At 35.5% G+C, this 72,089-nt stretch overlaps 2 pseudogenes; one reads left to right on the forward strand and one right to left on the reverse strand.

Moving 5' to 3' along the window:
- Positions 1–14,592: 14,592 nt before the first annotated feature.
- LOC134364543 (ADP-ribosylation factor-like protein 6-interacting protein 4) lies at positions 14,593–42,946 on the forward strand (annotated as a pseudogene).
- Positions 42,947–70,839: 27,893 nt separating this feature from the next.
- Positions 70,840–71,696, reverse strand: LOC134365005 (nucleophosmin-like; annotated as a pseudogene).
- Positions 71,697–72,089: the final 393 nt, after the last annotated feature.

The following is a 72,089-nucleotide window of genomic DNA, read 5'->3' on the forward strand; positions in this document are numbered from 1 at the left end:
TTTTTCTTTCAAAAACATAGTGCCTATGTTGGCTAGATGGCAAATGATTGTGAATACTAAGTTGTTCACAGTTAAAAGCATACTGAGATATTAACATCAGGAAATAATAAAGCTGTTTACAGAAAACATATCCAATATGAATAAGCACATCGAAATGTTGTCTTGCAAGGTGAAATATCTGTGTGAAAGAATTATTTGTCCTACTCTATCAATCTCCCTCAAAATCAAAGCATAGATTCTAGGTGACTTGATTGTTCTTTTTTTGTTTTGTTTTTTGTTGTTGAGAAAAAAGAAGATTGCAAACACCAAGAAGATTTCAAAAGTGTTACATCTTTAGAAACAAGAAAAAAAAATCTATTAACATTTGCTTAAGCTTGCTTTATGTTTACTAATTATTTTTACTGTTTGCAATGAAAATTATTTTATTCTTTTTGTTTTTCATCAGCTGTTTGCTTATTTCATCATAGTTGTTTCATGGAGAAAGTCAAGTTTCTGAACTTTTAGGAAAAAAATTAGTTCTGTTTTTGAGACAATGTATTTCTGAGATTTATAGAGAGGTAATTTCATTTGGCTGGGCCTGACTCTGTTGTACATATGAGTGGTTAAGAGGATAATATTCTCACAAATTTTACAGCTTTTGGATTGGAAGGGAAGCATAACAATAATCTCAAAAAATAGTTTGCTTTATCTGTTGATGTAATTATATTTGGTTTGTCACTGTCACTGATGATGATGACTTGGCATCCTAATGGTAAGCAAACACCAGCAACATGAATCAGCTTGGAGAAAATTATGTTAAGTGAAATAAACCGGGCACAGAAAGAGAAATTCCACATATCCTCACTCATAAGTGGGAGATAAAGAAAGAAATACCACAATAAATCATTGAACTTTCAGAAGGAGAGAACAAATGTATAGTTACTTGAAGTGGGAAAGGGGGAGGCGAAGGGGGTTAGGGAGTAATTACATAAGGGACACAAAAAATAATTATGATTTGTAATGATCAACATACTAATAATATTGATTTGATCATCACGCACTATGCACAAGTACTGATAGTCAACTCTGTATATCATAAATATATATAATCAATTTTGTTTCAATTAAAAAAAGGAATAGTGGGGATAGACTATTAATATGACCACTAAAACAAAGAACCCCCTCAAAATTGAAAACATTAAAAAAGCTTCTTCCCAATGAGTTGTTTTAAATGGATATATGTTTAAATGAATGTATATATATATATACTAGATTAAAGTTGTCAAAATAATTTCTGTAAGCAGCTGAAGGGTTGTATAGCAGGTTTGTTTGAAGAGAGTTAGGTAAGATTTCAAACCTCTTGTCCCTTTTAGGGAGCAGATATGCATAAATACTTGGGAAGGTAGAATTGGCCCAGTCTCGTAGATATGGCTCATTTGTGGTATAGTTGGATCCTACTCTGAGCAACCTGATGTTCCTAGAAGGCTACATAAGGAGAAGTTGCAATCTCATGTGCTTTTGTTATTAAATAATTCAACATACAGTTATGGTCAACACTCCAAATTTAAATTATAAGAATCAGATATTCATCAAGATGGAGATTGCAGTTTGAATCTACATCTGGAATAACATAAAAAGCTGTCATAACAGTTTGGTGCAATTATGACTCATTTCCTCTTCCCAGCTTGCTTGAAGTATGTTTTATGTGTCTGTGTATGTTATTTTCATTCACTGGTCATAAATGCTAGAAATCTAAGAATTATATTTGACTACTTCCTATACCAAGCCACCACTCCCAGTTTATCATCCAGTTCTCCCAATTTTAACTCAAAACATCTTTCACATAAATTCTTGACCCTTTTTCTTTTCACTCATACTGACTTATTCAGAGTCTTATTTCAATGCAATGGCCTTTTAATGAGCCTCCTATCTCCACTATATTAAACTTCATCCTATAGTGATCACGGCTCCTAGAACAGACTTTCCAAAATACAGAAATTATTTTCTTGATTATAAACTTTGATGGCTCCGCATTGTATATAGAATCAAATATAAACTCCTGAATGAGTCACTAAGATCCTGAATCAGGACCAAGCCTGGTTTTGATGATCATGAACCACTGTCCCCCTTCATGGATGCTACACTTCAGCTGCATTTCTCTGAACATACTTGGCACTTTCTTGTCTTTGAGGCTTAGATTTGCCTTTTATTTTTCTTGGATTGACTTTTGTCTCATTCATCTAGAGAATTCAGATTCAGCCTTTACAGCCTTCTAAAACATCAGCTCCACGTAAATTATCATCCTCGATTCCCCCGGACAGAAGAACAAATCAACTGGTCTCTTGGATTAAGTTTATATATCTCTATTATAAGATTTTTTTTTTTTTTAAAGTTTGCCACATCATAAGATTGAGCTTCTGGGTTTTATCCATTTTTATGTCCCCTCTACCTAGCTTAGAGCCCAGCACATAGTGAAACCCCAGTAAGCATTTGTTGAATAGATAGATAAATGGAAAGCAACCAGAATCATTCAACACTAGATAAAGTTATAAAGCAACTGGCAGACCCTGCACCCCTGACCATCCACATAGGGATTTCATGCTACCTTCTAACCACTCTTGTGATACCCAAACCTCTTCTTCTTGGTGGAAAACCCAAGAGTACAGAACTTTGTTTCTTTTTCATTCTCCAAAATTTAATGGCAGTGAAATGTAGTTAAAAGCATGCATTTGGGCATCACACTGACTGCAATCAAATTCTGGCCCCATTATTCACAAGTCATATAAATCTAAGTTATTTAATGTTCTTGTACCTTAATTTACTCATCAGTAAAATGTTTGATTACAGAAACAATATTACAGCATTGTTAAATTTAGTTAAATGATTAAATGAGTTAATGTTAATAAAGCAGCCAGAATTGTGCCTGGCGTGCCCTCAATAAATTTTAGCAGTTCTTAGCTATTATAATTATTGGTTCTGGGTCTCAGTTACCTGGGGCTTGGTTGACCAGTGACTAGTTGGTCTTACAAATGTACTCCTGTTGAAGTCTTAATGATTGAGAATAATATGGTGTTCACTGTTTCATGGTACTGTTTGCATTTAAATAGCTTTAATGAAACATGACAAAGAAATGGTCAGTGGGTGGGAATTTCGAACACTATGAAGGTTTTCAGGTGAGATTACTGAATAGGTCTTTTTCCATGAAATCACATCTCTAACTTTATTTATTGAAGATTCTCTATTTGCCCTATATGAAGGTAGGTACTGAGGGCTACAAAGAAAGATAATAAGGAAAAGATAATACCCTACCAAACAAATGCAAACTATTTTTAATCTAAGAAAAATAACAGATTTCTGTAGAAGGTCGGGCTTCAAATATTGTAGAAATTCAGAGAGGGCATAAAGTGGATTTTGGATAGTTATTAAAAACTTCTTGGAGAAGCTATGTTAAGAGAGAATCATTACTGATAGGTAAAGTTAAAATGGGAGACGACAATTGCCTGTCTATCAAACATACGAGTATTGCTGCCAATAGGATTTCTTAGGGTGCATTTCAGTTCCTACATTTTATTCAGAAATGTAAAGATGAAAATGCCATTTTTTACCTACCTACTGCCTTCACTTGTTAAATGGGGGTTACTGCAGTGGTACTACAGAGAGTGAAAAACCTCTTGCAAAGAATATTACACAGAAAATGTACTCATATTTTATTGGTGTAGATAGAATGGGTAGGAGGAAAGAGATGAAGATTCTATAATTTATCTCCAGAGGCCCCTTCCAACTCTGAAATGATTAGTCTCTGATAATAAAGGATAACAAAGCAGTACAATGCTTTGATTTTGGTGGATATATATTGCATTTTTGCCTAACAGTTTAAAAGAATCTTCATGTGTTCTTTGTTAGGATTTTTATCCTCTTCATTCCCTAAGGATAATCTATCAGTGCACAATGACTCTGGATATGAGCATTCATTTTTAAAGGATTACTGAGCAAATGGGGTGAATGGTTCTTTGTATGTCTGTAGACCCTGGAAGACCTTTAATTATCAGGAAATGCCCTGCAACTTCACCATTACTGCTGAAAAATTTGATTTTAAAGATATATTAATGGGTGAAAGCATCATCTAAGTCTTCTATTATTTTGACCTCATATATCATTTTGTTCATAGTGGGCAGTTTCTCTCTTCAATGTAGAGAATGTCTTTGATGGTGTAATAGCAAAAATCACATGGCCTAATATTTTTTCTTTCAAATAACATTCTGATTTTCCTTTAGGCATTCTTATTAGCTTGGAAATTAGCACAAACTGAAATCCTTATATAAGGCATCTGAAAAATCTCTTGTAGCATGAGCATTACCAGTTAGATCAAGTAGGGCAAGGCATTTGGACCACTATTAAAAAGAGGCCAGTCACTTTATACAATCTTTAAATTAAAAGAAATAAATGTAAGGGAAATACTTTTGAGTTCTCCATATTCAAACATGGGTTTTGAACTACTTTTATGATTATATATACAATAGAAATCTATTTGGGGCACAGGTTTGCAAGTCTGACAGCCCTGGATTTGAGTCTTATTTCCACTCATACTGAGTGGTAACCTCTCAATTTCTTCATCTGTAAAACAGGATTAGATAATCCTATGTGTATAAAATGCTCAGTAAATAGTATTAGTCAGTGGAGATGGGGTGCGGGATGACATAGAGTAGCTTCTGTCTACATCTTCATAATTTATTTTTGTGACTAAGAACAACCACTTATGAAATAATAAACCTTTCCAAAAACTCATTTGTTCATTTGATCCTCAGAGCCTGAACTCAATGAATAGACTGGAAATACAATTGACAAAACTCTAATGTAAAAGCCCAATTGAGGACCCTATCTAGGTGTTCCCATTTGGGGCCTCTTCACCATGCCAACAGAAGAGAGATACCTTCATTGTGGTGCCCCTTTTACTTCTGTGTACCATGTGGCTGAAAGCCTTGTGGAGATGTGTTTCTAGTTATAAGAATTTAATGACTTTGGAATGTGATAAAGCTCTCTATGTCCCTGTCAGTTAAATTGAAGTAATAAAAATATCTATAGCACTTATTGCAACATAAGGATAAGATGAAATTATTTGAGTAAAAGCAAACAGCAGTAATGCTTCCTCTGTGTCAGCTGCTGTTCTGAGCACTGTACATATCTTAACTCATTTATTCTCCCCAAAATCTTCTAAGGTGGGCACTACTGTACATCTCAACAGGACAGTCGCAACACCTTCCTTTTCTAATTCATCCTATGTGTTCCAACAAAGAAAATGCATGTTTAGCTATTTATAACTTAATGTTGAGCTGGGATATGGATTGAGGTAGTCTGGGTCCACACAACACTGACATCTCAGAGATTTTGACAGCACTTTGCAAACAGTCAATAACAGAGGACTGGAATAATTGTGAACACTTTGACTTTCTACCTGTGGGTAAAGGGAGTCTAAGTGGATTGGGGATTCCTACTTGAAACTCAATGAGGAAAGGGACCATAGGCTGGTTTTCTTTTATAATAGGCATTTGAAGAGGTCTATAAAATGCATTCAGCCTGAGAATAAAATGCAAGAAAATATGGAATTGAAAGATAAATTTTATATGTTGAAAATCTGAAAATACGTACCCATTTGTTCATTCATTCATCCATCCATCCACTATCAGGCAGATTGTTAACAGTTGATAATACAGAGATGAATAACATATGGTTCTTTGCCTTAAAGTGCTTGCTGTCAAGTTCTGGTTGTCATTCTGCCATCTGTTACTGGCATGAACCTGGGTGAGTCACCCAATTGCTCTGATCTATTCCCTCATATATAAGTGAGAATAAAATCTGCTGTATTACAAGGTTTCTGTGAATACTAGAGACAGGCTGTATTAATGGCATGAAACAAGCCATCACTGAATAAGTAGCTGTTATTGCAATGAAGGTGAAGCACAGAGAGAGGTGAAGTTGGAGAAGCAATTCACATACTAAAATAAGAGTAATGGGGAGCCACTGAAAGACGTTGAGCAAGGATGTGTGATATCAGATTTCCTTCATATTAGAAAGTTCATGTTGGTAGCAGGGTGGAGGTTGGGCTGCAAGGGGTCGAAACTGAAGAACAGCATATCTATTAGGAAAGTATTAAAATAGAGGAACAGGGCCTATAAGGTAAAGAGAGGTTGTGGACTTGGAACAGATATAAAAGAGAATTTTTGGAGATAGTATAGATTTTTCTGTATCTAAAAACAGCTATTTTATGCTACTTGAAAATGGAATCTTAGGGAAAACCAAGCACAAAAACAAGTACTTTTTAGCAGACAAATTCTATTTAGAACATTTCTCGATTTTGGGACAGCCAAAAGGTAGGTATTCTGGATGCTGATCTTCTGCCTTTGATTCCTCTCCGTCCTCCTTTCCTGAAGGTCCGTAGGGATCACTTTATTTTGGACTGTTGGGCGCCCTTCCACACTCCTTTCGAGCACATACCTCACCATGGTTCACTTACTTTTACATCTTTCTCCCCCAATAGATGGAAAGCTCAGTGAATGAAGAGTGTCTTTTTCTGAATCCCCAATATTTAGAGGATGCATAGCAGAAATCAGGTATTGAGAAGATATTTGTTGTATAAATGAATGAGTAAACAAGTGAGAGCGTAGGAGCTAAGTATGAGATCCCTGGAGTAGAACTGACAGGTTTTGCATCCTGACTTCACCCCTAATTACCAGCAGGATAACAACCTTCTAAGCCTGTTTCCTCATCTATGAAATGGAAATTACAATATCAGAGAGTTGCAGGGAAGTTAAATGACACAAATACATGCGAAGTGCTTAGCCTTCTTCCTGAAACACAATAAGAATTTAATTAATGAGAGCTTCCCTAATTACTATCAATATTATCATGAAGACAACTGGATTCTTATTTCGGATAGTTTTCCCTCCTCCCTCTACTGTCTGCTGCTCAAGATAACTCTTCTTTGGAAAATCACATTGATGGAACAAATGATGGTAATAAATAAATTTGCTGAACAGTAGGACAAATTGATTTTTATTTTCTTTCATTATTCCAGTATACTCTCTCACTCTGTTCCCATGTGATCAAAACCGTAGGAGATTATATATATATATATATATATATATATATATATATATATATATATATATATATATATATATATATATATATATATATATATATATAATCCCCGGTATATCCTATGTATTGCATATCTCTATATGTATGAGAGAACATCAGCTCTTTGGGCACCCAGGAACAGAAACAGCTTGACCATATTCAGGTAGTAAGGCAGGAGCTGTCTTTGAAGAATTATACCAGTATGAGCAGGAGTCACTGGGATAATTGGAAAACAGTTTTCACAGCTTTGTTTTCATGCCAACTGACCAAACATGAAAGATAAAACCCAATATATGTCAAGAGCTCTCCTTTATACACTTTCTCCAGGATCTTCCACATTTCCAAATATTGTTTGAGAAGCACACTTTGTGCTTTTTATTAAACACATGATTGGGCTGGATTTCTCTATATTAGGAGACATAATTTGTCCGTGAACTATAGCTTCAGGTTGGCCATCTGGAAAAATAAACTCCTCAACAGCCATGTAATTTATCTTTTGTCTGGTTTCAGGCAGTGGATTTGGGGGGATTAGCACTGAGCAAACAGTAGGCGGGAGATTTTCTGGCCCCTTAAAGCCTTCTCCCTTCTCTTAGGGCATCTTGCTAAGTTACAAGTTAACAAATGGTCCTTACTCCTATAATGCCTTTGTCAACACCATGTATATATGAACCTAATTTTCAATAAAACAAAACAGCTTTCCTTACTCCTCAGTGGGTCAATGCCATATGGACCAAAGCCTGTTGTCAGTAAAAGCATATTGTCCGGGATGCAGGATGACACAACAGCTGTGCTCTTGTACCAGAAGGTGAGGGGGTGGCAAGAGGAGACCTTTCTCTTTCAGCTTGTAATGCTTTCCTCCCACCTCTTCCCCAACCCTCCTGGTTGTTTGGGAAATGTCATAGGAGACAATTCCCATGTTTTCCTAAAACTAATTGTAATTTTTCCTAAAAGCCTAAATACCAGGTCATTTTTATTAGAGCCCAGCATGTAAGAAGCAGGGCTTGGCAAACCAATGACAAAAACTCTGTGGGCTCAGATAAACACCACAGCTCCTGATAACTTGCACTTGTTACAGTTACAAGTATAATTGAAGAATCATTTTCTCCTTTTCTTGATTAGAAAGCAACTAGAGGCACATTACAGTTGTGGTTAAAACATGGGCTAAGGGGCGAGAGAGACCTAGGTTCCTGGCCTGGGTCTGCCACTTATTAGCTAAGTGACCTCGGCTGAATTTCCTGACCCTCTAAGCTTTACTTTTTGCATTTGTATAATGGGCATAACATAGTTAACAGTATGGAATTCCTTTCAATGGCTTATAATGATTACATGAGATCATGTAGCCATGTGAAAGTGGTAACATAGGTCTGGCAAAAGTACACGATAAATTTTATAAGTAAAATTAAGTAGGCCAAATTAACGTTTGTTATGTTTACACAACATACTCTTATACACTGTGCTAGTTTTTGATATAGTAATTACACCTACATTTTAAAGTTTCATTCTGTGCCAGGAACTAGGCCTAGGATTTCATAGCTATTATTTCTATGGTACAGGAATTGTTAAAACTCTAAGAGGTCAACTAGTAATCTCCAAGTTTACTTTGTGGACCCAGGATTTAAACCTGGATGTTCAGACACTTTTTTATTTTAATTATTGTTTTTTAATCGACATGTAACAGAGTGATATTTTGATAAATGTATACAATGTGTAATGATCAAAGTAGGGTAGTTAGAATATCTGTCACTGCAAATAGTTATCATTTCTTTGTGTTGAACATGTTCTAACTCCTCTTTTGCAGCTGTTTGAAAATATGCAATAAATTATTGTTAATTATCGTCACATAGCACTACTACAGAAACACTAGAATTTATTCTTCCTATCTAGCTATAAGTTTGTATCTATTGACCAACCTCTCCCTATCTCCTCCTCACCATTATCCTTCTCTAGAAAACTTTTGCCTCTTCATTGGCTGCACTAATTTACATTCCCACCAACAGTGTATAAGAGTTTACTTTTCTCTGCATCCTTGCCAACATTTGTTATTCTCTGTCTTTTTGATAATAGCCATTCTAGTTGGGGTGAGATAATATCTCATTGTGGTTTTTATCTGCATTTCCCTAATGATTAGTGATGTTGAGCATTTATTCTGATATCTGTTGGCCAATTGCATGTCTCCTTTTGAGAAATGTCTATTTAGGTCAATTGCCCATTTTCAAATCATATTATTATTATTATTGTTATTATTTTTGCTGTTGAGTTGTTTAAGTTCCTTGTATAATCTGGATATTAATCCCTTGTCAGATAAATAGTTTGCAAATATTTTCTCCCATTCTGCAGGTTGCCTCTTCAATCTGCTGTGCAGAAGTTTTTGGTTTAAAGTAGTCCTATTTGTGTATTTTGTCGTTTTTTTCGTGACCGGCGCTCAGCCAGTGAGTGCACCGGTCAGTCCTATATAGGATCCGAACCCGCAGCGGGAGCGTCGCCGCGCTGCCAGCGCAGCACTCTACCAAGTGCGCCACGGGCTCGGCCCCGTCCTATTTGTGTATTTTGGCTTTTGTTGCCTGTGTTTTCGAAGTTTCATTTGTAAAATCTTTACTCAGACCAATGTCTTTTAGGATTTCCCCTAAGTTTTCTTCTAGTAGGTTTATAGTTGATGTCTTATATTTAAGTCTTTATTTTGAGTTGATTTTCATATATGGTGAGAGATAGATGTCTAGTTTCATTTTTCTGCATATAGATATCCAATTTTCATAGCACCATTTATTGAAGATGCTGTCCTTTCCCCAATGTATGTTCTTGGCTGCTTTGTTGGAAATCTTTTAGCTATAGATGCATGGATTTATTTCTGGGTTCTCTAATCTGTTGGATTGATCCATGTGTCTGTTTTTATACCAGTACCATGCTTTTTGGTTACTATAGCTTTGTAGTATATTTTGAAGTCAGGTAGTGTGATGCCTCCAGCTTTGTTATTTTTGCTCAGGATTGCTTTGGCTATTCAGGGTCTTTTGTAATTTTATATGAATTTTAGAATTGTTTTCTGTTTCTGTGAAAAATGTCATTAATATTTTGATTGAGATTGCATTGAATCTGTAAATTGCTTTGGGTAGTATGGTCATTTTGACAATATTAATTCTTCCAGTCCAGGAACATGGAAAATCTTTCCATTTTCTTGTGTGTCCTCTTTAATCCTTTTTTTTTTTTATCAGTGTTGTAGTTTTCTTTGTAGAAATCTTTTACTTCCTTTGTTAAATTTATTCATATATATGTGTATATATATATACATATATATATATAGGCAGCTGTTGTAAATAGGATTGCTTTCTTAATTTCTTTTCAGCTAGTTTGTAGATGGTTTATAGAAACAGTACTGATTGTCATATCTTGATTTTGTACCCTGCAACTCTACTGAATTCATTTATCAGTTCAAGAGTTTTTTGTTGGAGTCTTTAGGTTTTTCTGTACATAAGATCATGCCATCTGCAAAGAGGATAATCTTCCTCTTTTTAAATTTGGATGCTCTTTATCTCTTTCTCTTGCCTACAAGTTCCAGCTAGAACTTCCCGTACTATGTTTAATAAGAGTGGTGAAGGTGGGCATTCTTGGCTTCTTCCTGTTCTTAGAGGAAAAGCTTTCAACTTTTCCCTGTTCAGAATGATATTAGCAGTGGGTTTATAATATATGGCCTTTATTATGTTGAGGTATGTTCTTCCTATTTCTAATTTGTTGTTTTTATCATGATGTTGAAATTTATCAAATGCTTTTTCTGCATATGTTGAGATAATCATATGGTTTTTGTCCTTGATTTTGTTGATGTAATGTATCGTATTTATTGACTTGAATACACTGAATTATCCCTGCATCCCTGGGATAAATCACACTTGATCACAGTGTATAATATTTTTGATGTGCTGTTGGCCAATCTCCTTGGATTGTAAGTTGCCATCATATTCCTGTGTTTCTTCAATTGTTTTCCATTTATGCATATCTCTGCGTTCAAATTTTGTCTTTTTAAAAGGACACTGGTCATACTGGCTTGAAACCCACTCTAATACCTCACTTTAACCTGATTTCCTCCATAAATATGCTGTACTACAAATAAAGTTACATTCTGATCGATTGGGGTTTAGGATTTCAACATACAAATATTGAGGGAATAAAATTCAATCCATAACAAATTCATCAGTGGGAATATGCCTTGTCTGTTGCAAAGTTTAATGCGTGGGTGAATTAGAATGAAGGACACCATCAGTCTCAATCTTTGACCTCAAGGCCATTTTTTACTGCTTTCACTCTCTTACTCTACCACCTCCTATCCCACTAAACCCACTTAACTTTAGTTCTTTGTGTGCAAATTCTTTTTAGTTGACATTTTTTGTTTTCCTTCTAATTCCTTAGGAAAGGCCCTTGTTACACTTTCAGTAGAAAATGTTGCTTGCTTACCCTAAAGCCATTCTCTCTATAAGGCTCTTCCTTGTTTTGACAACTTGCCTCCAAAATGCCAGATGAATGTTTCTCTTTTTTTCCCAGCCATTTTTAAAAAATAACTAGAGGCAAGAATTCTCAACCTTACCACCATTGACATTTGGGGCTAGATAATTCTTTGTTGTAAAGGGCTATTCCTGTGCACTCTAGTATGTTTAGCAGCACCCTGGCCTCTCTCACTTAGGTGCCAGTAGCACTCCCCTAATTGTAACACAAGTATTTTGAGACATTGATAAATGTCCTGGAGTGTGGTGGTGGTGGCAGATTTGCTCTCATTTAATAACTACTGTGCTAGAATATGAGCATATGAGATGGTGTAGGAGACTGGAAGTGATGTTGGTTGGGAAGTTTCTAGGACAGGCTTACATTCTTATTGAAAATAACCTCATGAGAGACAAGGCTCCTTTTCATATTTGCTGGAAGAGGTTGTGTGCCTAGAACTACTACAGCCGTCTTGCCACCGTAAGGGGAGACACAGTCACCATACTGAGAATGGAAGACTGGGAAGACAGAAAACACCTGTGTCCTTGATGACATAGTCAAGCAAATGAACTAATCCTGGAACTTTCCTGTCTCTATTATGGGAGATGACAAAAGCTGTTATTGTTTAAGCCCTACTTATTTTGGGTTTTCTATTAGTTGCAGCTGAGATCATCCTAAATGATATACATCCCAACAAGGCAGTTGCAACAGCTTCCTTTTCTAACTCATTCTACATGTTTCAACTAAGAAGCTGTATTTTTAGGCATTTTATGCAAAGATCTAGCAAGATATGCTATTTGCATTGCTTTTCCAGAACTGGTCATGGATTTCTACTTACCTGTCTAAAATGTCTTACTCTTGCCTTTTAAGAAAGAACAAATATGGTCTTCATGGTGAACTTCAGGATATATATAGTCTGGCTGATTCACTCAGCAAGGTTAAGTTGCTATAGATAGAAATGAAACCTTGGGCCTTGTGATATATTAATTATAGAAGATACTCCAATTGTAGTCAAATCAAACTCCTAAAGTGTGGCTTTAGCTCATTATCTCAAATCTCTGTGGCATTTGACACTATTTATCATTCCCTCCCTCAAAATCTCTCTCCTTCCTGAATTTCATGACCCTGAATTTTTTTGGTTGTTTCTTACATTTCTCATCATTCTTTTATGCCTCCTTTTTAGTCTCCACTTTGTTCTTTGGAGTAAGAGATATAGGAGAAAAATGATGTTTGGAGACCATTATATATTATATGTTATTATATAATAATCTATATTATTATATTAAGTGCATATATTTTTGGTCTCAAACGTTGCTCAACATTAATTCTCTAATCTGTAAAATGGAGGACAATAATACCTTCATACACAGGTGTTTTTGTGAAACAAATGAGGTAATACGGCAGATTGTAGGCACTCAAGAAACATTTCCTTTTCCTAACATTTTTATAACTTTGGATATTCTCCAAGTCTCTGCTTTCAGCCTTCATTTTCAATAACTGTTGCCTATTAAAAATGATTAACATCTTAAAGCTTCAACTTCATCTCAGGATATGTCTTAAAGATATCCTGTCAATCTCTTTTTGATGTCTTTTCAATGCCCTAGCCTTAAAATAAACATACCTAAGTGAAACCCACAATTTTACTTATTCAGAAACACTTACTTTCCTAATTTCATTATTTTAAACAATGGAATCACTTTTACAGCCACATAAACTTGTGAGGCATGAGTACATGCAGCACCTTAAGCAGTATCACCTCTGGTGGACCTGGGGCCTTATTCTACCACTTATTATGGGCAGGACATGTAAGCTCTCTGAGCCAAATTGCACATATCTAAGTGTAGTAGTGAGGCATAGCAATAGTATATATTAAGTGAACGGCACACTTATTAGGGCCTTAATAAATGCCAGATTACACTTTTATTAATAATGAGGTAAACAGTTTTATATAGAATAGTTTCCTGCTTACCACTTAAAAGCTAATGTAATGACTGAGTAACATATAAAAAGAATCAAAGTGGGAGGGATGGGGTGGTGGTAAATGGAGAACTCACAAGAAGCATTAATATTAAGTATATTTGCCATAGCGTGCACTGGTTATTTATCATGTATTTATCATGTGCCAGGAACAAACTGAACTGTAAGTATAGCATACTGAAGTCTTTGTGTGGTAATGGAAATAGCACTAAATTGGGAGAGCATAGCTAGCTCTGACACTTAGTAGTTATGTAATCTTGGACAAGTCTTAGCTCTTTATCCACAAAACTAGGGTAATATGTGGCTGTTCATAATGAAAACATTGGAAAGACAAAGTGTTTTGCATGGATAGCACAGACTCACCTTCAGCTAAATGGTCTCCTGTTTGGGATTCAGAGATTTCCCTGAACCATGTTGTGAAACAGGGCCTAAACACTTGCTATTGCTTATTTCGTCAGTAAGGTGTTCACTGTAGCATATCTCAGGGGCATTCATGTTACCCCAGGCTGAGGAATCTTAAAATATCAATGGAATGCTAGAAAACACACTTTATAGAATGTTTTATAGTAGTTCTGTGGGATTGGGGGCAGCAAATATGCATTCAAGATAACACATGAATTTTATGGGAAAATCTTAAGTACCCCCAAAGCTGACTCTTCTTCCTGATAAAGTGGGCACAAATCAGCTGGAACCCAACTCCATGCACCCCCCCACCACCCGGCCTTTGTTCATCTCTGTCACTCACTGGCACTTATGCTAGTTTGGGTGATGGAATACCTGATATTTCCTGCCATAACGCTTGTCTGGAATTTTGGGGTCATTTGATAGTTCCAGTAGGATGAGTTCACTTAAGTGGAAGATATCTTCTCCTGAAAATTGTGTATCAACTCTTCTATATTTAATTCAGTAACTGGAATGATTGGGAAACTACTTGTACAGTCTAGAGTTGGGTGTTCTCTAGGCAGTGAGGCTACCATCTGGAGCTCAGAGATTGTCAGCCTAACTACTGACTCTCCGTGCACAATGTCTACTAACATGTACAGGGCTTCAAGAGATCACATCATCTACTTGAACAAGCAAGAGAATGACATGGTGTCATTGGGGTCTCAAGCCCATGGTGCATTTGGAGTGAATCTTCAGAGGATTCACCAGAAGGAAAACTTCAACCGAAGGTGTGAAGAAGAGTTTCTAGAGAAAGTAAGATTTGTTTGAACCCATGAACCGAATGATTTCTTAAATGGCTTTGGGGCTGGAGGGTTTGTGGGCAGCAGGGAGTGGTAGAATAAAAAGGCTACCTTTCTTGTATATGTTAAAGCCTGTCACTTAAGGGCATGCGCCTAATTATTTTTCTTTCATGCGTGGGTGCCTTGTTTCCTGAAGGTGTTAAGAAAAGTTGCCAAGAGATAAATTCAACTGTTTATGAGAATCATTACGTGGTTCAGTGCTTATTTCCCTGGCACTCTTCAAGATCTGTAACTTGGAGCTGAACAGCTGTTTTCCTGTGCTTGTAATAGAAGTATTTAAACATGTCTTAAACACATTGTTTAGAAAAAGGACACAAAACAGGATGCCTTTCTAGCATTAGAGAACCTATAAGAAGAAGAAAAGGAAACTTGATCATTTGACTACTGCTATCATTTGCTGTGTGACTGGGATAGTGTTACATTCCCTCAGTACTTATTATAAAAAGATTATAATTAAGTGGGCAGTCTCTGTAGGCTTCTGACCAACTCAGAAGCATTTCTCCTTCTCAGGTTTCAGCTACTGCCTTCCCTAAATGGGAGCTGGAAAAAAAAATTAGAAGACCTTTGAAGTCACACAATGTCTGGTCTGTTTTGGCTAACTGTGTTGTAAGATGACTGACATTACAGCAGGTAGCAAGATAATTCATGTCAGAAACTACAATTCCACATTTGATTTATAGCAGAGAATAGAATGTGCAGTGCCATACTTCTGTGCAACCACTTCCTCTTTGACTAGAGAAAGTGATGGCCAAGTCAACTGTTGACCTAAAAGCAATATCAAAATGGCTATTGTGCAGTACCAGTTTATCAAAGACATAAATAAAAACCTCAGCCTTTTAATTTGAAAGGGTAAGCTCAGATGTTCCTCTTTTCCTTCTTTTCCTTCACCTACCAACAACCCGTCTCATGACTCCTAAAATGACATCCACATGTTGTTCTCCAACATGTGTGCGTATGGGAAGCCAAAGCCTGGCAATCCTCAGGGTAAAGGTAGGGAGCTATGACTCATCTACTAAGCATGCATCTTTGTTTAGCTGAGAAGACATTACTCTCTCATTTTATTTGGAGATGAGTATTTCTATGCCCCTCTGGTTATTTAAAAAAAATCAGAAAAGATGAGAAAAAGAAGTCAGGACTGTCACATGTTTCAGTATAAGAAGAAATAGAATTGTTAGGACTTTCCTGTGGATTTGTGGAACAAAAGACCTCTGCAATAAACTTGCTTAAACTCCTGAGGTTTGCCTTTTCCTTTGAAATAGAGAGTTTCAGCTTTGAATCATTTAGCTGAGGTATAGCCTACTCTACTCTATGTGACTCTGAGTCTTGAAGATTCTTGGTGCATCCTGAGGGCATGAGATTACCTTGTGCCCAGAATTGTTTGCCAGGACCTGAAGGAAAATGTGCTTAGTGAACGAAACCATTTTGGAGGCCTCTGCATCCCGACCCATTTCAGACCAGTGTCCAAGACTGCAAAAAGCCAAATGCCAGGCTTACCATGCCTTGTGCTGAGACATAACTAAACCCTTTAATTGAAAACGGTGATCTTAAAAGAAAGAAACCAGGGGAAATCACCACTTCCTCAAATCTGATTGAAGATTGAGAGAAATCAAGGGGAATTTCAATAGCTTGGAGACCGGAAAACAATGAATAGGGCCTGGAAAAAAAGGAAAGGAGGTTAGCTGATTACCTCCTCCTATGGAGATAGTCTCTGCCACTTGGCTTCCTCTGATAAGATTATGGACTTCTGAAATTCATTCCCACCAGGAAGCTAGACATGTTTAAAGAACATCCTTCTAAGTAAGCAGGCACATTCTCTGTCTTTGAGAAGGTACATTATTTGCTCTGGGATGACTTGATCACCTTTTCAGTCCTGAGATGAGAGCTTTGCTGCAGGAGTTTCCAAACCACTCTAGTCTAAGATGAAGCTTAGGTTTATCTGGAAAGTTGCAATAATTCCATAGCTAAAATCTTTGTATTTTTATCTTTATATAATTCCTCAACAAGATAGAGACCTTAATAGTACTCTTACATTTCTTATTGTTGAGATTGCTCCAATTGTATCTCTCCATAGTTTCCCACCTCCCTCTACACCCCCCACCCCCAGTTGTGGAAGGATCCAAACTAACTTTTTATTGATTTTTATACCATAACCTAGCCAATAATTTCTGCCTCTTCTTCTCATATGCCCTCAATTCTCATCACATCCATATATACCAATTCATACTTTCATAATTGAAGACACTTAGAATTGAACAGGATTCTAGAGGTCAACTTCCCAGCCTAAGCAGGAAACCTCATTCCTGACTTACGGTAATTTGAGTCTTCCTTAAAACCATTGATGTCAGGGGAACTTCTTGGCTGACCTTAAACCTGTTTTGGTACGTTCTCTCTTTAGTTCACCATTCTCCACATATGCCTTCCTTTCATTTCACTGCTTATCCCAACCTCAAAAATCTTTCATGGCCCACTTTAAATCCTACCATTTCCTTAAACTAAAGATGTTCATGTAAACATATATTCACTAGAGTCATAGAATCTTAGTCAGTTAAAACCAGAAGGGAATGTAGAGATCGTCTAGTATAGTCTCCTCATTTTACAGATGGGGAAAATGAAGGTAAGGGAGGTCTGATAAGAAAGCAGACCATACCCTACATTTTGGCATCCTCTTTAAATCAGTCTTGAACAATAGTTATATATATATATTTTAATACTGCAGGTATGTCTATATTATTTCTCTCAATTGCAAGCTTCTTGAGGAAAAGAACTATCATTTCTATGTCTGTATTTTGCATGGTGGTATATAGATGCTAGGTTGTTCTAAGCACTGTCCAATAGAACTTTCTACAATAGGGTAAATGTTCTATAATCTGCACTGTACAATATGGTAATCACTAGCCACATGTAGCTTTTTAGCACTTGAAATGTGGTTAATGCTACTGAGGAACTGAATTTTAAAAAATTGCCTTGGGTTGGCTAGGGGGAATTGGGTGCAAAGGACAGTGAGGGAACTTTCTGGGCTGAGAAAAATGTTCTAGATCTTAATGGGATTGGTGGTTGTACTGGTGTGTACATTTATCAAAACTATTCATTTAAAAATCTATAATTTTGATGTAAATAAATTGTACCTTGAAAGTTGGAAGAAAAAAAAAAAAAGAAAACCCAGAAACAATTTTTTTTGTTTGTTTGTTTCCCAAGTAAGAAGTTTTCATTTCTAATAAGTTTCCACGTGACATTGATTTTGCTGGTACTGGAACGCGCACTTTGACACCCGCTGCCTTAAACAAAATGTTGGGCATTTAAAAAGAAATTGTTTCATTTTAATTACCTTAATCTTAAATTTAAATAGCCACATATTGCTAATGATTACCATATTGAACAGTGCAATTCTCATTCATTTGTTCATTCAAAAGTGATTAAAGATTAGGATACATTTATTGATTTCATAATGTCTTTTAATATTGTTTGACTTAGGATAATAGAACATAGAGATGAGAGGAGCAAAGTCTCATCACCTCAATTAATATCTCCGAAACTGAAAACATTGGTTTAAGGTCACATGGTTAATTAGGGATATAGGTGGCACCAGGGCTTAGGCCTGGCTATAGTTTTTTAAAGTTATTTTTTCCTTCTTTGTCGTAGTGCCTCAGGGAGAGTGGGAGGAGAAAGCAGGTAGTAAGTGGAAGGGAAAACCAAACAGAAAATTATATATATATATATATATATATATATATGTATATGTATATATGTATATGTATGATGCATACACTTTAAATATGTATGTATATGATATATATACATGTGTATGTATATGCATATATGTATATGTGTATGAGACACAGAGAGAGAGAGAAAGGATGAATGAGGATTGTAGATAAGGAAGAAGAAGAGACTGGAAACCATGAGTGTAGAAATTTGTCACTGCCAGAAAACAGAGATGGAGAAAGGAAAAAAAAACAATAAAAAGCTCATAGTTTTATCCATGAGCCCATGTGTAAATGAAGAATTCCCCTTTAGGCACAAAACAATGTTACTGTAATAAATCAGGGGCTATTGCACAGGTGTACCCAGTGTTACACAAGGAAGAGAGTTTAGTGGTTACTAAACCATGACAAAGTCCTCATACCAATAAATTACATTCCTCAAAACCTTTGTCAAATCAATCAAAGAACTCTCTCTGAATGAGCGGGGAATGTTAACATCTGGTTCACTGAATAGAGATAACAGTTTCATCCAACCCACTGCCTTAGTCAGGCAAGTCTTTATCCCTCCCTGTTGTCTGCTGAGCCCACTTTATCCTTCCTTTCACGCTGCAGCTGCTCAGTGAAGGAGAGACATTGCAACGGTGTTGAATTCAGTGGCATGTAAGAGACCCAGGAAGTGGAGAGCACTGGTGGCAGTGAATGGTTTGGATGACTTAAGAGGAGTCCTGGTGCCCTTTCCATAAAGTGTCCTAATGACCTCAGGGGCTTCAAAAACCTTCTAAAAGACATAATTCATGTAGAAACTGTAGCTTATCAAGTAAGAGAAGCAACTAGTTCCTAAAAGCTCAGTGGTGTTCAAAACAGGATGCTACATTTTGTTTGTTTGTTTGTTTTACAGCATTTTATGTTTCCTAAAAGGAAGGAAAAATTAAGACTAAAATCTGGAATATCATGATCTGTAACATGCATTTTGTTTCCTTGTATCTTTTTCCATTCGGTCAGGGAGTGAAATGACACTGGATTTTCTCCGAGTAAATGGAATATTTATTTTCTTACTAATTTAATGGCTGTTTAGTTAGGTCATAAGCATAGCAAGCTTTTCTTTTGCATCTTGAATGCTACTTTATCTGTTGACATGGCACCATTCTCAAAGTCACAGGTACAGGTTAGAATTTCCTCATTCGGAATTGTAAGGTGGGGTCAATCATCAGTCTCTTCCAAATCTCATTATCTTTCTCTTCTTCTTGTTCCATTTTTTCTCCTGAGCATCCCTGTTTCTTATTAATACTACCACCCATCCTGATTAACTGCATTCGATGTTCGTGGGGTATTTTGGCTATCCCTTTTCTCTTGTGTCCTACTCCTAGATGGTTGCTCTACCAAGCAGATTCTCTTTCCATAGTGTCTCACATCTGTTCCCCTTTTTAATATTTCACTGTTTCTATCCTAAACCACAGTATTGTTAGTTTTCTCTTTCCTGTTACTAGTACAAACTACATGCTACACTGCCCCTTAATAAATGATTCTGAAGACGAGGACTAACTGTGCTACTCTATAGCTCAAAAACTTTCAATGGTGTGAGGTGGTAAAAGGAAAACCAGGAGAAAAAGAAAGAGTAGGAGGAGGTGAATGACGAAAGGGAAAAAGAAAAAAGAGAAAGAGGAGGAGAAGGAAGTTGCAAGTGGAACAGAATAGAAAGCTAATAAATTTTACTGTACATAGGAGTGGAACATAAAGTACTGATGGCAATTCAAATCAATGGGGAAACTATATTTCATGCAGTAGTTGTAGATAATTGCTTTAAAATATTTAAGTAGGATTCTTACCTTCCAACATATACCCCAATAACTTTATAATTAATTTGAATATTAAACGTAAAAATATTTTTGGTACTTGAAAATATCAGAAATAATGATCTAATCAATATTAGAAAAGTCTTTCTAAGTAAAAATAAAGCAAAAGAAGAAAAAATAATGTAAGAAAGTAAACATACCATGAACATTAAAAATCCAATCTCAATACTCATGATCAAAATTCAAAAGCAAATGGCCAATTAGGAAAAAAAATATTTCTAAGATACATGGCATACAAAGTGAGTGTGTCTTTAAAATAGCATGATCTCTTATAAATTAGCAGAGATGAAACATTTCAATAGAAAAAAATGGCAAAGATCATGGAGAGAGAATTCAACATGAAAGAAAGTCATCAGATCAATAGTGCTTTTTTCCTCTGTGGGTCCTTTGATTGTTTTATGCTCATAAAATCCCTCCTTATTTCAAGATCCGTCATATTTCCTAGTTTATATTTTGTCTTGTATTTAATATTTTAATTTACTCAGAGTTTATTTGGGTATATGCTTTGAGATATTAGAGTTAATTCAGTGGTAATCTTTCCCCTTCTTTCTCCATCATAAACTCTGTGAGGGCGGGAACAATGTTCTACTTGTTTTTGTAGACTCTGCAACATGTAGCAAATGTATGGAACACAATCATGAAGATAGAAAAGGTGAAGAGGGTAAATCAGGGAGGTTTTGAGAGAGAAGGTATCTTTTAAGGTTAGCCTAAAACATCCAAAGTATTTTCGTGATACTGGTCTTTTCTTCTACTTTTGTGTGTCTCTTTTGGTTTGAACATGGCTTAGAGGCAAGGTAACCTGATATAAGAGGAGAAGGGTTCTGAAGACAAATGAGGATTCGAGTCCTGACGCTGTCAGTCACTCGTGTCACTCTGAGCCTCATATTCCTCATCTATAGAACAGATATACTGATTATTACTTGCAAGGTTGTTGGGAATATAAAAACCCATATCTGTCAAGTGATCAGCATATTGATTCCATTACCTTCTTTCTATTTAATTTTCCTGCCATTCTGGAAGGGACACTTTGCATCCCTTAGCCTCTTCTTTCTGTAGTGAAGTAAAAATATATGTGAAAGCATCTCATAACATGGTGTGCTTTTTAATAACGTAAAGTACTATTAACCTAATTTGGGGTATGTATTTAAGCATAAATTGCTTGTTGTGCTTTTGTTAATGACATATTGAATGAAAATGATGTTTGGGTAAGAAGATTCAGAGCAGGTTAATAGAGATAAGAAAATAGAGCAAAGCTAAATGTGAAAAACAGGTAACTAGAGAAATTTTAATGTATTGGAATCATGTGATAGAAATGGCCAATTTGTTGTCCGGCAAATATGAGTTTGTCTCAGCTTTGCCACCAACTCTGTGCAAACTTGGGCAAGTTATTGCCCTTGTGGAGACTCAGTTTCTCCACTGGTCAAGCTGAGATTAATAACATCCCTGCAGCAGGGGTGTTGTGAGGACCAATGAGATAATTAAATGAAAACACATGGCGTAGAGGTGACATTAAATAAATTGCTTCTTCTTTGCTTCTTTTCTTTCAGACTAAATAAACAGCCTGAATCATCATATTCCTCTGGATATTTAGATGTCTGAAAGACCTGAACATGATTTCTTAAATGCCCAGACAACTACCAGTGAGTGACTTAGGCCCAGGGGAGAATATATCCTAGATTTACAAATGCATTCAAACTTGATTCATGTGTTTACAAAGGGATTTTTGGATCTGCGTATGTCTTATGACACACAGTCTAAGTCACCATGCATATTCAATTTTAATCATTGTTTACCTTGCAGCACACAGCCATCATTTTGCTCTTGTGAGGACGGGGGAACATTGTGTACCAATTTCTTTGTTTTAAAGAACTATCAGTTGTTATCAGTGCCTGCCTTGTAAATTTTGTGAGCTGTAAAATGTAGTACTATATATTCCTGGGAAGTTTTTTCCCACCGATACTATTTAACTTGAATGTTTTTTTAATAGTCTGGGAGGGCAGATACTGGCAATATAACAAAGCATTTGAAATTTTAAAAATAAACAGGACATTTATAACATTTACATAGGGATGATATTAGTGATTAAACACAGTATTATAGAATATATCTAGAGTGAAAAAAAATGCTAATCATTATAACCCAGCAATTTTTTCTAGTTCTTTTTGTTTTTTAATAAGAGAAGGCTTATATTTTAGGATGAATGGACCATCACCTACATTTGCATCAGTTTATTCAGTGTGATAGGAAATAGTAAAGCACTCAGAGTGCTACTTTGCCATTCAGGTTATTAGTGAAGGAATTTGATTCCAGCCTCTTTTATATTCCCTTTAGATGTGGCCTTGAATAAAAAGAGGTGGCACGCCTTTTCTCCAATGATAAAACATTCTTCACATACCATTTTCTCTTCCTTTCCTAGGCTGTGGAGATATGAGTTTGCTATTTGCTTCACCTGTGTGCCCTGGGTCATAAGTTTTCTCTCTCTGTGAAGAATCTAGTAATTAGCCAACCTGTCTTAACCTCGGATTTATTTATGTTTAGGGGAAAAATGTAACGTCGTTTTGAGTCTACTATGTTCATTTATGTGCTTTATACAAGTTACCTTATTTAATTACTTAATTTAATTGATATAGGTTTGATTGTCCTTATCTTAGAGCTGAGGAAGTGAGTTGAAATGATAACCTGGGCCTGACTAGCTGTAAATATAAATTCTTTCCAATCCGGTAAGTTATTGGAGTTTTACACTGATTTGCTAGAGTTCATAAATGGCTATTTTTATGATTAAAAGATCATGTAAGCATAATAATTCTTCTTTTGTATCTCAAAATAGGGAATGCAAGTGGAAGAGCAGGCTTTTGAGGGGAGAGATAAGAGCATGGTTTTTAATAACATGCTCTTTTTCAGATGTCTGTCATATACTCAGGTGGGGTTGAATATCTGGAACCTAATCTCCAGAGAGAGTGACCAGGACTGGAACTAGTTTGGGAACAGTGGTGACATGTAACAATGATGCAAAGCACTTGCAATTTTGGCTCCTTTTTGCTCTCCGTTTTCCCTATTTTTAGAGTGGCTTGTGGGATTACAGAACTAAGGGAGGACTGATTTAACATTTTGGAGGTTGTGATCTAAATAAGACAGACACAGCCATGATGTCTGAGAGGCTATACGATGAGGAGATGTGGGTAGGAAGAGTCAGTCCATGTACTTAAAGGTATCTAAGCTAGAGATTCTCAAACTTTGGTGTGTATCAGAATCACTTGGAGAGCTAGGAAAGAACACAGGCCCAGGTAAGGTAGGGTAAGGTCTGAGTCTTTTTTACTAAGGTCTTTTTTACCAAGTTCTAGAGAAGATTCCTACAGACTCCAAAGTTTAAGTAGTATTAGTCTAAACCATAGTTTGAAATTTCTATCTTGCAGCCAAATAATGACTATAAAAAAATCATATGTCCTTATTATAACTTAGAAGGATCTGCTGCTGATTTGAAACTTGAATTAAAAAATAATTTAAAAATATTTTTTGCAATTATTTGAGGCTGACACAATGAAGCCTTCCAAAGATAATTCTGTTATGAGCACGTCCAAAACATCTGAGAAATTATTTTTCTCAAACTTGGTTTTTCCTGTGGGAAGCAGAGTGAGGGAAAGGAGCTGAGTGCTGACCCTCCTTGGAGGAAATGCTTACACATATTTCACATTGTGAGGGGCAGCTGCCAATTTCACCTGTGGGCAGGAAGTACACACCTGTTAGCTACATGGTTTTTAAAAATAGCTTGGACCTGGCTAGATTACAGGGAACACTCTTGTTATGCCATCAATAAAGGAAGCTGACTTACATGAGAGTAATCCTTACTAAAGAGGATTTTAGGAAGCTGGACACTTGAGAAAAGCAGGCAACTGTGAAAAGAATATCTCCTGCTTACCTTTGTAAAAGCCAACAATTATCCCTAAATTGGGCTGGGATTAGATAAGGCAATCAGTTGTAATAGAGTTGATATCTGCGAAGGGGGAAGTTTGAGTCATTCAGCGATAAACCTCTTATGGTAGTTCCTTTTCCTTGATCATCTTTATCCTTCCACTCCACCCCTACTTTTGTACATAGTGGTTGCTGGTGGGGTAAGGATGGAATGACTTTGGAAGTGCTCCTTAACCAAGCTTTTGTATGCATTGTCCAAGGCTCACAGCTTTCTCATCAGCAGGCTTTCCTGCCCTGTCATTAGGCCTAGTGGCAAAAGAGCCTCATTTTCATGAACTGACCCATGCTGCAAGCAGGTCACCTCAGATGGAGGCTTGCTGCTTTATTCAGAGGCCTCTGAGATTCCCAGATGTTGAAGTAACATGCAAATATGGGGAAACGTTTTCATTGCTCCTCTGTTCATTTCTTGACCATTGGAAGAAATGGGGCTCTATCTGATGACCGAATGCATGGTTTCATATAGGCGTGGTGGATTCTTACCTTTCACAATTGCAATTGCAAAAAGAGTCTCTTCGTGAGAGAAATAGTTCATTCTTTCTGAATGTTACTAAAGCTGAGGGAGAATAAGTATTTTTTTCTCCTTCCTTTATATTTCCCCTTCACTTATGCTTAAAGACAGGTAATTGGAGCAGGGCTTCGAAGTGTAATCTTGCCCAAAGGCTAAGCTTGCCACCTAATGACACATGGTTGTTCTTTACTGAGGCAGTCTTGCACTCATTATCTCTAAATTAGTTCCCTTTTACTCTTTAGCTTTATTATTCATCCACCTCCTCCTTTTTCATTTGGATTTCCCCAAGTGAACCATGACAAAGTGTGTCTTTGTGAGGTTGTGTGTCTGTGCAGCAGTGCATCTGTGTGAGTGAGTGTGCCCCCTACCCGTTCCCCTCGTTTACATTAAGTGTTTATTTAAGCCAAGGCAGTGGAAAATTGACAAAAATCTTCGGCGTTGATTGCCTCATAATGATTCCACATCAATCCAGGGAGGAAAATCTAGCTGAAAATGGAAGAAGCTGAAATTCAGTTGCAGGATTTCCCTTGTCAAAGCCAGATGCAAGCAGCTCAAACTCAGAGAAAAGAACTGAAACTTGTTTTTGAATGAAGACTGTGAGAGTGTTTGTGTAAAAGTATAATTAAAACTTTAACATCCTGTTCTATCAAAAGAAAAGTTTTATATACCACTCATGTGATATTATATACAGTCTGACATATAAAATGAGGTGAGGACAAGAATATACTGAAGTGGCTTTCTTTGTTCAGACCTGGATTGGAATCCTTACTTTACCCCATAATCTAGTTTTGCTCAGCCTTTCTGAGTCTGCTCCCTCACCTAAAATAGGGATAATGACAGCAGCCTCACAAGTTAGTGGGGAGGGTGAAAGGAGATAGCATTAAAAGTGCTTAGTACACTGCCTGTTACATAGTAGACAACAGATTTTATTTAAAATTGGCTGTAGTTCTTAATTCTCTTACAAATTGAGACACAGGTTGGAATGTTTTGGCTTCATAGCCTGAGAATATGAGCTCAGATTTTTTTCTTCTCTAGGACTGCTTCTTTCTTCAGCTTGAAAAGGGAGGGAGTATTTCTGAAGCACAGTAGGCTACATACTGGGCACTCTGCCTAGCAATGTAATCTTATCAAATGGCTGTACATACTCTACAAAGGCTTATTATTATTCCCATCTTGCAGATGTAACTTGCCAAAGTTCCAAAGGAAGTGGCGGAGCAGTATATAAACAAGGGTTTGTCAAGTCCCAAAAGGGTTTAATACAATTGAGAATTAGGGTCTATTTCATTTGCCTAAGTCTCTTTTGCGACAGTTACTTCCTCAGATACTTTTTAACAAAATCTGCTTCAGAGGGCTAGTGGACTTTTTTAAAAAATTAATTAATTTATTTTTTATTTTAATTTCTCAATATACATTGTAGTTGATTTTTGTGTCCCTTTACCCATTCCTAGTCTGTACAGGGGAGGGAACATTATTAGTTCCACTTGATTCTTAGGGTAAATATGTGATACGTACGAGGATACTTCCAAGAATTTGTGGAAAAGTTGGATTAAAAGATAATATGAATAACAACCACAATTACTTGAAGTTGATACGACAAGCAAACAGAAAGGACATTGTTGGGGGGGAGGGGGGAGGGAGAAGGGAGGGAGGTTTTGGTAAGGGGCAACAATAATCAACCACAATGTATATCGACAAAATAAAATTAAAAAAAAAAACATAATATGAATCCTTCCACAAACTTTTTGAAGTATAGCTTCATATATTTAATGTATCAAATTTATTCTTGATATTGTCGGATAGATTCAGTTACTTCCTCTTCACTAAAATGATTTTCTCCTGACACACATCTTATAGCTTACATTCTATCCCCTCTTTCTTATCCTACATTAATGTTCTAAAGGTAATCATGTCTCCTCACCCCACCACATGCCAGCTCAAGTCTCCTTTCTCTTCATTAGCTCATGGCGTTCTTCAGCCTTGTTAGCACTGATAATCCTGGGTTATTGGTTATACCCTATTACTAATTTCACATCATTATCTTTCTTACCCTTCAAAGTTATTTCTTTCTTCTCTAATTTTTATCCTTCTGTGAAACCAGAGTTAGCTGGGAGAGCATGCAAGGAGGTGTCTGGGTGTAGGGGAAGACACAAAGTTCTAGCTGAGTGGCCTTGTTACACCTAGCTGACATTTTCATGACTCAGTTTCCTCCTCAGTTAAAGTGTTAAAACAAACGATCCTGTTGTAGCTTTCTATGATCCTTTCTTTACCATGGTTAAAAAGGTTGCAGATGCGGGTTTTCTTCTACAGTCCCAATCAGAGGTGCAGTCTCTTACTCAGGGAGAGAGTTGAAGCAATACTAATATGTATATATAGCGCTTGTATTCATAAGGACAGTATGCAGACATTATCTGACTTGTTCCTTCAACACAGTGACTTGGGCCAGCTCACCTAGCTAGTCAGTAGTAGAGCCAGGGCCTGAATATGGTTCTCTCAGTTCTGAATCTTGCATTCTGTGCACCTCAGCAGGACAAGGTAAACTGGCTGGGCATAAGGAGAAGAAGATCAAAAGATTTTTTGTATGTGTGATCTGTGCTGGGGGAATGAGTGAGTAGTCCGGACTAAGAGTAGAAAATTTAAGGGTAAAACTATGGTATAAATTTTTTGAGAAGATAAAATTCTTCCTAATTAATTTTTGTTCAGGCCTTATGGTTTTTCCATCTGCAGGACATCAGAGATTGGAAGTATGCTGGGAGTGAAACAGAAAATATACCTTCAGCTTAAAAATCTTAACTTTCTGCATTAATTTAAAGAACTCAACATTAAAAAATTCAGTGCAAGCTAGCATAATGGCTTAGGGGATTTTCTACATTTTCTGGATGGTATTTTCCCTGAAATGAAAAATGTTTCATATTTTAAAATCCATCCTATGGTTTATTTAAAGACTAGCTTATATAGTTCCTTTAGTCATGAGGCAAGAGACTTGCAGCTCCTTTTCATGTCAAGATCAACATTTCCTTCTCAGGTTGACCCTGTCCTGCCTTTGTGAGATGGATCAAATTTAAATCTGTCTATTGTGTACTCATTAGTCTCTTGGTTGTAAAAAATTCTTTCTCCATTAAAAGAACAGCGATATATTCCAGATTCTTTGTGAATGAATCAAACGTATCTCTCTTTGTTCAGGAGGTGATTTGTTAGTTGGAGCATAAAAGGGGAACAGGAAAATGATGGGTAGTTTCATCATATGTCTGAGAAGCTCAGTGTAATGCATTTGGCCTAGCCTTTTCTCATTCAAGATTTAAACCAATATTTACTTTTGGAATGAAATTCAACCCATGTGTATCTGCCTCAGTAGCCTTGTTGGCTTTTATTGGTCGGAATCAGGAAGTTACTTTTGCCAGCATTACAAAAGGCCTAAAGATCAAGTGAATTTTAATCTTGGCAAATGTAGCTTCTTCCCTGAAAGGTGGAACATAAGTTCCAGGTAATAACAAAAGAAAGATAAACATTATCTTTAAGTGTCTTCCAAGATAAAAAGGGCAGAGAAGATTAAACAGTTCTAAGAATTATTGATTGTTTCATTTTGTCCCAAAGCCAGTGTATTTGGGACAATTTGTTCTTTAATGCAGATTCTCACATGAGTAGATGTTGATAGGATTTGTTCAAACAATTCCAGCTATAGATGCTAAGGGCTTAGTGTAAAAAGGAAAAAAAAAAAAATTACTGTAATAACATCTCTGATTTTCATTATTTGTGCTCTTCAAAATAAAAATTATGAATGCATGCTGTTTATCCTGAGGAGACTTACTGTTTTGATGTATATTATTTATGTAAAATAGAGACATTTTGGAGAACTGAAGGAGACATTTCTATATTGTCCCAAAAAACAAATGAACAAAAATAACTGTCTTCTAAGAAGTCTAGAAGGCTATCTACTAAGTTGATTAACTCAAGAAAAAATTGTTTCACAGAGCATATGCACTACTTTTTCTCATCCACTGTAAATGTTTGATGCTCTAAACTGTTCTAATTTTCTGTGTTTACTAATTCATCTTGAGATTTTCTGCAGAAAAGTATCCTCTTCAGACTGACTGTCCTTGGCCTAAATAATGGCTTCCAGGAATGCTGGGAAATATTGAAAACCAAGTTATACAGACCCAGGGCCAGACTGATAACACGGTGCAGAGAGACAGGCACAAAACTTGGTGACTTTCTGGAGGTGATTTGTGGTGCTTAGTTGAAGCAGGAGTTTTGTGTCAGATGGAGTCAGGAAGCAAGGTACTTAGTACCGTGAAAACTCAAGCATAGAGTAGGTCTTATTTCTGTTGGGAACCTAGCCAAGATCTGAAAGTCCACTGTCCTCGTAAGGTACTGATCTGGTAAGAAATCCCCAGGACAGCTTTTTTTTCTCTGAGGTCGTAGAAGCGTCCAAACAAAAGTCACATTGTAGTAAAACTGTCTTTGGCTACAGATATTCCTCTCAGTAGTGGTTCTCATAGTGTGGTTGCCCAGACAAGCAGCATCAGCGTTACTTGAAAGGTTGTTAGAAATACAAATTTTCAGGTCTCACCCTGGTACTACTCAATCATAAGCTCTGGGAGTGAGGCTCATCAAGCCACATTTTAACAAGCCATCCAGGTGATGTTAGTACATGCTAGAATTTGGCAATCACTGCTTTAAAGTAGTTTATACATTTTGACCTTTGGTGTAAAACTCTGGGCAATGTGACCTATACCATACTATAGTTGTCAAACTACAGTAATTTGACTTCATGAACAATTCTATGAATTTGAGCACCAGTTCTTAATGTGGGCAATTAGCTATTAGAAACATGTTTTAAAGAGATGTAGGGCTATTTTTCCATGGGACCTTCAGTCTCTGACTTCCTGATCAGCCTGGTCAGCTCTACCTCCAAACAGTAGTTACCATCTATGTTTATTACGCTGTTTTGTCCCTGCATTCCACACCACTCACCAGAAGAGTCAAGCTAGATTTATGTGGCCCACTGTGGAAAGGTTGCCTGGTGATCTCTTTCTAGGATGTTCTGAAGCAATAGGTCATGTGCTCGTGCTCCTGTTTCTGAGGTAAATTCTTGGACCCCTCAGGGAAATTTCACTAAAATTTCCTTTGTTTCCTACCAGCCTGAGGTAATGGTAAGAGGTTTAAACCTGTTTTTGTATATGTTCTGTGAGTCTATATATCTTTGCAAAAGCTATTCATCTAAAGAGACACACAACTATTCTTGCACCTACTCTGGTATCAGGAAGTCAGTTCTGACTTTGACTACTGATATATATATATATCCCCAGGCTATATATATTCCTCAGAGGTCGTTCCAAGTAAAGGAATTCTTTATGGCTAGTTGGGCCTCAGTTCAAAATCCCTACATTGTCAAGCACCTGAGGGAGCTGGGGCTATGGCACTTATGGGTGCTAGCAATTCCTTTGTCACTTCTAGCCTAGGCTTATAGTCTGTACTCTGAACCCTACTTTGGTCTCCCATTCAACTCATAAAAGCAGATGTAATCTGAGCAGAAGCCACCAGGTTTCTGCTTTCAAAAATGTAATCTGATCAGAAGCCACCAGGTGATTCTAGTATGAAGTAACCATCTGATAGAGGTAAACTTCCTACTGGGAAAGGAGCTAAATCCTACCAGTGACCAGGTAGGTAGAATGTAGTCATTGGGCAAATTTAGTTGGAGATGGTTACACTCAGAGAGAGAATCAGTTCCAAAAAGTTTTCCAAATATTTAATGAGCCATTTTCCACAAAACACATGGTCAAAGAATTGAATGCTAAATATGTGTCAGGTATGTATACATTACTTGAATAATTTAAGCTTTACATCAACCAACAAGGTAGGGATAATTATTATCTCCAGTTTGCAAAGTGAGTAAATTGAGGCTTACAGAGGTTAGATGATTCACTGTCAAAGAGCAAACGAAATGAGAACTGCATTCCAATCTCGCACCATTCTTTTATAAATCTTGTGCTATTAATCATTATATTAGTGGTTCTCAATCATTAAGACCCAATACTCCTAATCCCTTTATAACAAATATTTGAAAGGCTCCTTTTACTATCCTGAAATAAATATATATGAATAATGTTGCCCGTCTGTGCACAAAACTTTAAAATTTCAACAATGGAACACTGCTCAGCAATAAAAAGAAGCAAACTACTGCTACACAAAGCAACATAGATGGATCTAAAAAACACCATGTTGAGCAAATTCAGACATAAAAGATTACATTCTTTATGATTCCATTTGCATGATATTCTAGAGCAGACATAACTGATCAATGGGAGTAGAAATCAGAACACTGGTTTCCTTTGGGAGTGGAAAAGGGAGAAAATTAATAAAGAGGCATGAGGTGAATAGAGTGACAAAAATGTTCTATATCCTGATGGGAAGTTGAATGTATGAATGTACGCATTTGTCAAAGCTTACCAAAATGTGCACGTAATATCTGCATTTTACTGTTCGTAATTATAACTCAATAAAAATTAAAGTCGCTATAAAACAGTAACAGTAATATATAGGAGAAATAAAAGGATTTTAAAATATATATTTTGATATATAAATGCTTGGGCTCATCTATACTTGAAGACATAATGAAGTAGTCAGATACTTGGAACTATTACTAATAAATAAATTTGGATTTTCAGTTTGGAATTGACTATCATTGAATGCTTTTCTTTTTACATCACATTTTGGAGAAATTATATATACATGGGGATTCAGAATGGGACAGCAGCAAATGCAGACAGATATGATGTATTGTATTGGGTTCAACCATATCATGAATAGTACTATTGTTGATGGAATGATGGACTACTCTGGGGAAAAAAAATCCTATTTTCTTCAATTTACACAGTGTTTTTATTCTGGAATATTCAGTGAAAAAACCATGCAAAAAATATTTTGTTTTTATATATAAAATAGAGTTGAGTTTAAACTCCAGATGATTATACATTGGGTTTTTATCTGTAAGAATACTCAGATATTAAAAAAATCCATGTGAATTGTATGATTTTTCTTCATAGTGCTGAAATCTCCTCTCATGGCAGGACATTTTGCATCTCTGACCCTTGTTCATCAAATGCATATAATACCTGCTCAATCACTGTGACACTCCAAACCCATACATATTCTAAACGCTGCAGAGAGCAGTACTGGCTGAGTTGAGAGCTCTGCCTGGATAGTACTGAAATTTTAAAGATCCTTTTCAAGTGTTACCTCTTGTGCTAAGCCTTCTTTAACCTTTTCCAGGGTCATTAATATACCTTTTTCTGTTCTTTCAGAGTCCTAAGAATATTTCTATCTTAGAAATTGCCTTTTTTTTTTTTTTTTTTGGTAAATGTTAGTCAACTTGTCTATGTCTCTCCCTAAATTATAAGGTATTTGAGGCTGGAAATGTTTTTATTTTTAGCGCCTAGCACATTTAGGGCACATGTTTGTTGAAAGCATGCATGAATGGATAAATGAAATTGTGAAAGCAAACATCAGATCTTCTGAGTCCTTGTGATCCAAAGAACTGAATGTATTTTTGTTTTATTTTATTATTTATTACACACATGCTATCATGCTGTATAGTTGGGCTTTATTAAAATGAGAATAAGCTTAGATTGAGAAAACAATAATCTTTCAATAAGATCTCTTTTTAAACATGGTTCTGGCACTGAAAAAATAAACAAGTTGGTATATTTTACGTAAAAACCTCCTTCTCATTTCCTTTTACTGAAAAATTAAGATGTGATGATAAGTGCTATATCAGTTTTTAATCCCAAACCATCTCAGCATTATGCAACAAACAAATAACAAAAATGAAAAGAGGCAAGATTATATAAGGAAATCTGTATTTGTTTGAGAAGACAAAATGTGATTCTTAACATACTGCTGTCACCATTGCGACAGAGTCCCACACAGCCCACTATGCCCAGAAGGGCAGCTCCATTACTTCTGCATGTGGAGCCTTATCTAGGTTCTTATCTGTTATCTATAAAAGATCTCAATCAGGCTTGGGTTTATAGCTGCTAGGATATCCCACATGGATATGGCACCTTCCTAGTCATAAAGTGGGCTCTAAAATTGTGATTAAGTAGACTTGCCTGATTTCCAATCCCTCTCAGCTGTTGAGAAGACTGGATGACTTTTCAAACCTCTCAGCTCTATGGAAACAAAGAAGTACAGTGTAAGTATCTGCCAAATCTCAGGCAAGCTACCCTGGCTTTGCTCTGCAAACATGAGAGTTGGACTCCTTGTGTTTATTTTTTCTCATAAACCAATAAGGGCTAATTGAATTAAGATTCCCAGAAAGACCCCAGCTTTAAGATATGTTTTACCTTAAATATAAACAAAAACAAAACACTGGAAAAAAGGTCACAGTTACACTTCTATAAAGTCCCTTTGAAAGAATTTTTTCCTTCTATATGAAAGTGCAGAATTCATATCTGGTTTGGGGAAATCCAAACCAAAGGCCATTTCTTTTATAATCTGCTGCACCATTTTTTTACGGGATAAGAAATTATTCCCTAATATAATACTGATGAAATCTTGCCTAGGGCATTTTGGGAACAAGTTTAGTAGATCATTTGGAATATTTGGACTCAAGGCAGGATATTCTAATTTTGTCATTGTATTTGGGGAATTTTACTGAGAAAGGATGTTTAGAAGTCTCTTGGGAGAATAGCTTTAGGGCCAACTGGGAACAATTCAATACCTGTATGTTCTTTAAGATACATTAAAATATATTTCCCAAAGAGTTCAAGGTAGTCTTTGTTTAGGCATTTCATTTCTCTGTGCATGCATTCTTTACCCACAAACATTTGTAAAGATTTTTAGAAGGTAAATTGGATACTGTTTGGAAAGTATATTGATTATTTCTGAAATATATATGCACATATACATATACACATATAAAATCCCTCTTATCTCTCAACCAAGGAAAAGCATTCTTATATATCTGTCATATACTACATTATTAGTAATAAAACTTGTAGGAGAAATAGGAATGATCCTACAAAATTAGATAAGACCAAGAGTTGTAAATATACAATTATAAGATGGAAAGAAGAAAACAAAGGATATTAAAAATTAACAGATTATAAAAGGTGTTCCAAAACACTTCCCAATCACATGAGAAGCTAAGCTAATACAGACTTAGTTCTCCTTACACTCTGCTACACATAATCAAGCTCAAAAGAAATACTGGGCCATTTACAGGAACCAGAAGTGAAAAACGAACTTAAAGCCAGAGCTCCAAATGCGTGAGTTGGTGCTGTGACAGGCCAAGATGGTGCCCATGGTCAGTACATACCGTAAAGATTAGGGACTAGGGATTTAATACTAAGGAAAGTGGTCCTGGCCAACAAGAGGTGGGGAGTTGAAACTAAAACCCTTGTATAAAGGTGAAAGCCTAATTGGGCTCACACTCTTAAAAAGGTTTCTAGAAAAACTCCTGACTGGAACAGTAAAGGTTTGAGCTTGGGGATGGAGAAACAGAATTCATCCACAAGAAATCAATACCGAAGCATGATCCACAAATGGAGTCCAAATGCACACTATTTGCATTGTATGGGAGTTTCAAAATTAGAAATTAGCATATTTTCCTGGGCCTGTGAAACTCCTAAGGTTCCTAGCAGAATTAATTGCAAAATTGGGACATTCACACAACCCAAAGTAACAAGACTCTCATAGAAAAGGTAAACTGGACTGAAGATGAGTCCATAACATTAAAATACATCCACATAAGAAAACAATTTATTATAAAGGAGAATCAGTAGACACCAAAACAGGAAAATTAGCAACTCTTGCTAAGATCTTGAGGAAATGTAATAATTTTTAAAAGTTTGGAAATAAAATTCAAAAGGGAAAGATAGGATAGAAACTACAAATAAATAATAGGATATATAAAAAAGAACCAGCATTTTAAAAAAGAATCACATAGAAATTCTAGAATTAGTTTTTGAAATTTGTTTAAAAATACTCTCAAAATAATTATATGGCAGATTACATAAATGGAGTGTAAGAGCTAAGAGAACTGAAAATAGGTTTGAGAAAATTACAAGGATGCCAAAAAGAGATAAAAAGATTTCAAGATACAAATGATAGACTGAGAAGATTTAATGGCAGAAAGGACATTTTTGAAATAATGGCTGAAAATTTTTTAGAACTATAAAAAAGTCATCAGATTGAAGAAGTACATTGAACGCCAAGCAGGATAAATAAAAATATATACAAATATATATACATATAGTCAATCACCAAGAACAATAAGCAAATCTTAAACTAAACAGAGACGGATTATTTACCAAAAACAGTTTTACTTAGTGCAGACCACTCATAACAGGAACAGACGCCACCAGAAAATGAAATCATATCTTCAAATGTTTAAACTTCTCTATAAGGATTATGCAGAAATAGAGACTTTTTCAGGAAAAATCTGAGAGAGCCGAACACTAACAGGTTCTTACTGAAAGAACTAAGAGAAGATGTTTTTCAGGAAAAGGGAAATATAATCCAGAAAAAGGAGCAAGATACATCATGTGAGTCAATACAAAAATGCATCAATCATTACACAATGTACACATGTATTAATACTCTACTCTGTACTCCACAAATATGTGTAATTAATTATGTTTCAATGAAAAAACACACACACAAAAAATCCACTAATAGAAATAATGATAATGATGATTAATTCTGTGGGTTTAAAAAGACATTGAAACCAAATGTACTCGTATGTAATAGAAGACAATGTTGTAAGGAGTTTAGCATTAAAGTTCTAAGGTATCTTTTCAGGAGAGCAGAGATATAGGTAACAATAAGATAATGTTAAATCAAATATGTGGTTAAAAATTTAAGCATAAACATTGTGAGGAAAAGACTAAAGGCGTAGCTCTTAAATAAGTAGAAAGTAAAACAAAAGAATACAGAAAATGTTATCACAGCAACAGATGGTAGAAAAAGACAAAAATTGAGCAAAAAGAGTTTGATAAATTAAAACCAACAAATTGATAGTAGAAACAAATGCAAAATCATAGTAATTGCAATAAAAAGCAAATAGATTAAACTTAATCATGATAAGATATTTTCACATAGAGATGCTTCCTGAAATCTCAGGCAGTGATTGGGCAGGGGCTCTATTTGTACTGAGGCAAACTCATGTTTCAAGTATGAATTTTATAGTCTCTTTACAGGTGCTTGACTTTAAAGGCTAGAGCTTATTTTTACAAGAAGTTGGTAGTTAAGAATATTTTCTTATTTCTACATCTTGTCCTACTTTATGTGAACATTTAGCCTTAGACATTACATTTTCTATTTTGAGATAATTTACCCTGTAATGTCTTACTTGGAGATCTTAGATACAGTCATCTGGTAATACAGTATTTTGAATAGTTATTAGAATGTATTATTTTAGAAGACATAAATGTAGAATCCGTATATATATATATGGGGAGAATTCTGGTATTTATCATGGAGCACAATTATTTTGAGTTTCATATATGGTGGAGTATTTATCACGTTTCTTCGTCTTTTTTACTGCTGAGTAGTATTCCATTATATAAATATACCATAGTTTGTCCATTTATTAGTTATTCACATTTGGTTTGTTTCTAGCTTTGTGATTTCACAAATAAAACTTCAATGGCCATTCATATGCAAGACTTTGTATGGATATTTGCTGTCATTTTTTTCTCAGTTAAATACCAAGCAGTGGAGCATATGGTTTGAGTATGTTAAACTTTTTAAGAAACTGTCAAACTGTTTTCCAAACTGGTTGTACAATTCTACATTCTCACCGGATACCCACCATCAGATGAGTGGATAAGGAAAATGTGGCATATCTAAACAACGGAATACTACTCTACTGTAAAAAAGAATGAAATACTACTATTTGCAACAACATGGATGGACTTAGAAAAAAAATCATATTAAGTGAAATAAGTCAGGCCCAGAAAGAGAAATACCACATGTTCTCACTTATTTGTGGGCGCTAAAAATAAATAAATAAATAAGTATACAAACAAACAGTAGTGGCGGGGGGAGGGAAGAAGACACAATGCTCACAACAATTCCTTGAACTTGTTAAGAAAAATGAACAGGACATGATCTTGATGGGGGGAGGGGGAGAGAGAGTGGGGAAAAAGGAATGGGTAGAGGGACATGAAAATCAACTACATTGCATATTGATAAATTAAAATTTAAAAAAGGGAAAAAAAAGAAAAACAATTCCAATTTCTCCATAGCTTCTCCAAAACTTGGTGTGATAAGTCTTTCTCATTTAGGTAGATAGGGGTATCTAACTGTGGTTTTAACTGGCATTTCCTGAATGACAAACTATGTTGAGCATCTTTTCATGTGTTCATTGCCATCCACCTGCTTTTGGCAAATGATCTGTTCAAATCTTTTGTCCATTTTTTATTGCATTGTTGGATTTACAAGTATTATCAACTTCTGAGAGTTCCTTATCTATTTTGAATACAAGTCCTTTATAAGATACGTGCTTTGCAACTATTTTCTCTGAGTCAGTCACTGGATCTTTTCATTCTTTAAAGTCTTTTGAAGAGTAGGCCTTTTTAAATTTTGATAAAATACAATTTGTCTTGAAATCAAATAGTTTTACAGTTTTATTCTTATTATTCAAAGTTATTTTGACCTTCTAGATCTTTTGCATTTTCATATGAATTTTTGAGTCAATTTGGCAATTTCTACAAGAAAGCATACTAGGATTGTGTTGAATCTACAGATAAATTTGGGGGAGAATTGACATCTTAATAATATTGAGTGTTCTGACCCATGAATTTGGTATATCTTTTCATTTTTTAGGCCTTCTTAAATTTCTCTCAGCAAAATTTTGTAGTTTTCAATGTACAAATCTTTTATGTTTTTGTCAGATTTCTCCTTATTCCATATTTTGGATGTTTTTAAAATTATATATTTTTCAATTTTAATTTCTGATTATTTGTCACATTTATGTGGACATACAATTATTTTTTGTGTATTGATCCTGTATTCTATAACTTGTTAAACTTATTTGTGATTTCTTGTAGCCTTGTTGTAGATTTCATCAGATTTTCTGCACAGATGATCATGTTGTCTGTGAATAAAGACAATTTTGCTTCTTACTTTCAAATCTGGAGGCCCATTTCTTTTTCTTCTTCTTCATTTGTTTTTTGCTTGATTACAAAACCTAAAATCCCCAGTACAACACTGAATAGAAGTGGTAAGAGCATGTTTTCTTATTTTGTTTCTGATTCTAGGGAGAAAACATTGAGTCTTTCACCATTATGTTGTTTAGCTATAGAGTTTTTTTAGATGCTCATTAACACTTTGAGGAAATTCCTTCTATTCCTAATTTCTTCAGGAATGCTTATTAGGAATGGATATTGAATTTTTTCAAATGCTTTTTCTGCTTCTGTGGAGACAGTAGTGTTTGTTTTTAGTTTGTAAATATAAAAAAATTATTTTGATTTATTTTGGAATGTGAAACTGCTACAGTCTATTACTCCTAGGATAAATCTCATTTGATATATTATTCTTTGAACATATTTTTAGATTGATTTGCTGAACATTTATTTAGAATATTTGCATCTATATTTATGATGGCTTATTAGTCTATCATTTTATGGTTTTTTGTGTGTGATGTTTTTGTCTAATTTTTGTTTCAGGAGAATGCTCACCTCATGGAATGAGTGTAAAAATATTCCTTCCTTTTCAGGTTTCTGGAAGTGTTTGTGGAAAATCAGTACCTTTTTTTTATTCCCCCTAAATGTTTGGTAGAATTAAACAGCGATGCCATCTGGGTCCTGGGGTTTTATTTTGTAGGAATTTATACAAATTCAATTTCTTTGATTGATATTGGGCTATTTGAGTTATCTATTTCTTTTTCAGTGGGTTTTGTTACTTTGTATCTTTCAAGCAATTTATCTACTTCATCTAAGCAGTTGAATGTGTAGGCATAAAGTTGTTCATGGTATTCCCTTATTATTCTTTTAATGTCTGTAGAATCTGGAATGTTGTTACTTCTCTCATTCCTAATATTGATAATTTGAGTCTTCTCTTTTTCTCTCTCTCTTTTCCCACTCAGTTTAAGTATGAGTTTACTGATCGTGAAGAAACAGCTTTTGGTTTCATTTGTTTTCTCTATTTTTTCACTTTGATCTTTATTATTTTCTTTCTCCTGTTTAATGTGAGTTTAATATTGTCTTCTTTTTCTAGATTCTTAAGGTGGTATCAAAGGTCATTTATTTAAGATATATTCTTTTTTTAAAAAAAAAATTGGTATTTATTCCTATAAATTCTCCTCCTAAGTACTCCTCTAATGGAATCCTCATTGTACAAATTCTGATAACTTTTCATTTTCATTTGTTTATAATATTTTCAAATTTCTCTTTTGAGGTATTCTTTTTTCAAAATTTATTATTGAAACATATTGATTGTACTTATTTATGGGGTACGGAGTTATATTTCAATACATGTATACATTGTGTGCTGATCATTCAGGGTAAGTAGCCTGTTCATCACTGCAAACCTTAATCATTTCTTTGTGATGTGCGCACTTGATCTCCTCTGTTCTTGTTGTTTGATTACGTTGCAGTAAATCATCATTGATTATAGGTTTCTGGGTCGACTGTACACCAGTAGAGCTTATTTTTCCTATCTTGTAGTACTTTTGTGCCCATTAATCAGCCGCTCACTACCCTCCCCCCTTCACATTTCTCCCCTCTAGTAACCATAGTTCTCTCTCCATTTAACAGTTCAACTTATTATGAGTAGTATTTATTTGTTTCGTGTTTGTTTGTTTTATTCTGTTCTTTTTTTTAAGCTTCCACTTATGAGTGAGAACATGTGGTATTTCTTTTTCTGTGCCTGGCTTATTTCCCTTAACATAATTTTCTCCTTATCCACGTTGCTGTGAATGGCAGAATTTCATTTTTTGTTGTTGTTTATGGCTGAGTAGTATTCCATTGTGTATATGTGCTATGTTTACTTTAACCCATCATTTGTCAATGTACATTTAGGTTGCTTCCGTATCTTGGCTATTGTGAACAGAGCTGCGATAAACACGGGGATACAGGTATCCTTTTGATAATGCGTTTTCATTCCTTTGGGTATACAACATGTAGTGGGGTTGCTGAGTCAAACAATAGTTCTATCAGTAGTTGTTTGAGAAACCTCCATGCCGTACTAATGGATGTACCATGGCTGTACTAATTTACAGTACCACTAACAGTGTATAAAGTTTCCCTTTCTCCGAATCCTTGCCAGCATTTTGATTTGCATTTCTCTGATGATTACTGATGTTGAGCATTTTTTCCTGCACCTCTTGGCCGTTTGTATGTCTTCTTTTGAGAAATGTCTATGGAGCTCCCTTCCTCTTTTTTAAATTGGGTTTTTCTTATTTTTTATTTTTTTGCTATTGAGTTATTTGAGTTCCTTGTACATCCTGGAAATTAGCCCATAGTGGATGCATATTTTGCAAATATTTTCTCCCAATCTGTACGTTGTTTATTCACTCTGTTGATTATTTTCTTTGCTGTGCACAAGATTTTGAGTGTGATAAAAACCCATTTGTTTATTTTTAATTTTGTTACTTGTGCTTTTGAGGTCTTATTCATAAAATCTTTGCCAAGTCCTATGTTCTGGAGCATTTCCTCTGTGTTTTCTTCTTGTAAGTTTATAGCTTTGTGACTTATATTTAAGTTTTTACTCCATTTTGAGTTGATTTTGTATATGCTGAGAGATAGGAGTCTAGTCTCATTCTTCTAAATATGGATATCCAGTTTCCATAGCACCATTTACTGGAGGCGCTATCTTTTCCCCAGTGTACTTGGCTGCTTTGTTGGATATCTGTTGCCTGTAAATGTGTGGATTTATTTCTGGCTTCTCTAATCTGTTCCACTGATACATGTGTTTTAATTTTCTAGTTGCTTTTAAGATTTTCTCTTTATCATTGATTTTGAACAGTTTGATACTATGTGTGTTGGTGTGGTTTTCTTTGTTTCTTATGCTTAAGTGTATTGTACTCCTTGGATTTGAATTTAGAGTTTTAACTTAATTTGGAAAATTTTTCGTCATTTAAAAAAATTTTCTTCTTCCCTCCCTTTGGCCACTCCAATTACACATATGTCCAGCTACATGCAGTTATACCACAGCTTAAAAATACCCTTTTTATTTATTTAAAGTTTTTTCTTTCTGTGTTTTATTTTGGGTAATTTCTAGTGCTGTGTCTTCCAGTTCACATATATTTTCTTCTGCAATAATTCAATCTGCTATTAATCTCATATAGTGTATATATTTTTAATCTAAGACATTGTAGTTTTTATCAATATAAATTCTGTGCTTTAAAAATATTTTCTATGCTTCTAGTTAACTTTTTAAAACATAGCAAATACAATTATAATAACTCAATATCTCAGTTTGCTAATGCTAACATCTACCTTAATTCTGGGTCGGTTTCAACTGATACATTATTTTCTTCATTATCACTGGGGTTTTTCAGTGTTTTTGTATGACTGATAATTGTTGATTATATGCCAACAATTTTGAATTTCACCTTACTGTTTGTTGGATATTTATTATTCCTATAAATATTCTTGAACATTGACTTGGAGGGCAGTAAAGTTTCTTGGAAACACTTTGATTCTTTTAGTTCTTGCTTTTATAATTTGTTTGGGGATCCCAGAGCAGGCTCACCTAGGGCTAATTATTTTCCACTAATGACTTAAGTTGACTCTGTGTACTCTACCAAAAGCCCCTAGAATTATGAGTTATTTCATTTTTTTTCTGGTGGGGACAGGTACTCTTCCTGACACTGTGAGAGTGTGCAGCATTGTTCCCTTCGAACCTGTTAGGTGGTTCTCTTCCTGGCCTTGTGTAATTTCCTCACACACTTGTACTCGTCAGCACTGTGTTGATGGCTGAGGTGGACCCAGATCTCAGGGTTCTGTCTGTGTGCCACTTTCTCCTCTCCGGCATTCAGGCCTGAGAACTCTAACCACATTATCCTTCTCAGATCCTCAGCTCTTTTTCAACTCAAGGAGTCTGTTTCCTGTCCTTAGCCCTTGGCCAGTAAGCTGTCACAGTAGCAAGGTGAAGCAATTGTAGGGCTTTTCATTTCTCAGTTATCACTTTTTAATCTAATGTTCAATACCTAAAAAATAGTCACTTTGAATATTTAAATTTTTTTGTCTGTTTTTTTGTTGTTTCAAGTGAGAATATATCTGGTTCCTGTTACTTCATTTTGGCTTTGTAAGTGTCTTCTATTTGTGGCTTTAAAGATAGTAATGACTGGCAGCCCTGGAGACCCTTCTCAAGACGGCGAGGAGGGCGCGGGGGACGCGGGGGGCGCGGGGGTGGAGGGAAGGAGCGCGGTGGCGGAGTCCACGCGCTCCTCCTGTTGAGGGCGCTATAGCTCACGGTGGCTCTCGCGAGCGCTCTAAGAGTCGCAGCCGGTCCGGGTGCAAGGGTTGGAGACGAGAAGGAAGAAGAGCGGTAAGGACGCCTCGAGGAGCTGCTCGGCCTCTGGATCCCAAGGTGGCAAGGGGAGAAGTACCTCCGGGACAGAAGAGAGAAGCAAGCACAAGGCCCAGAGGAGCCCACGATCCAGCTCCTCCTCCTCTTCTTCCTCCTCGTCCCCCTCCACTCCCTCCAGTGATGGCTGGAGGAAGCGGGGGAAGCACAAGGAAGGAAACTGAGGAAGAAAAGCAAGGAGAAGGCAGAAGTGCAGCAGGCCGAGGCTCTGCCGGGCCCCTCACTGGCACCGATCAGCCGGGGAGGAGGAGGATGGCCCAGTCCTGACAGACGAGCACAAGTCCCGCGTCCAGGCCATGAAGCCCATGCCAAGGAGGAGTAGGATGCCCGGCAGAGCGGCATCCGCAAGGTGGTGGACCCCGAGACGGGCCGCACCAGGCTCATTAAGGGAGACGGTGAGATCTGGGAGGAAATGTAACCAAAGGACGACGCAGAGAGATCAATAAGCAAGCCACCCGAGGGGACGGCCTGGCCTTCCAGATGCGAGCCGGCCTGATGCCCTGGGGCACCAGCGGGTCAAGGTGTGTGGACGGTGCAGGTGGCCTGGAGGCTGCAGGGTGGGCGGCAGCAGCAGCCTGATGGGTGCCGTTGCCTTTTCTGCTATGGATCGGCCTCTGGCCCAGCCCTGTCGCCTATCAGGTGCACGGGATGGAGGATGGTCCCTGGCCTAGTCAGCACCCCTGTCTGGAAGAGCACAGCTTCCCACATAGCAAATGTGCCCCGGTCGTAGACTTAAAAAAAAAAAAAAAAAAAAAAAAAAAAAAAAAATTAGTAGTGACTACTTTGTGAATACTTAACGTAAAATACTTAATACTTTGTGAATACTTAATACTTATAGCATAATGTTACCTTATATTCAGTTCTTAGCATCTCGTGGTTAAGTGCGTTAGTTTTGTATTGCTGCTCTAATAAATTACCACAAATCTAGCAGCTTAATTTAAATTTATTTTCTTATAATGCTTTAGGAGAAAAATCCAACACAGATCTCACTGGGCTAAAAGCAAGGTCTCAGCAGAGCTGCATTCCTTTTTGTGGGCTCTAGGGGAGGACCTCTTGCTTATTTGTGTTGGGAGAATTTAGTTCCTTGTGTTTGCAGGACTGAGATTTCTTTTTCTTGCTGGCCATAGACTGAGGATCGTTCCCAGCTTCTTTACCACATTCCATGTCCAGTTGCTCCTTTCTTCTGCCTCTGAAGACCGCAATGATGGGTTGAGTTCTTTTCACGTGGCAGCACTCTGAACCATTCTTCTACCTTCCTCTTCTATCTGCCCTTAAGGATTCATGAAATTAGACTAGAGACACCTAGATAATCCAGAATGTTCTCCCTATATCAAGATTATTAACCATAATCCATCTGAAAACTACCTTTTTCTATGTAAAATAACATTCACAGGTTCCAGGGATTAGGACATGAACATCTTTGGGTGGGGTGTAGAGGTTAGTCTGCCTACTGTACTTGGCTGCTACAATGATCTCTTAGCTAATCTCTCTCCCACTTCACCTTGCCTGGGTTACTGCTTTTGTGTTTTTGCCTTCAGTAAAATGTGTAATGGTTTTTTTTCTTCTTTCTGTACAACGTCCACATTGCTGCCTAAGCTATTGAGCCACAGCTTGCCATGAATCCTACGCTGTCTTTCCACTGAGATACCTGCAGTTTGATAATCATACAAAACTATTTCATGTTTCAGTTACTTTGCTCTGTTTTGGCTCCATAGAATTTTTTCCTAAACTTTTCTGATGATAAGGATCATACGGGGTGTATGTTAAACATAGAGACAACTGGCCTACACTAAGAATCACCAGGCAAGACTCTGAAAATCTGTATGATTGACCATCATCACTGGTGTTTTAGTCCATTTTGTGTTGCTATAACAGAAATACCAGAGACTGGGTAATTTATAAAGGAAAGAGGTTTATTTGGCTTACGATTCTGGGACAGCTGCATCTGGCACAGGCCTCAGGCTGCTTCTACTTATGGCAGAAAGTGGCAGGCAGCCAGCGGGTACAAGCAGATCACGTGGCGAGAGGAAGCAAGAGAGAAGGTGCCAGGGTCTTTTTAAGCAAGGAGCTCTCGCAGGAACTAATAGAGCGAGAACTCACTTATTAATCCCCCCTCCCCCAGGGAGCATATTAATCTATTCATGAGGGATCCGCCCCCATGACTCAATCAGTTTCTAGCACTGCCACATTGGAGATCAAATTTCCACATGAGTTTTGGAAGGGATAACAAATCCAAACTCCATCAACTGGTAAATCTAATTATCAGGCAAAGTTTGAAAATACCGAGAAAGCCCTTTTCTCTTCTACTCTCCCTCACTTTCATTTCACTAAGTCATCTTCCAGGACTTTTCTCGGATGTCACCTTTTGAATGAAACCTTTTTTAACCTCCTTGTCCTGGTCAAGGGCCATGTCAGTTCTAAGTTTTGGGCTTCTACTATATTGCCTGTTTGTCTTCATTATGGCACTTATAAAATGCAATTGCATTTATTAATTTACAAATCTATACTTCTCTACTTAAGGGTAAGCCCAAACAGTGTTTCTCAAAATAACTTTCAAGAACTTGCCTTAGAATCATGTGGTTTCTTTGGGAATAAAAATGGTAGGGAGCAAATATTTAGACCCCATACCTACTCAATCAGATGTTGATGTCTGAGCTCCAGACCAAGAAATATGTGATTCTAGAGTTGTGTCTAATTTCTCTCCATACTCCTAGCACTTAGGCAATTTAGAGAGACAAGTTTTCATTACATGAGTCTGCAGTTCAGTGATAGGAGTATGCTGATTTAACCAAGATTAAAATGCCAAGCAAATTTACCTCTCCCAAAAGCATCATAAGTCCTAAGAAAGAAAAAGAGTTTCCAATGTGTAAATGAGAAAACTTATTTTCTAGGCTAGATTCCAGGTATCTTGCAAAAGAAACATTAACAAACAAATATGTTGAGTAACACACATGACACCATTTTGAGAGAAGAAGCTTCATTACTGGTTAGGGAGTGGGGTATGGCCCTATGTATCTTTTAAGGATCTTTAGGAGCTAGGTCATGACATATCCCATACTACTTTAACTACACTAAGTTTTAGAACATGAATGTCCCATTTATAATGTCTCTATATGGCTACAGACTAGGATGCCTACAGAGTGGCAAGCTCACTTAGGATTGCACCACCTAAGAAGAGTTAACACCAACAACAGAGTTGAATACTGATAAAAATAGAGTAAGCTTTAAGGAAGAAGAAAATTTGAAGATGAAATATTTTAAAACTAAATGTACCAGTCAATGATGATTTCAACTGATCGAGATTTTTAAAATTCAAAACATTTTAACATTTACTTGTACATATTTCTGGCATACAGTATGTTATTTCAATACATACATACATCACACAATGATTCACTTAGGGTAGATATCATAGTTTTGTACCCAGTAGATTGCTACTTTTCCTTCTCAGCCCTCATGCTCCAGCCTCTAGTAACCATCATTCTACTCTCTACTTCTATGAGAACCCCATATTTTTTTTTAGATTCCACATATGAGTGATATTATGCTATATTTGTCTTTTAGTGCCTGACTTACTTAACACGATGGTTTCCAGTTTCATCCATGTTGCTGCAATTGACAGGATATCATTTCTTTTTATAGCTGAGTAGTATTCCATTTTGTATATATACCACAGAATTTTTTATCCATTCATCCACTGATGGACATTTATGTTGATTCCACCTCTTGGCTATTGTGAATAGTGTTGTGATGAACATGGGAGTGCAGGTGTCTTTTTCATATATTGTTTTCATGTCCTTTGGGTATATACCCAGTAGTGGGATAGCTGGGTCATAAGGTAGATCTATTTTTAGTGCTCTGAGGAGTGTCTGTACTGTTTTCTGCAGTGGCTGTACCAATTTACACTCCCATTGGCAATGCAGAGTTCCTTTTTTGCCTCGTCCTTGCCAGTATTTGTTGTTTTCTGTTTTGTTGATAATAGCCATTCTAACTGGAGTGAGATGACATCTCATTGTGGTTTTAGTTTACATTTCCCTGATGATTAGTGATTTTGGGGGGCATTCAATCCACTGCACTTTCTATTCTATTCCATTCATCAATTTGTTCGTTTTTATGCCTGTACCATGCCATTTTAGTTACTATAGCTTTTTAGTAATCTTTGAAGTCAGGGATTGTGATGCCTCCAGCTTTGTTCTTTTCGTTCAAGATTGCTGACCGCTTTAGCTTTACAGGGTCTTTTGTGATTCCATACAAATTTTAAGATCACTTTTTCTATTTCTGTGAAGAATGCCATTGGTATTCTGATAAGGATTGTGTTGAGTGTGTAGATTGCTTTGGGTAATATGGACATTTTGATGATGTTGATTCTTCCAATCCAAAAACATAAGATGTCTTTCACCTCCTTGGTTAAACTCACTCCTAGGTATTTCATTTTTTGGTAGCTATTCTGAATATGATTACTTCCTTGATTTTTTCTTCAGCTATTTCATTATTGGTATATAGGAAGGCTATTGATTTTTGTGTGTTGATTTTGCATCCTGCCTTGATACTGAATTTGTTTATTACTTCTAGTAATTTTTGGTGAAGACAAGGGTTTTCTATGAATTGGATCATTTTGTCTGAAAATAGGGATAGTCTGAGTTCCTAATTTCTGAGTTGAATGCCTTTTATGGCTTTCTCTTGCCTTTTTGTGCTGGTTAAAATTTCTAGTACTGTGTTGAATAAGAATGGGGAAAGTGGGCATCTTTGTCATGTTGCAGATCTTAGAGAAAAAGCTTCCAATTTTTGTCCACTCAGTATGATATTGGCTGTGGGTTTGTCATATATGACCTTTATTGTATTGAGGTACATTCCTTCTATACCTAATTTGTTGAGTGTTTTTAACATGAAACAGTGTTGGATTTTATCAGATGCCTTTTCTGCATCTGTTTAAATGATCATATGTTCTTTTTCCTCCACTCTGTTGATGCGATGTATCATGTTTATAGATTTGCATGTGTTGAACCATCCTTACAGATCTAGGATGATCATGGTGTATGACCTTTTTAATGTTTCTGTTTGCTAGTGTTTTTTTGCTAGTTACTGTTTGGTAGTATTTTGTTGAAGATTTTCACACCTGTGTTCATTAAGGATATTGGTCTGTAGTTTTCTTTTTTTCTTGTGTTTTTTTTTTAGTTTTGGTGTGCTGGCGTCGTAGAATGAGATTGAAAGTGTTCTTTACTCTTCAATTTTTTGGAAGAGTTTGAGAAGAGTTTGTATTAGTCCTTCTTTAAATGTTTGGTAGTATCTGGCAGTAAAGCCATCTGGTCCTGGGTTTTTCTTCATTGGGAGACTTATTACTATATTGCTGTTTCAATCTTATTACTTGTTATTGGTCTGTTTAGGTTTTCTAGTTCTTCATGATACAACATTGGTAAATTGTATGTGTCCAGGAATTTATCCATTTCTTTTAGGTTTTTCAGTTTGTTTGCAGATAGTTGTTAGAAGTAGTCTCCTATGATTATTTGTATTTCTGTGGTATTAGTTGTAATGTCCCCTTTTTCATATCTGATTTTATTTATTTGAATCATCTCTATTTTGTTCTCTGTTAAGCTAGCTAAAAGTTTGTCCACTTTGTTTATCTTTTTGAAAAACCAACTCATCGTTTCATCAATCTTTTGTATTGCTTGTTTTTATTCCTATTTCTCTTCTACTGATTTTGGGTTTGGTTTGTTTTTGTTTTTCTAGCTCCTTGAAATGTAACATTAGGTTGTTTATTTGAAGTCTTTCTTTCTTTTTTTGATGTAGACATTTGTTGCTATGAGCTTCCATCTTAGAACTGCTTTTACTGTATCCCATTGGTTCTGGTATGTTGTTTTCATTTTCCTTTGTCTCCAGGAATTTTAAAATTTCCTTCTTGATTTCTATGACTCATTTGTTGGTTAGGACAATATTTTCAAAATTCTGTGTATTCAAATGGTTTCTAGTGTGCCTTTTGTTGTTGGTTTCTAGTTTTATTCCATTGTGGTTGGACAAGGTAGTTAATATGATTTCCATTTTTTAAAATTTGTTGAGAGTTGTTTTGTGTCCTAACTTTTGGTCTATTCTAGAAAATGTTCCATGTGCTACTGAAAGAATGTGTGTTCTGCAGCTGTTCAATGAAATGTTCTGTGAATGTCCATTAAGTCAATTTGACCTAAAGTAGAGATTAATTCTGTCTCCTGGTTAATTTTCTGTCTGGATGACCTGTGCTTTTTTGAAAGTGGAGTATTAAAGTCCCCAATTATTATTGTGTTGGAGTCTATCTGTTAAATACTGTAGTAATTACCCTATATAACTGGGTGCTCCAGAGTTGGGTGCATATACGTTTAGAATTGTTATATCCTCTTGCTGAATTGATCCTTTTATCATTATAAAGTCACCATTTTTATTTTATTTTATTTTGCTTGGCTTGAAGCCTATTTCATCTGATATAAGTATAGCTATTCCTGCTCTTTTTTGGTTTCCATTTGCATTAAATATCTTTTTCTATCCCCTCACTTTCAGCCAGTGTGTGTCTTTATCAGTTAAGTGAGTCTCTTGGAGGCAGCATATTGTTGGTTCTTGTTTTATAATCTATTCAGCCACACCATATCTTTTAATTGGGACATTTATTCCATTTACATTTAGGATTGTTATTGAGATATAGGGACTCATTACTGCCATTTTTCTATTTTTTTTTTCTGGTTGCTTTGTAGATCCTTTTTTTCTGGTCTTACTTTCTTCCTTTGTGGTTGAGTGGTTTTCTCTAGCTTTAGATTTTGCTTTCTTGGTATTTATTTTTAGTATGTCTCTTCTAAGTTTTTGTGCTATGGTTACCATGAGGTTTACAATAAAACATGTTTTAGTTATAACAAATTAATTTTGATACACAGTAATTGAACTTTGATATCTAAGAAAATGCAAACAAAAACTCTATGCTTTGGCATCATTCTCCCCTATTTTTAAAAAAATTTTGTTGTTTGAAGTTATGTCTTTTAATATTGTCTGACTCTTATATGGTTGTTGTATATGTTATTGTCTTGTTGGGTTTATCCTTTAGTCTTTATACTAAGAATATAAGTGGTTTATTCACTACCCTTACAAAATTGGAGTTGTCTGTATATTTATTTTACTAACGAGTTATATAACTTCAGATATTTTCTTGCTACTCTTTAGTGTCATTTTCTTTCAGATTGAAGATCTCCCTTTAGAATTTCTTGTAGGGAAGGTCTAGTGTTGATAAATTTCCTTAACTTTTGTTTACCTGGAAAAGAGTTTATTTCTCCTTCATATTGGAAGGTTAATTTTGCTGGATACAGAATTCATGGCTGGCAGTCATTTTCCTTCAGCACTTTGAATATATCATTCCATTCTCTTCTCGTCTATGGAGTTTCTACTAAGAAATCTGTTGAGAGATGTATTGGGGCCCTGTTGAATGTTATGCGTTTCTTTCTTACTGCTTTCAGTATTCTCTCTTTATCTTTGGTTTTAATACTTTGATTATGATGTGTCTTGGGGTGTTCCTCTTTGGATTGAATTTGATTGGCAAACTCTGAGCTTCTTGTACCTGCATGCTGTCATTTTTCTGTCATTAGTTCTTTGAATATGCTTTCTAGGTCTCTTCCTTTTTCTTCTCTTTTGGGTATGACAAGTATATGAAGGTTATTCTGCTTGAAGGAGTCCTATATTTGCTGTATTTCTGTTTCATTTTTCCTTATTCTTTTTTCTTCTTGCTCTTCTAATTGAATAATTTCATGTGTTTATCTTTAAGCTCACTCACTCTTTCCTCTGTTTGATTAAGTCTGCTGTTGGAGCTTACTAGTGGGTTTTCTAATTCAGATAATGTACTATTAATTTCTAGAAATTCTAAATATTTTTAGTTGATTCTATTCCTTTGTCCAGTTTCTCATCCTGCTCCTAAATTATTTTCTAGATATTTAATTTTCTATCTGTATTTTCTTGTGACTCCCTAAACATCGTTAAGAGAGTTATTCTGAATTCTCTGTCAAACATTTAATAGATCTGCTGTTCCTCTGTGTTCATTGATCATGCTTTTTTTGTTTTCTTTGGTGATGACATATTTCTCTGTTCTTTCTCTATCTTTGTGTCATTACACAGATGCATGGATGTTTGAGGAGATTGCTACCTCTTTCAGGTTTTATAGATGGTTACCAGAGCTTTGTCTCTGGACTGTGGGTTTTTTTCCATTCTACTGTGGATTAATAGCTACCACCACCACTTAGACTTTGTGTGGTAAATCATGTGCTGTCCTGTGGTTAGTTCCTGAGTTGGGAGAACTTCCTTTGGGAACCAGAATTTTAGTTATGTTCTTGAGCTAAATTGCTGCTTTGTTGCTGATTCTATGGAGAAGGCTTTTTGTGTAGATTGTTAATTGCTTCTGGTCTGGGCTGTGTGGAAGTTCTGGCTCGGGACTGAGTCTTTTCTGCAGATTGTGCCCTTGCAGTTTTATTGCCCTGTCTGATTTCTAGTGAGACCAGCTGCCTTCACTATGCCCACTGTTGCCACAGCATGTCAGCTTTTCTCCTGAACTCCAGCAGCTTCCCAAGGAGCAGGCTATATTCACATCTCTCACAATAATTTACTGGCCTCTGGGTGGCTTCTGTCTCTACTCAGCTGTGGTTGCTTGCTCTTATGTAGGCCCAGGGGAATCCAGACAGTGGTCTTTTATGTCCTGTGGGCTGCTATGGTATGCTTCAGAGCCGTCCTCTCCCTTGCAAACTCTAAGCAGGTTTATTCAAAATGTGCTGTTGTGACTTTTTCTGGCTTTAATCAGTGTGCAACAGCCACCCCCCACCCCTTACCTGCATAGCTCAGAAGCACCCTTTGTGGCTCTGAAGCAGCCAGGTGTCAGAACGATAGGCACCATACCTGTACTCTCTCTCTTTGTGGCCTCATGCACCCTCAGAAACTCTGCAGTTCTCTCCTCCTCTTTCCCCAGCTCCAGTGGTCCCAGGTTGGCAGTCTTTGATTTTTAATAGTTGTAAATTGGTTACATGTCGGGAGGAGTGGCTCTGTGAATTGTCTCTTCCACCACTTTGATGAAGTTTCCTTCATGAGGTTTTTTGAGAGAAGTATGTTCTTATTCAAAAGAAACTCCTAAGGTTGAAAGTATCATTTGGGGAATAATCATACGATATTTCAAGATCATAAGCTATCCAAAACAGAATTCTGTTGTCTCTTAGGAAACGTTAACCATATAACAGACACTATTCTAATAACATAACCATTGCACCCAGGCAGCTCAGAGTCGGGTGGAGAAGATAAATTTGTATAAATCAACTAAAACACAAGCTGGATTATAATAATTCCATAAATAGACATGTGGTTAGTATTTGATGCACAAATTCAAAAAAGGAATAAATTCAATACCAAAGAGGTTGATAAAAGTAGCTAGGTAAATCAAGAAAACAGAAAGAAGATGCAAGTTACCAGTATAAAAAATAAGAGAAGATAAATTACTAGGAACCTGTTAGACACAAACGGATAAAAAGGGAATATTATAAACAACTTAATGCTCATAAATTTACTCAACCTCCTTAAGACTCAGTTTCTTAATCCTTAAAATGGGAAGAATAATAGTACCTATCCCATTGAGGTGTGAGGACCAAGTAAAATGAAGTATGTATTTAGCACTTAGTAAGTGCTTAATAAATGCTATCATTTATTTTCACTCTCAAAAAAAGGGGGTGGGATATTATAAACAACTTAATGCTCATAAATTTACAATGTAGATACAATGAACAAATTTCTTGAAATATATGTATCAAGGCTCATTTAAGAAGAGACAGATAACCTAAGCAGGCTTATATTTATTAAGTATATTAGATTTGTAGGTAACTCCCTGACCATTTCCCCAATACCTGTCTTGTACAAAATGATCTCCTTGTTGAATTCTATTATTTAAAGCTGTACTAATACCTGTCCTGTGTAAACTCTTTTCACCTCCTATGTAAAAATATAGAATGGGGAAATCTTCTCAACTGATACCAAAACCAGGCAAAGATATTACAAGAAAAAAGTCCAATATTTCCCACTGATATTGTTGTCAAAATCTTTAACGAAATATTATCAAATCAAATCCACCAATATGTGAAATAAATAATAAATCATAACCAAGTGGGAGTTACCTCAGAAATAAAGGTTTGTTCAACATTTTTAAATCAATTAATGCAATTCACCACATCAACAGACTAAAAATAAGGTTCCTAATAGATAAAGGAAAATAATTTGACAAAAGTCAAGATATATTCATGGAAACAATCTCAGCAGAGCTAACTTTCTGAACCTAATAAAGTGTGTTTACAAAAAGCATACAAGGAACAATATACTTGATGATAGATGAGAAATTCTTTTCCCCATAAGATTGAGAAGAAACCAAGGATGTTTGCTCTCATCACTTCTATTCAATATTAGAGCCCTCACATCATGGGCACGAGGGGTGACAATTAGCTTTATATCTCATGAATATTCATAAAAATGAATGTATTAGAGAGTATACATGTGAAATTTTATAAACTGTTAAGGACACTTGATCAGCATTGTAAGCAACTAAATGTAGTATGTGTATATAACTGTTACTTTATTTAAAACTAATTAATAATAGCAAATATTTATTGAAAGCTTAAAATGTCAAAAAAAATTGAGACCTAGGCAAAATAATGAGCCCTAAATAAATAAACAAATAAAAAAACAATCAAAGGCCCAAATATTTGAAAAGGATGAAATAAAATCATTACTATTTGAGAATGACAACTTCTATATAAAAGGTCTCAAAGGATTTATAAAAATGTTACTAGAACTGAGTAAAATTAGCAAAGTTGTTGAATACAAATTAAGTATAAAAATCAATTGTATTTTATATTATGATGTCAAAACTTGCAAAGTGAAATTTTAAAATATTATCCAAAAATCTTCAAAAACCTTGAACTAATTTGAAGTAAATAATTTGCAAAATTTCTAAATTACAAAATTCAGACTTGCATGGAGAGACACACCATGATTATGGATCCAAAACCTCAATATTTTTAAAATATTCATTGTCCCCAAATTAATCTATAGATTCAGTGCAAATCCAATCAAGGTTTAGCAGGCACACACACACATGTATGTATATATATAAACTGACAAATGTATAGGAAAATCAAAGTACCTAAATGGCTAAATGATTTTGTAAAAGACCAAATTTGAAAAATTTTTACTACTTGATTTTGAGATTTACTATAAATCTACAGTAATCAAGATGGTATGGTGTTGTGTACAGATATACATATAAACAATGGATTAGAGTAGAGAGTCCATAAAAAGGCCCATACATTGAGTGTCAAGAGATCTTAAACAAAGGAGCAAAGGTAACTCAATATAGAAAATATTATATTTTGAAAAAAATAGTGCAGAAACAATTGGGCATCATTATGAGAAATAAATAAGTCTTAACTTTTACCTTGCATCATACAAAAAATTAACTTGGTATGGATCATAGACTCAAATTTACAAATTAAAACCCTAAACATTATAGAAGAAAACATAAAAATCTCTGTGAGCTTGGATTAGGCAAAGATTTTATAGATGGGTCATAAAAAGCTCAAATCATAAATGAAAAATTGATATATTGAACTTCATTGAAATTAAAATTCTATGTTCTTCAAAAGAAATTACAAATAAAATATAAAGGCAAGCCAAAGGATAATAGAAAACATTGTTAAACTCCTACTTGATAGAGACTTGTATCTAGAATGAAGAGTTGTTTCAAGTCAATAAGACAATTCATCTAAACATGAGCAAAAGTTTGAACAGATACTTTACCAAAGACATATGAAGAACAAATGTAAAAAGATGCTTAACATCATTAGTCATTAAGGAAATGTGGATTAAAATCATAATGAGATTTCACTGAAAATCTAATAGAATAGCTAAAATTTACCAGGCTGAGAATACCAATTGTTGGTGAGGATACAAAGCAAATGGAACTCTCATACATCACTGGTAGGAATGAATAATAAATAATATAAGCCTTTTAGTAAACAGCTTGGCAATTTCTTTTAATATTAAACATACATTCACCAAAATGAACCAAAAATCCACTCCTAAGTCATTATCCTAGAGGAATAAAAACAGATGTCCACACAAATATCCATACAGAATGTTTATAGCAGCTTTATTCTTAATAGCCTCAAACCAGAGATAACTGAAATGTCCATTAACCTGTGAGTGGAAAGACAAATTTTGGTTTATTGATGCAATAGAATGTTACTCAGCAATAGAATGTTACTCAGCAATAGAATGTTACTGAGCAATAAAAAGGAAAGAACGACTGGTACACGTAGCCACATACATAAATCTTAAAAGCACTGTGTTAGGTACAAGAAACCAGACATAAAGGCTACATGCTCTATCAACTTTGTTTTTTACATGACATTCTGTAAAAGACAAGACTATAGGGACCTTAACCAGATAATTGGTTGCCAGAGAATAGGAATGGGGGTAGGGGGTTGACTGCAAATGGCCATGAGGAAACTGTATCTTTTTTTATATATTGAAACATAATTGAGTATACGAATTTGTGGGGTGCAGAGTTCAATATCAATACCTGTGTGTAATATGTGATGATCAAATCAGGACAATTAGTATATTCATAATTACAAAACATGACCATTCTTCGTGATCCTCAACTGATTTCTTGCTAGCCTCCCTCCTCCTTCCCCTTTCCCTACTCTAGCAACCACAGCTCTGTTGTCTCCTTTTAAAAGTTCAACATATTGTTGTGATTGTTCTCTCTTTTTCTTATTTACTTATTTATTTATTTTACTTTATTTTATTCTATTTATTTTTCAGCTCCCACTTAGGAGTGAGGACATACAGTATTTCTCTTTCTGTGCTTGGTTTATTTCACTTAACATAATTTTCTCTAAGCTCATCCATGTTGCTCTGAATGGCAGAATTTCATTCTTTTTTATGGCTGAGTAGTATTCCATTGTGTGTGTGTGTGTGTGTGTGTGTGTGTGTGTGTGTGTGTGTGTGTGTGTGTGTGTGTGTGTGTGTATAATTTTCCTTATCCAGTCGTCCATCTATGTATATTTTTTTTTTTTAATTTTTTTTTTTAAAGACAGGGGCTACTTTATTCTTTGGAATTTCCTACTGAATAAAAGTGGAAATACAAGTTGCTGGAAATCATTTTACCTTAAGTGTGTGTCTAACCTTTTACTCAATAATTCTACTTTTAGAAATTTATCCTGATGGAGACAATATTGGATATAACCTCCCTCCCCTCCAAAAAGAAAAGAGAGAGAGAGAGAGAGAAAGGGAGAGAGAGAGAATGCCAAAGGCTTGTTTTCAGGGCTTGGGTTTTTTGCAACCCAGACATGAGCTGTCCTCTTCTTGCCTCACCCCCCCTTGGAGATCTGAGCAAATTTGGAAGATGTTCTGTTGTCTGCCTCCTGCTTCCTATTTCTTTTCATGCAGCTTCTTTTCTTGCACATCAATCCAGACATGGAATCCAGCCCCTTTATGGATTAGTTTCTGAGACTGGGAAGTCCAAAGTCCAGGGAATACATCTGGTGAGAGCCTTGGTGGTGGTGACAGCGACAGCAGAGTATCACATGGTGGAAAAAGTGGTGCAGAGAGCCATCAATGGACATTTAGATTAGTTCCAACTCTTGGCTATTATAAATAGAGCTGTGATAAACATGGGAGTTCAGGTATCCCTTCAACATGATGATTTCCATTCCTTTGGGTATATACCCAGTACTGGGAGTGCTGGATCATACATCAGTTCTATCTGTAGTTTATTGAGAAAACTTCATACTGTTTTCCATAATTGGTGTGCTAATTTACAGTCCCACCAACAGTTTATAAGTGTTCTCCTTTCTCCACATCCTTGCCAGCATTTGTGATTCTCTGTCTTTTTGATAATAGCCAGTCTAACTGGGGTGAGATGATAGCTCAGTGTGGTTTCAGTTTGCATTACCCTGATGCTTAGTGATGTTGAGCATTTTTTTCATGTTCCTGTTGGACATTTGTATGTCTTCCTTTGAAAAATGTCTATTCAGCTCCTTTGCCCATTTTTTTGAATGGGATTTGTTTTATTATTATTATTACTGTTAAGTTGATTGAGTTCCTTGTATATTCTGGATATTAATCTATTGTCAGATGTATTGTTTGCAAATACTTTCTTCCATTCTGTAGGTTGTCTTTTCACTCTGTTGATTCTTCCCTTTGCTGTGCAGAAGCTTTTTAGTTTGGTGCAATCTCACTTGTGTATTTTTTCTTTTGTTGTCTGGGCTTTTGAGGTCTTATTCATAAAGTCTTTGCCCAGTCCTACACCCTGAAGTGTTTCTCTAATGTTTTCTTCTAGGAGTTGTATTGTTTCAGGTCTTATATTTAAGACTTTAAATCTAGTTATCTCTTACTTTAAATCTAGTTATCTCCATTGGTTAGAGCATGGTGTTATAATCCCAAGGTGAAGGGTTTAGATCCCCAGACTAGCCAGCTGTCCCCCAAAAGAAGAAATATTTACGGTGATAAAAATTCATATATCTGGATTCTGGTGGTGATTACACGACAATATGTATTTGTCAAAACTTACTGAATTGTACACTAGTAAATGGTGCATTTTACCTCATCTTCATCCTTGAGAAGTTCACAGTTTATTTATAATCATGAGACAGGTTTTATGAAAGATTAAAAACTTTAAAAAATTCAAGAAAATGAAAAGTAGTTAAACAGCAGCAGGGTCACATGATAGAGAGTGGCTGGGGGCTCTTTAAATTGCGTGGCTAGAGAAGCTGTATCTGAGAGGTGACATTTAAACTGCATACATAAATATGGAGGAAACAAATAAGGGAAGCTCTGGAGGAAGAGCGTCACTTGTGGAGAAAATAACCTTTATCAAAGCCCGTGAACTTAATGTAGTAGAAAGGTTAGCTGAGGAAAGGGATAAAGAAAATCTCCTAATGTAATTTGCAGTATCAAAATTTGTTATTTGCTGACTCCATTTTTCCCCATTTTATGCTTCATCTTTGCTTATTTCCTGTTAACACCTCCCACAACAGATTCCTTTCTCCAGAGCCTCAATTTTACAATATTCTAGAACTCTTTGATATAACTAAGTTTTGCAGAATGTAAACCTTGCACATGAAGTAGGAGCGAGTTATTTTTTTCTTTCCTGAAAGATTTTAAGTAGATGCAATAATATGTATTTTTGTACTCCGTATTTATGTTTATCCATATCACTAAATCCAAAATTATCCCTGATTTAAACCCCAGTCTTTGTTTTAAATTTTTTTCCCAAAGAAGCTTTAAAATGGTTGCACATTTTAAAGGATCTATGGGTTATTTCATGAAACTTATGCTGTTCCTTGTACTTTCAATTATACATAACATTTAGGTCTTTCTGTCTTCCTTTTTCTGTCTTTAGGTTCCTCCAGGTTTCATTTTAGTTCTGCCAATAGTCATTCTTCTTAGCAGTCACTCCATTACACAACTGCAGCAACTGACCCTTATCATGCTCATAATGTTTGCAGAATAAATGGTTCTTATCCAATTATTTCCCAGGAGAAAACTAATCCTTTCATCTGCAAGTGGGATTCCTCAGCTAAATGCATGTTTGACGGAGCCAGGTACCTAAATAGACAGGTATTCCACCACTGAAAATTGTCTGAGTGGAATGTCTAAGCATTCATGGTGGTCTTAAAAGAAAGCAAGAGGCATCTGTCAGGATTCTCCAAGCAGTTCAGCTTTCTAATCAGACCATCTGAATTCCTGAGTGAAAGATAAGAAAAAACCCTGCCTACACATAGGGCAGTCACTCATCAGTAATAAAGCAGATGTTTAAACAAGGTACACTTAGCCATGTCTGTCAGTCTGTCATTTAGTGAAGAGGTGGAGGTGTGGTGGTCAGAGAGGGGGGAAGGAGGAACAGATGAGGGAGCTAGACCTGAGTGCATGAGCAATTGATGTGCAGAAATAGAGGCAATTGCTTAAAATAACAATGTGGCAGCCTAAGACACTGTTGCAAGTCTGAAACAGTAGCTGCAATTTACTGATTTTGAAAGATGTCCAGAGAAGACATGGTCATGCTAGCTAACCATGACTGAGAGAGAATGTATTTTATACTCTATCTTTCACATGTATTACTTTAGTAGATACTAAGCGCATTTGACTTGAGTATGTAAGTTTTTGAGGTGCACATCCAGAAAATAATTTTCAAAGAAGCTATTTTTAGTTAGTTTGTTTGGCTGTGGTGTAATGGAAATTATGTGTTTGGTGTTTGGTACTGGGCAGTATCTCTAAGGCCTCATTTCCTCACCTGTAAAATGGTAACAATAATTCCTACTTTGAAGAGCTGTTATAAGAACTAGAAATTAGGTATGTAACATTCATGACAAATATAGCCATCAATAATTTTGCTGGTGTGTTCTCTTGGTAGTTGAGATTGTTACTGATGACCTGTTTGAGGGTTAGTATAGCAGAACAGGACTCCAGGGGGGTGAACTCTTGATGGAAATTTAATAAGAATATTTGGAATCTTGGAAATGTACTCATCCTAAGTCTTGGGAATAAGAGACTATAATCACAGCACCACTAGAGTGTCTACTAAGGTTATTTGCATTTAAGTATATCTAAGCAATGTGGTGGACTGCCTCTCAGTCTGTTTTACCAGGGGGATGCTCAGGGTGGAGAGTTAATGTACAGACTCCTGTGTGTGCACACATGAATGTTTGATAAGTTGATGAATATGCCTGGGGAGGGGGATACATCTGCCCATGTGCAGATATTTGTACCATGCAAACTACTTATTTGTCTATGGAAAATTACAAACCTGAAACAAAGAATAGGACAACTTTCAGGTATACTGTAATATTCCCAATCAAGATTTTTAAATCGGCTGTCAGTGTAATCATAGAGATTCATAGAATGACTTCAGAGGGTCCTTGAAACCCACTGAAAATGTGTGCAAAATTTTATATGTTAGTTTTCTATTTTGAAAAAGTTTTCTGGGCCGACTCCATGGCTCTCTCGGGAGCGTGCAGCGCTGGAAGCACAGCAGCGCTCCAGCCGTGTGTTCGGTTTCTATATGGGGATGGTCGGTGCACTCACTGGCTGAGCGCGGTGTGGGCAACACCAAGCCAAGGGTTGTGAACCCCTTACCGGTCACAAAAAAAAAAAAACAAACAAAAAAACCAAACAACAACAACAGAAAAAAAAAAGAAAAAGAAAAAGTTTTCTGCCAGAAAGTTAAAAATTCCTGTTTTGTGTTACAGAATTAAATACTATAAAGAAAACCAATGGGCCTTCAATAGCTTTGGAATGCCTGATATTTAGTGGACAAGTCTTCTCTTCCAATTGGATTTATTTATATTCTTTGAATCACCATTACTTGCAAATAAGCAGCAGTAAACAAGTTGTAAAATATCAACCTGAAATATTCCCTACATTTTCCATCTAGTGTTTTTTTTTTTTTTTTTTTTTTTCAGACTGTTTGGTTCCTTTTTGATTTCTAAATTTTTAAAATTGAATTATGATCAGTTTTCAGATACTAGGAGAAAGTGATTGGAGATGAGTGATATAAGAGCATATGGACTAAAAATATAGCTAGCTGGCTGAAAAGGCCTCTAGAGAGGTTTTGTGGGAACTTATGAAAAAAAATCTGTCATGTTAGGCATGAAAATAGTTCAAAAGCTGATGAAATAAAGGCTGAACCACAGAAGTTCCTGCAAGGCAAATTATACGCCAGTTCATTACTCTTGAAGAAACAAAAGAAGTAATTTCTACATTATGATTTTGGGGGGAATATCCCTTTAAAAATTGAGTCACCAATTGTAGAAAATTGAAATTTTCTCTCTCTCTCTCTCTTCTTTTTTGCCTCAAGGGACAGCAATAGAAGACATATTAAATTCAAGGTGCTTTATATACTTTATCTTATTTAATCTTCAAAAACACCCATTGGAAAACAAAAGCAAAAACATTTCATCCCTACCTGTTTTAAAGTTGAGGAAATCAATAGTTGGATAGGTTAGGCAACTTTGATAGGAGTACCATCGTAAATAGTGGAGCCAGATCAAATGCAGTTAACTCATTACAATACTGACAAAGTTTCAGGTCTTATACTTAAGTCTTTAATCCATTTTGAGTTAATTTTAGTGTATGGTGAGAGACGTACATCTAGTTTCATTCTTCTGCATATGGATATCCAGTTTTCCCAGCACTTGTTGAAGAGGCAATCTTTTCCCCAATGTAGATTTTTGTTGCCTTTGTCCAATATCAGATGACTGTAAGCCTGAGGGGTGATTTCTGGGTTCTCAATTTTACTTACTGGTCTGAATATCTGTTTTTATACCAATACCATACTGTTTTGGTTACAGTAACTTTGTAGTATAATTTGAAGTCAGGTAGTGCAAACCTCTGGATTTATTTTTTTTGCTCAGGATTGCTTTGTCTATTTGGGCTATTTTGTTGTTCCATATGAAAAGTAAGATTGTTTTTTCCATTTCTGTGAAGAATGTCATTGGTATTTTGATGGGGATTGCATTGAATCTGTAGATCGCTTTGGGTAGTATAGATATTTTCACAATGTTAATTCTTCCAATCCGAGATCATGGAATATCTTTCAATCATTCTGCATCATCTTTAATTTCTTTCAGAAGTAGTTTGTAGTTCTCATTGTAGAGGCCTTTCACCTCCTTGGTTAAACTGATCCCTGGATATTTCACTTTTTGTGTGACAATTGTAAATGGGCTTACTTTCTTTATTTCTCTTTCTGCTAATTCATTATTTGAGTATATAAATCCAACTGATTTGGGGACATTTATTTTGTATTCTGCAACATTACTGAAGTTATTAACTAGCTCTAAGAGATTTTTACAGAATCCTTAGGTTTTTCTGCATATAGTACCATGTCATCTGCAAATAGAGAAAGTTTGACTTCATCTTTTCCAATCTGGATTCCCTTTATTTCTTTCTCTTGCCTGATTGCTCTGGCTAGTACCTCCAGTACTATGTTAAATACAAGTGGTGAGAGTGGGCATCCTTGTCTTATTCCTGTTCTTAAGGGAAAGGCCCTCAATTTTTCCCCATTCAGAATGATACTGGTGGTGGGCTTGTCATAAATGGCTTTTATTGTGTTGAGATACTTTCTTTCTATACTTAATTTGTTGAGAGTCTTTATCATGATGGGATGTTGAATTTTGTGAAATGGTTTTTCAGTATCTGTCGAGAAAATCATATGGTCTTTGTCCTTGAATTTGTTGATGTGATATATCACATTTACTGACTTTCATATGTTGGACCATCCTTGCATCCCTGGGGTGAATCCCACTTGATCATGAAACTGTAAAATTACTAAGGGAAAATATAGGTGAAACATTTTAGCAACTAGGTCTGGGCATAAACTTTATTATTATTTTTTTTTGCCTTTTTCATGACCGGCACTCAGCCAGGCTGGTCCTATATAGGATCCGAACCCACGGCGGGAGCGTCGCCGCACTTCCAGCGCCGCACTCTTCCGAGTGCGCCACAGCTCGGCCCTGGGCATAAACTTTATGAACATGAGCCTGAAAGCACAAGCAGCAAAAGAAAAAATAAACAAATGGGACTACATCAAACTAAAAACCTTCTGCACAGCAAAGGAAAAAATCAACAGAGTGAAAAGATGACCTACAGCATGGGAGAAAATTTTTGCTATCTATGCATCCGACAAGGGATTAATATCCAGAATATACATAGAACTCAAGCAATTATTATACAGTAAAAAAAAAAAAAAATGACCCAATTAAAAAATGGGCAAAGGAGCTGAATAGATATTTTTCAAAGGAGGACATACAAATGGCCAATTGGTACATGAAAAAATGCTCAACATCACTAGTCATCAGGGAAATGCATATTAAAACTACATTGATATATTACCTCACCCCAGTTAGACTGGCTATTATCAAAAAGATGGAGAATAACAAATGCTGGCGAGGGTGTGGAGAGAAGGGAACACTCCTACACTGTTAGTGGGAGTGTAAATTAGTACACCCACTATGCAAAACAGTATGGAGGTTTCTTAAACAACTACAGATAGATCTTCCATATGATCCAGCAATCACATTTCTGGGTATATGCCCAGAGGAACGGAAATCAGCATGTTGAAGGGATAACTGCACTCCCGTGTTCATCAAAGCTCTGTTTACAATAGCCAAGACATGGAACCAACCTAAATGTTCATTGATGGATGATTGGATAAGGAAACTGTTGTATATATACATCATGGGATACTACTGTGCCATAAAAAAGAATGACATACTCCCATTTGCAACAACATGGAGGAAGCTCCAGTGGCGCAATCGGTTAGCGCGCGGTACTTATATGCAACAACATGGATGAGCCTGGAGAAACTTATGTTGATTGAAATAAGCAAAGCACAGAGGTATAAATACCACATGTGCTCACTCATACGTGGGAGATAAGAGAGAAAGAAGGAAGGAAAGAAAGACCACAGTACTGCATTGGACTTGCAGAGAGCTACAAAGTGGAGTGGGGGGTAAAGGGGGAGGGAGAGGGAGGTTGGGAATTATTGTGTGGGGGACACAGGGTATAAAATCAATTTCTGGTAATGGGTGTGCTGCTGATATGAATCTGGCCCTCATATCATGAGCACGAGGGGTGACAATCAGCTTTGGATCTCCTGAATATTCATAATAAAAAATAAATAAAATAAAGTAAAAAAAATGCATGGAAAGATTTGCATTATCTTTTAATTCTATTTTTCCACAAAATTTTTGGAGTACCTCATATATATGTATATATATACACCAACAAATATATGCACACATACACCGTGTATATAAAATATATTTATAAAACTACAAAAAAAATATTGACAAGAAGGGACTGTAAAACCTCAAACTGCATAAGTAGTTGAGGGATATAGTATAATCACATTGATGAGTAATATCAATAATGCCATTACTAAATATTACAGTAGCCAATGAATAAAGTACTGCTGCTTGATAGCAACACAAGTAGTAAAATTGGCTAGCAATGAGACATTCAAAGCAAAAAGGCATTCATGACTGTGCCTTTCTGTCTATGGTCACAACCATTCTCACCTTCCACCTCGTATACTTTACTTGTTATTTTTAATTCCTTTAATGGATCTCAATATGGTATTGTTTAAGCTGCTCTAACATAGTTTTTGTAAGGTACATTTTAAAAATTGTACTGGTAACTGAAATAAATTTGGTAAGTCATTCTTTCATTTTGTTTTAGGGATGCATGTACTCTGATGTCTGTGGGAGCGACTGGTATCACAAAACAAGAGTCATACATATATAATGAAATACAAAGGTAATGAAATGTTACATTCTCCACTAGAGAAAAAAAAGAAAGGAAGTGAAAAACAAAGTATGTAGACAACTCTTTCTGAGATTTGGCTGTGAAGGAGTGAGGTAAAAAGGAATGGTATGTTAGGGGGTAAAGGAGAACTTTGCAAGAGCACAAACCCAAGATAGCATGTTGGTGGCTTATGACAAGGAGTCAGTCAAGAGTGAAAGACTACAGATACAGCAAAAAGAGAGAATGCCTGCTTTTTTTTCATAAGAATTTCGCCTTTTGCTTTCCACTCAAAATCAAATTTCAAATGTTCGTAGTTCTGTTGAGAACCTGACAATCTCAGAAACCGTTGACATAAAGACATGTCTCTCCATCTGACAGTGTGAGAAGCCCGATAGACTTTTCATTTCATTGAAGAGGAGAGCAGGCATTTGAACGGGCAGAAACTGTCCCCAGATAAAATAAAAGTTAAACATAATTTTAAAAATACACAAGCTCAAATAATTTAGGGTAATGTCTAAAAGTTCACACCACTCAACTAATTTTTAAAAATACTATAAATACAGAAAACATTAAGAGGGAACCCTTGAGAAGCTTGGAATTTTAAAGAGTGTAGGACCTCACTCAACCTGTTTTAAGATTTCAAATAGTTGTAGCCATTATTGATAATATTGTGGATTTTTCCTTTACAACTGAAACTTTGTGCTTTTGAATTAATTATTGATGAATAAAAACTTAAATGATCTCTGAAGAGTTTCACATTTGCAGTGTGGTGAGTACCAAGTAGGGAAAGCATATTTATTTTGTTTCTTAGTTGTTAAACATTTCTCCACTCAATGGAAATTTTGAAGATGATGTAAAAAGATTATGAATACAAGAATATAAATTATTGTTATTAAATGAAAATGGCTGGTTGTTACTTTCTTTAGGATTTTTTCTCATTCTGTTTTAGAAATTCTTTTTCTTAAAACATAAATATAGATATTATTAATTGTAATCCACCAACAAAGAAAACTAATCAATGCTAAGGACATTTCAAACTCTAACATTCGATGATGCTGTGTTAAATTTCTTCCACTGTAGACTTTAGAGACTTGGTCTCGGCTTTGCATATGTGCTTTATGAGTTAGGAGGTTTCATGTTGATAGAATAATAGAAATTTAAACTAGGAAGGGACTTAGGAACCCTTTAATTTATGGCTGCTAATCTCAAGGTGTGCTTGAAATGCTATGTAAAATTTCATTCTTATGTTGTATATGTTCAGATTCTCATAGCTGTCATCAGTTTCTTAAAATGATTGACATTTTTTAGAAAACCATATAAGACTACATTTTACAGAAAACTAATGCCTTGAAAACAAAGATTTTTTTCCCCAAATCACACAAAACTTTAGTTGGAGTGATTTATATTATCATAACATATATTTCACTCTGAAGTCCATAAAATCAAACCAGACATATTGACTTTCTTTACTGCTTAAGTCATTTTTATCATGGTCAAGTCTTAACTGCTGCATGCTCTATTGGACTGTTTAGGTACTTTGGGAAAGCTTTAATTTTTTATAAGAATAACCCAAAAAGCAAGAGGAGATAGACATTTTTGTCTTTACTGGGAAAAATAAGCAAAGGCTATCAAAATGAAGTTTATCAAATTCGACACTGAGAGGAAACACACATTCATATTTTGCATTGCTCTGACTCTATGCTAACATCATCAGTTGAAACCTGACAGAAAATGGAATGTGTCTACTATTTTTCCGTTTTTCTATTTCAAACGTGAAGTGAATAGACGTCTGTGTAGCGCCCAGCTGCTATTTCCATTGACTTAATGAGTTTCTTAGTGCACCCCATTGTGCCTCAGTATTAGAGTAACATATGGCACATTTAACTTTTAAGTATGGATTTATTTGACGTTTTATTGTATTGTGTATTTTCCACCTGTGACTCTATGGTTTCTTTAAAAAATCATATATTTAGATATATATATATTAATTGTGCTAGTTGTATGAATATGTGAATAAAATGGCTTTATCATCATAGATGCTACCAATAACTTTGTGTTCTAGAAGGAAAAAAAAACCCCAAAAAAAGCACCCAAATTTTAAAGCAATTGTAAATGCTTAAGATTTTTTTAAAAAGTACTAAGAATATAGAGAAAAGTACAACAAAAAGGTTGAAGGTCAGTAACTTTATCTATTAGGCAGGATATCATAAAATAATCTCATGAATGGCCTAAAAAATTAAACATGGACTATCTTAATAACATAAAGATATTGAGCCAATGAAAGATATCTTAGGAGCATAAATGCAATCAGAGATTCAGAAAAAATGGGGAGGAGAAACATCAATAAATAGATAAGCTTCTTTATTTTTCTTCTGGTAATGATTTTCTGAACCTCATCTGATAATGAATCTCAAGTTGTATGTCTTCACATAAATCTCACTACACCATTATAAATGACTAATTATGGTAAAGCTCAACATGAGAATTAAGTCATTCCCTGGGGCCACCTGAAAGAGTTCAATGTTTCTGCATTATGGCACTGGGGTTTGATGTGCATCTATTATTTTCCAACCTTTGACTTTGAAGACATTGATCAAAAACTTAGCACCTTCCACCATGCACAATAACCCTGTCAGAGGCCTGACAACACCTCATAACAACCACCTTATGCTCACAAAGAAATGAGTTTCAAAACCAAAAGATGTGAATGGCAAGGAGCCAGGGAGGAACTGATTTACCAAATTTACCTCTTCTTTAGAATCCTTGTTGTGAATGGAAGCCATTTTTTACTCACTCAGCTTTTTAATTGGAACACTTTTAATAAAAGCTCCGGAAGACACACTCTAGCAGGGCAAAAGATAGAAGACAAAAAGGCAAAAATGTATAACATCTTTCAAAGTGAGATGTCATCATATTTTGTAACAAAAATGGCAAAAAATTATTTTTATTTCCTATGGCAATTTCTCCTGAAGTAATAGAGATTTGAGGATATTTGAGGATTGATGCACGTATCTTTTTTTTTTTTTTTTACATTCAGTCAAAGGAAAAGTAGAAACTAACACATTAAAATATCTCTTTTTTTATAAGTTAACCATTTTGGTTTCCAAAATGGGCACATATGACATTCTCTTTTGACCATTTTAATTTTATGAAAGTCTTTAATTGTTTTTCTCATGTCAAATGGCAGTGTCTCACAACAGTTACCCTGAGAGGGAAAGACTTATCTTTGAATCAATGTCAGGTTTTGAAAAGAGTGAAAGGTATCTAATCTGGCATTGGTTACTCTTGAGAGAGAATAAAACATGTTTCAAATTTCCAGTGGTATAAATGCCAGCAGAAAGTTTTGTCTTGATTTCTGGCTCACTGTTATGTACACGTGCATGATGGAGTGTTGGGGTGAAAGAGAAAAATGTAATAAGAACTCTATTACTAAAGTTTATTAAGAGAAGATATGCAAAATACGGAGTTTTGAACTTCTCTCTTGCTTTTTCTCTTTTAAACTTCATACATTCTTTTAAAAATGGGACTGTTGTTAACTGAAAGAATAGGTACATTTTCAAGTTGCTAATTAGTTAGCCAATAAGTGCCTCTTCTGAGTAACTACGTTATGAACAACTCTATGTGACAGGTTTCTTTAAGCTATCTAGATTTCTGAGGAGGTATGTGAGTTTGATAAGGAGTCTGAATGTTAGACTTACCTTGAGGATTTACTTTCTTTGAAAATCTGTTTTCTTGTTTGTAAAATCAGGATAATGTTATTATCCTCAATGAGGTAACTGTGAGGGCCGACCCCGTGGCTCACTTGGGAGAGTGCCGCGCTGGGAGCACCGAGGCCGTAGGTTCGGATCCTACATAGGGATGGCCGGCATGCTGCTCACTGGCTGAGCACAGTGCGGGCGACACCACGCCAAAGGTTACAATCCCCTTACCGGTCACAAACAAACAAATAAAAATAAGGTAACTGTGAGGATTCAATGACATAATATGAAAAGTATTTTTAAAAATTCATGAAAATATTCATATCATCCTTTAATTCTATTTTCCATGAACTTTTCGAAGTACCCTCATATATCCAAGCACAGTGCATGACACATAATGAACAGCTTTTAAAAGGTAGCTCCAATAATGAGAAAGAAAGATGTTTTTCCATACATAGAAGATCCTTTAGGATGGTAACTTTTTATGAAGAAGTTTATTAATGGCTATTGTTTTTTCCTTTTAATTAGTTTATCTAGGAGGCAACTTTTAATTAAACTTCTTACTTTACTAAACATTAAAGTGCTCAGTGTTTAATATGTTATTCATTCTGATACAACCTTTAACAGCCAGTTAAAAAGCTTTCACATTCTTCCTGAATAAAACTGTGTTGCTGTTTGTTTAAGGACTGAATTCCAAGGAAATATTTTCACATACATTAATTAATAAAGGTGGGTTATATTCAGTGTAAGACAAATCACAGAGCTCATCTCAATCCCTAAGCATGAATTTACTTTAAATATTTTACCACTTAAAAAGAGAAACAAGAGTTTCTTAAGTCCTGAGCCCTGTTTACACGGTAGACTTAAATCCATTGGAGTAAACTAAATAAAGAGCACAGCTTTTGAACATGTGAATATGTAATTAACCACAATGGCACCAAGGTCTCCTGTAATAGTCTTTAAGTCAACAGCACTCCTTTATAAAGACACGTTTAAATCAGCAAATTCATGATAGTCTAGCAATTTACTCAAAGAACCACCAGGGTATGTTACAATAATTGGAGGTTTTGCCATGCTTTGCTTCAACTTCCTCCCCTCCCCACCCACCCCGCATCAGACTCAATCAGAGATTTGCAAAATAGTGATTATCTTTCTATGAACTGAAACCTTGTAGAATTATTTTCCTTATGGAATTCTGTGTTATCATTGTTATTTCAGGAGAAAGGAGCATCAATTCCCTAGTAAGAAAACCACTACCATTTAAAAGAAAAAGAAAAAAATCATGGAATGATGATGAAATGAACTGTATATGAGAATTCAAATTCATAAAGCTCCTTCAGGAGAAAAAAGTTGGTAACATAAATCAAAACCTTCAAGAACATTTATAATTTTTTAATGTAGTACTTGTATTTATAGGGATTTATTCTAAAGAGATATGATAATTTGAAATAAAGAATTTAATGCTCACATATTCATCCCCTTCTTATTTAAAACAGGAAGAAAATGAAACAATATAAATGTCTAAAACTAGAATAAATAAATAATTATGGTATGACTAAATTACAAAAACTTAGATAGCTATTAGAGCTGATGTTTGCAAAAAACTGTTAAAAATGGGAAATGTTTGTGTCAATATTAAGTTAAAATATTATATATGCAGCAGTATCATAACATTTTAATATGCAGCAAAAATGTAGAAGAAAATATTCTAAAATGTTAATCCTTCATATTTGCAAGCAACTATATATACTTAGATTTAAAACATTTTGAAAAATACTGAAATGCAAACAGTGACATGAAAAGTGTAACTGTAGAGTTTTATTACAAAGTTCCCTTTAAGAAAAACATTGTTATAAAATAAGTTAACATTAACAAAAGGACAGAAAACAAAGTAAACAATAAATTATACTTAAAAAGAAATCACATTTCAGCTTATATAAACTCCAAGGAGGAAACCAGAAAAAGATTAATTTTTAGTACACCGAATGTTACTTTCCCCAAATCTCAGAACATTACAAAAAAGTAATGTGATATTAGCAGCTATTCAGTCAACTGACAAGTAAATCCTGTGGCATTCATTTTTCATTTTCAAAGATATACTGAGAATTTACTATGTATTGGGCATTTTGAAATGGATATTAAAAAGATAGGTATGTTTCTATTCTCTGTTGCTAGTTATTTTAAGAATCATTACAACATGAAAAGAATGAGCCATAAAAAGAACCAATTGATGAATTTGGAGTTGTATCTAAGAAATCTTTGCATAACCCAAGGTTATAAATGTGTCCTCCTATACTTTATGGTTTTATGACTTACATTTAGGCCTATGATTCATTCTGAGCCAATTTTACATGTGGTAGGAGGTATGGATCATTTATTGTTGTTGTTATTATTATTATTGCATACAGATGTACAATTCTTCTAGTAAAATTTGTTGGGAAAGACTCTGTTGTCCACTGAATTGCCTTTGTACCCTTTTCTAAAATTAGTTGTCTGCTTATATGTAGGTGTATTTCTAAATTCTTTATTTTGTCACATGGGTTGATTTTCCCATTGTTACACCAATACTACACTGTTTTGATTACTGTAACGTCATAACAATTCTTGCAATAATTGTAGCCTTGCAAATTTAGTATTTTCCAAAGATGTTATTGGCTATACTATGCCCTTTCTTTGAATTTCCATATGAACTTTAGAATGAGTTTGACAATTTCTTAAAAAAAGAAAAAAGTCTGCTATAACTTTGATTGAGATTGCATTGATCTACTGATCAATTTAGGTAGAACTGTCATCTTAACAATGTTGAGTCTTCTGATACATGAACATAATATATCTCTCCATTTATTAGATCTTTAATTATCAGCAATTTTTTTTTAGTTTTCAGTCTTTCATACATTTTATCAGATGTTTCCCTAAGTGCTTTATATTTTGGAGGCTACTGTGAATAGATTTGTTTCCTATCATCAATTTTTGATTGTTTGATTTTATATCAGTTTACAAAAATACAATTGACTTTGTATATCAATCTTTTCTATCTTGCAATTTTGTAGAAATCACTTCTTAGTTCTAGTAGCTTTTTTTTTTTCAGATTTCATAGGATTTTATACATAGATGGTCATGTCACCTGCAAATAGAATTTTGCATCATCCTTTTAAAATTTACTTTATTAAAATATTGAGTTTATTTCACAGGTATATTTTTGTCTCCCCACCATCTACTATGTCTTATCATAACATTCCATACATACTTAAAACCAAGCAAAGTGTGGAGTTCCATCTTAAAAACTAAACAGGCATTTTTGGACAGCACATTCTTGTCAGCGGAACCTGAATGATATTTATCAAACACTGTAGGGTAATTCTCACTCTGCACTATAAAAAGGACAGCCAAATATCAACTGTTATGGCAATGAAGTAAGAAAATTTTAACCAACTGTTTAAACTATTTTCTTAGAGACTTCCTCCACTGCCAGAGATCTTGAATAGCCTCTTGGTCAGTCATCTGGAGGCAATTCTTCACATAACTGATGAACTTGGCTTCCACTTTGGGAAGAGAACCACCTTTTTCTATACTTGCTTGCATTTTTGCTTTAATGTCTTCTACAGAACTAGGTCCTTTTGGTGTTTTAGGAGTTTTTTCCTGTTTTTTGAAGGATTCTCGGCCTTTTTATCTTGGTGTTGATGGTTTTGAGTCTTTTCCATTCTTGTTTGATTTTTGTGCAATTTGGCTGGAGTATCTCATACAGATTTCTTCACTGGAGCTTTTCCTTCAGTTTCCTCCTCCTCATCATCGTCATCATTGTTATTGTCATCTTCATTGGCAGCAAGTTTTACCTTTTTCTGTGGAAGCTTGCTACCACTTCCAGGGGCAGATTGCTTTCCAGACATACTTAAGAATTTCACATCATCCTCCTCTTCATCTACTGATTCTGCATCTTTCTCCACAGCTACTAAGTGCTGTCCACTAATATGCACAGGCCCTGAGCCATACTTCAACCATAAGACAATAAGTGGCATTATCTCAAAACCCCCAAGGGAAACCATAGGCTGTACAGACATTTTCAAAGTTGCCAATGATAATTTAATTGGACTGCCCTCATAATTCATTGCCTCTGCTTCAACAATGTGCAATTCATCCTTTACACCAGCCCCCTAAACTGACTGTTCTTAAAGATAACTGGTGCTCATTTTCGTCATTATCTACCTTAAAGAGAGAATCTTTGTCAGCCTTTAGTTCACAATGGAAAAGAAGTTCTGGGGTCTCAGGGGGCTCATGTCCATGTCCATCAAATCTTCCATGGAGCGGTGGCATGCACTTAGGTGGGAGAGAAGGCAGACAGAGAGAAAAAACTACTGCTCTGCAGAACAGCCATGCAGGACAGAATCACACTAGGGACTGCATCATCCTTTTCAATCTAATGTCTTCCACTTATTTTTCTTGCCTAATTGCATTGGTCAGCATTTCAAGTACAATGCTGAATTGAAGTGATGAGAGTAGATCTCCTTGTATTGTTTCTGATCTTAGCAAAGAAGCTTTTATTCAGTCACCATTAAATATACTGTTTGCTGTAGTTTTCTTTAATTGTGATGTCTTAGTCTTATTTTTGTATCAAGGTAATATTGGTCTCATAGAACAAATTTAAAAATATTTTATCATTTAAAAAAATCTATTTTTATTTCTATATTGTATAC

Source organism: Cynocephalus volans, chromosome 16, assembly GCF_027409185.1.
Source record: "Cynocephalus volans isolate mCynVol1 chromosome 16, mCynVol1.pri, whole genome shotgun sequence".
Taxonomy (NCBI): domain Eukaryota; kingdom Metazoa; phylum Chordata; class Mammalia; order Dermoptera; family Cynocephalidae; genus Cynocephalus; species Cynocephalus volans.